Here is a 72,089-nt window from a genome sequence, read left to right on the forward strand (position 1 = left end):
CAAAATCCAATTAGGGGACCCACCCCAATCCTACATGGCATGTCATATAGACAAGCCCCTACATTAGCAAATTGACCTGATTGATCATTCCTATTCACATAGGTATAAGTTGAAAATACCATTTTATAATAAGATATGATATGTAAAACCTAATGCATTAGATGTAGTGACACACCGGACCTAGTGGCGTCCCTCCTTTTTCTTTTTCGTACCTGAGGTAGGTTGAATGATTCCATTGTCCACGCAAGTCACCCAGTCTATACAAGTCCAAACAAGACTATGGTCAACGAGTCAAAGGAGGAAGAGCTTGTAAAACAATAAGGAGAAAACCCCGCTAATTTTTGAAAGAAATCAACCGCTTGTGTCACGTGACACATGTCATGGGCCCTTGCATGTTAATTTCCCCTCCTCTCCTTCTCGAAATATTTGGACGGATTTGGTCATTTCTCCCTCGTCTGACCCCCTCGCTCTCTCTCTCTCTCTCTCTCTATCTCTCTCTCGCTCACACACACACACACACACACGACACATAGGCACGCATGCCCCTCCAATCTACTTCCCAAATCCTCCACGGCCCAAGCTCCAACCATGGCGCTACAAACTTCCGCTCCTCTTGACCGGTCACCCACTATTTGCGAGTCGAGGGAGACGACCATGAGCAAAATGCGTAGCCACCTGCCGCTGCAAAAACCGTCTTCTTCCCAAATCTTCCATGGCCCAAGCTCTAGCCATGGTGCTGCAACCTCCCCTCCTATAGATTGGCCACCCGCTATGTTGCGAGCCGGGGAGACGACCTTGCACAAAACACACAACCACCTGCCGCTACAAAGACCATGGCACCGATGCTGCCAGTCATGCGCCAAATGTTGTAGACAGGTGCCGGAGCTGCAAGGATGACCACACTTGCCGCACTATTGCACACGAGCCACCGGGGTGGGGGGGTAAGTTCCAATTTGTGAGAAGACGTACATTTGGGATGGCTGACGAGTTGTTGCAACATCAGTCATGTTGCAAACCTCGAGCGCAACATGACTCATGTTGCAAAAGCATCCATCTTTGCAAAATCTCCAAGCGCAACATGGATCATGTTGCAACCCTTTGAGCGCAACGTGGCTCATGTTGCAAACACTCGTCAGTTGAAATGGACGGCCATCACTTGGTGCATCCAATGACTCGTGACCCGACCGATCTTTGCAAAAGATCAGCCGGTGAACGCGTAGCGCGAGCCACAAATAAGCCAAGAATGAAGTCAAAAGAGCAAAGAGGCACAAGCCCGAGCAAAAAGGCATCATATGATGGAGGGGATCTCCCCCTAGTGGGCCAAAACCTATCTCCTGGCCCAATTAGAGGCACATGGACTAGGGGACTAAAGATTACCTAGTTCTATGCTTCCACCTCCTCTTTTCAAGGATAGCCTTGATTATTTTTCAAGAACACCTAGGATATATAATGACACCATGGGCATGCAAATTACTCACTCCCTACTTGAGTAAAATTAAGAGGAGGGTCACTCTTCCCCTCCATACAACTCAGGCTCGATCGGAGGCTAGGAATCGGAGTCCGAGGGGCCTCAAAGGGCTCATGCTAGCCAGGAGTCGTGAGACAACACTCAAAGTGTTATGTGTGCCAGACACCACTTTTAGTGACTATTGGGAGTCATGCGACTTCGAAAAGTGCTGACACCCTAAGTGTCTTATGTGTCGAGCACCACTCTCGACAACCCTTCTGTTGGAAATATGCCCTAGAGGCAATCATATTTGTATTGTTATATTTCCATATTCACAATTATAGAGCTTATATTCTATGTTGTAATTGCTATGATCCTGGAATATGCGATTCAGTGGGAAACTCGTATGCACGTGTGGAATAATAAACTATAAATAAAAGATTCATAGTCTTGCCTCTAGGACTAGCTCAAGTGTTGTTGGTGATCACGTTTCCGGATCCTAAGATATTGTTAAGTGTAACGATAATCCTAGAACAACATTGAGATTATGATGTTACTAGAACGATCATATTGCATCGACCCAAACTCGCTTGTTATGAATTGAGTTAATATCTTATGTATTCAATTGTAATAACGTGAAGTGTTAACATGTGTGAAATATCGAGAAGAGGGGTCTAGAGGGGGTGATTAGACCTTTAACAAACAAAAGTGGCGTTTTTTACAATTCTCAAGTTAAGGTTGAGTTTAGCACAAGTTAATGGCGCACAATACATTCTACACAAGCATGGCAATAGTATAGGCAGCGGAAAGAGTAAAGCATGCAATTGCAATAATGTAAAGGGGATGTGAAATGGAGTGTGCAAACGCAATGGAGATGCGGATATTTTTGGCGTGGTTCCGATAAGTGGTGCTATCGTATGTCCAAGTTGATGGAGACTTCAACCCACGACGTGTAACGGCTGCTCGAGTCACGGAGGGCTCCACCCACGTAGGGTCCACGAAGAAGCAACCTTGCCTATCCCACCATGTCCATCGTCCACGAAGGACTTGCCTCACTTGGGTAGTTCCTCACAAAGTAGGAGATCTCCTTGCCCTTACAAACTTCTTGGTTCAACTCCACATCATGTCGGATTATCCCAAGCAACACCTAACCAGTCTAGGAGACACCACTCTCCAAAAGGTAATAGATGGTGTGTTGATGATGAACTCCTGGCTCTTGTGCTTCAAATGATAGTCTCCCCAACGCTCAACCCTCTCTCACAGATTTGGCTATGGTGGAAGGAGGATTTGAGTGGAAAGCAACTTCGGGAAGGCTGGAAATCAAGGTTCAAATGGTAGGAATGGAATCTCTTGATCTCAACACATGAGTAGGTGGTTCTTTCTCAGAAAATGAGTGGTGGAAGTGTAGGCATGTTCTGATGGCTCCCTTACTAGGTAAGAGGGGTGGAGGGGTATATATAGCCTCCACACAAAATCCAACCGTTACACACTTTTGACCCAACTCGGTGGCACCGATCAGAAATCTCGGTGGCACCGACCGGTGGATCCGATTCGTTAGGGTTTGGCAGTGGCTATTTCCAGAAGAACTCGGTGGCTCCGGATATGGAAATTTCGGTGGGGCCGAGTTGGAATGTGGGGTTTGGACATATTTGGATGGAGAATGTGGTGAGGGTTTTGGAGCAATATCACTAAGCACTTGAGCAAATAGATCATTAAGCAACACCTCGTCCCCTTTATAGTCAAAAAACACCTCATCCCCTTTTAATAGTATTGGCTTTCCTATGGACTCAATGTGATCTTGGATCACTTAACCATAAATGTAGAGTATTGAGCTTTTGCCAATCCATGTCCTTAGCATTTTGAAGGGGGCTCCACATCCTCTTGTCCTTGCCATGCCATTGTTGAATTTATATGAAATATACTAGATAAAAGCATTGGTCAAACAAAAGATATGTTGACATTAATTACCAAAACCACCAAGGGAGAACTTGTGCTTTCAATCTCCCCTTTTTGGTAATTGATGACGACATACATCAAAGCTTCAAGTAGTGATATGAAGAGTGGTATATTTAAAGCTTTGGAGAAACTTGTAACTTGCATAAGCTCCCCCTACATTGTGTGCAGACATGTGATGATGGAATCAGAAGACATTTGAATGCACAGCATGACAGAGTAATGAGCTACATGTATATTGGCTATATGCATCAGAGCGAAAAGTAATGAGAAATGTACCTTCATGTTTATGATTCCCTCTTGCAAACAATATGTGCAAAAGCAAGAGACAATCATGCACACGAGCGAGATGCATATACTTACCTTGTGGTCCTTGAACTGACTCTTGAAGAAGCAAGCTTGAGAAAATAGGGTTAGGTAACACAAGAGAACTTCAAACAAGAAAGATACTTCAAGATCCACAAGAGTACCAAGACTGGGATGACATGTAATTAGTGAGTATCAAAGAGTGAGTACTCCTTTTGAATATAGACATGTCCCCAAAGAATTAAGGAATTGCAATAAATTTTCAAGGATTTTTATCCCCTAAACTTAAACTTCCTCTCCCCCTGAATCTAGCATTGGACAATGGGAGTAGGTAGGGTGAGATAAAACCAGAGCAGAAATAAATCAGAGCAAATAAAGGGTCAAGTAAAATAGCTGACATGTCTCCATTACTAGGAGAAAGCTTATAGATAGAATTTTAGCAGTAGCGCGGGATAATCCAGAAGCGTTATTGCTAAGTAGTAGTAGCGCGGGGCTAAAACCGGCGCTACAGGTAGCCAGGTAGCAGTAGCGCGGGCTGTTTATCCAGCGCTACTGCTAAGTGGTCCCATCGCCACCGAGACGGGCTACCTGTAGTAGTAGCGGTGGTGGAAAACCAGCGCTACTACTAATTCCATAGCAGTAGCGCATGTTGGCGGCCCACCGCTACCGCTATGTGTGCACGGTGCTAACAGGTGAGCCCGATTAGCAGCAGCGCTGGGCCACCAACCAGCGCTACTGCTATGGCGCTTAGCAGTATCGCTCTTCGGCTTCCAGCACTACTGCTACCATAGCAGCCACCTTTTCCCTCCCCTCTCCTTTACCCTCTCCCTCCTCTACCTCCCTCACTTAGTTCTTCCTTATCCTACCTCTCTTCTCTCGTCATTAATGCCCCCATCCACCATCTCCTCCATTAATGGCTTCTTCTTCCTCACTTGAATTTATTAGTCTCTCCTCCTTCTCTCTTCTGGTCCCACTCATGCCTTTGTCTCACTAGCTAGCTTTCCCTCCCTCTCCACTAGTTAGCTAGAGCATCTCCTTCCAACTAGATCTACCATGCATCTTTGTCCTACTACTTCCGATCCCTAGCTAGCTAGATAGCGGCACATGCCATCTACTGTACCTTTGCTCGATCGACCTTCTCTCGGGACGAAAGGTGAGCAAAAAGTTGTGTTTTGCAAGAATTAATGGAAATATGTGTGTTTGCGCTATGACGGTGGGAATATGTGTGTGTGGCATGAGTTGCTGCCTATGTGTATTTGTCGGATCGTGCGTGACATGAGTTGCTTATGTTTTGCCGAAATGTTGATTTATTTCCGTTTCGACGAATTTCGGGCAAACTCTACATGCCCTATTTTTAGGGAAGGTCATGCCGAAATATTGTACGACTTTGATATATGCATGCATGGTTAAAATTCTTTTGCTTATTATACCGCGCAGGCAATCATGAAGGTCAGTGGAAGGGTGGTGGAAAGATGGTTGCGGTCTATGGTGCACGGCATATATTTACATAACCAGACTGGGGTTATATGTCCGTGTAGAAGATGCAAACTAATCGTCATCTTGGACCCCTTTGACCGTGGAGTTTGAAGGTGCACCTGCTTATGCATGGTTTCATGGATGGCAATACTCGGTGGATAATTGAAGATGATGATGAGGATGTCCACATGTGGCAGACAATAACGACATGGTGGTAGACGAAGAGATGCCTGATGATGATGGACCCGAAGAAGAGTTTGAGGGCAGAGGAGAAGAGGCCGTACACGGCGGAGGAGAAGAGGCCGTACACGGCGGAGAAGAGGTCGTACATGGCAGAGAAGAGGCCGGACATAGCGGAGAAGAAGCGGATACGCCGAAGTCTTCGACACAACTAAGTTCAGTCACGCAGGACCCTCATGTTCAAGAACTGCTTCGCAAGAGTACGACTAGCGAAAGAGCCACTTTAAGAGAGGAGGCCAAGCTGGCGCAGCTGGAGGTAGACTCGAATACTCCATTGTATGACGGTTGCGATCCCGAGGTGACCCGCTTGAGTTTCACGCTCGAACTTCTAAAGATGAAGGCCAAAAACAAATGGACGGACACAAGCCTCGATGAGCATTTGAAGTATCTACATAATAAAGTTCTGCCCTCGGGGAAGCTGTGTCCTACTAGCGTCGATGAGGCCAAGAAGATCGTCTGCCCTCTTGATCTGCCCCACATTAGATACCAGGCATGCATCAACGATTGCATCATTTATCGGAAGGAGCACGCGGAAAAAACCAGCTGTCCGGTGTGCAATGCTACTCGATACAAGAAGGCCGGGAAGAAATCTCCTCAGAAAGTTGTATGGTACTTACTGATCACTCCCCGTCTGCAACGTTATTTCATAGATCCTAAGGAAGCAAAGCTCATGCGCTGGCACGCGGAGAGGGTGAAGTCCGACGATGGAGATAGGCATGGGGGACATCGTGAGCACGTGCTCCTCCCGCTGTTGTGCTTGACACGGGTCAACTTGAGGATGTGACGGCCAAGCAGCCCCTTAGGTAAGTAGTCCGCCAGCGCGGAGCATGGGGCTTCCACGAGAGTGGGCGGGAGCTCTCGCGTGCCGATGGCAGCGCGGGTAGAGAGAGCTCTGGAGCGTGTATAGCTCCATTAAGTAGCCCGCCAGCGCAGAGCATGGGGCTTCCACGAGAGTGGGTGGGAGCTCTTTCATGCCAATGGCAGCGCGAGTAGAGAGAGCTCATGAGCGTGTACAGCTCCATAAGTAGTCCACCAGCGCGGAGCATGGGGCTTCCACGAGAGTGGGCGGGAGCTCTCGCGTGCCGATGGCAGCGCGGGTAGAGAGAGCTCTGGAGCGTGTACAGCTTCATAAGTAGTCCGCCAGCACGGAGCATGGGGCTTCCACGAGAGTGGGGGGGAGCTCTCGCGTGCCGATGGCAGCACGGGTAGAGAGAGCTCCGGAGCGTGTACAGCTCCAAGTAGTCCACCGGCGCGGAGCATGGGGCTTCCACGAGAGTGGACGGGAGCTCTCGCGTGCCGATGGCAGTGCGGGTAGAGAGAGCTCCGGAGCATGTACAACTCCATTTCACTCGTATCTGTGGGTCATGGATAGAACTTATGGAGATGTTGGATGTGATGACCCACAAGTGTAGGGGATCTATCGTAGTCCTTTCGATAAGTAAGAGTGTCGAACCCAACGAGGAGCAGAAGGAAATGACAAGCGGTTTTCAGTAAGGTATTCTCTGCAAGCACTGAAATTATCGGTAACAGATAGTTTTGTGATAAGGTAATTGGTAACGAGTAACAAGTAACAAAAGTAAATAAGGTGCAGCAAGATGGCCCAATCCTTTTTGTAGCAACGGACAAGCCCGGGCAATTTCTTATATGAAGGAAAACGCTCCCGAGGACACATGGGAATTATCGTCAAGCTAGTTTTCATCACGCTCATATGATTCGCGTTCGGTACTTTGATAATTTGATATGTGGGTGGACCGGTGCTTGGGTGCTGCCCTTACTTGGACAAGCATCCCACTTATGATTAACTCCTATTGCAAGCATCCACAACTACAAGAGAAGTATTAAGGTAAACCTAACCATAGCATGAAACATATGGATCCAAATCAGCCCCTTACGAAGCAACGCATAAACTGGGGTTTAAGCTTCTATCACTCTAGCAACCCATCATCCACTTATTACTTCCCAATGCCTTCCCCTAGGCCCAAACAATGGTGAAGTGTCATGTAGTCGACGTTCACATGACACCACTAGAGGAGAGACAACATACATCTCATCAAAATATCGAACGAATACCAAATTCACATGACTACTAATAGCAAGACTTCTCCCATGTCCTCAGGAACAAACGTAACTACTCACAAATCATATTCATGTTCATAATCAGAGGGGTATTAATATGCATTAAGGACCTGAACATATAATCTTCCACCAAATAAACCAACTAGCATCAACTACAAGGAGTAATCAACACTACTAGCAACCTACAGGTACCAATCTGAGGCTTTGAAACAAGGATTTGATACAAGAGATGAACTAGGGTTTGAGAAGAGATGGTGCTGGTGAAGATGTTGATGGAGATTGACCCCCTCCCGATGAGAGGATCGTTGGTGATGATGATGGCGATGATTTCCCCCTCCCGGAGGGATGTTTCCCCGGCAGAACAATTCCGCCGGAGCCCTAGATTGGTTCTGCCAAGGTTCCGCCTCGTGGCAGCGGAGTTTCGTCCCGCAAGCTTGCTTCTAATTTTTTCCAGGGTAAAAGACTTCATATAGCAGAAGATGGACACCGGAGGCCTGCCAGGGGGCCCACGAGGCAGGGGGCGCGCCCAGGGGGTAGGGCGCGCCCCCACCCTCGTGGCCAGGGTGTGGGCCCCCTCTAGTATTTTCTTCGCTCAGTATTTTTTATAATTTCCAAAAATAACTTCCGTGGAGTTTCAGGACTTTTGGAGTTGTGCAGAATAGGTCTCTAATATTTGCTCCTTTTCCAGCCTAGAATTCCAGCTGCCGGCATTCTCCCTCTTCATGTAAACCTTGTAAAATAAGAGAGAAAAGGCATAAGTATTGTGACATAATGTGTAATAACAGCCCATAATGCAATAAATATCAATATCAAAGCATGATGCAAAATGGACGTATCAACTCCCCCAAGCTTAGACCTCGCTTGTCCTCAAGCGAAAGCCGAAATCGAAAAATATGTCCACATGTTTAGAGATAGAGGTGTCGATAAAATAAAATACGGACATGAGGGCATCATGATAATTCTTATAACAGCAACATATATGAATATTTGCATATGAATTCTTATGATAAAGTAACAATCTATTCACAATGTCAAATATGAATCAGAAACTTTATTGAAACCTAACAAACTATAATTTCAGTCATTGAAGCAATTGCAATTTATCATAACATAGGAAAGAGTCAATATAAGAGCTTTTCAGCAATCCACATACTCAACTATCATTTAGTCTTTCACAATTGCTAACACTCACGCAATACTTGTGGTTATGAAGTTTTAATCGGACACAGACAAAGATAGGGGCTTATAGTTTCGCCTCCCAACCTTTTACCTCAAGGGTAATGTCAACAACAATAACTCATGCTAACTTACATCCAAGTGGATATATATATATCAGGATCTTTCCAACACAATGTGCTTGCCAAAGGATAAAATGTAAAAAGGAAAGGTGAAGATCACCATGACTCTTGCATACGGTTGAAGATAAAAGTAAAAGATAGGCCCTTTGCAGAGGGAAGCAGAGGTTGTCATGTGCTTTTTGGTTGTGTTGGGGATATTATTACTGGGTATAAACCGGCCATGAGAGGCCGGGTTATCCCCATAAGGATTTATTCATATTTGAAGCCCATGAAGACAAGGAGTGTGGCGCTTTACGACGGCCCAGGGCCCAACGGCGGATTAGGGCATGTAGACATGAACCGCCATGTGATATGTAGCTTGTATTGTAAGATAAGAAAAGGTAGAAACCGAGCCGGACACATTGATGAGCCGGCCTCGGTATTCTGTAAACCGCCGGGCGTCAACCTATGTATATAAAGGGACGACCCGGCGGCGATTGAGGGACAACAAATAACAACTCGAGAGCCAGGCATAGCGGATTCGTTCCCTGGTCATCAAAACCCTAGCAATTCCACAACAACTGGATTAGGCCTTTACCTTCACCGAAAGGGGCCGGACCAGTATAAAACTCCCTCCGTCCTTTGTCCGCTTTAACCCCTTTAAGCTAACCTGTCGCGATGGCTCCACGACTAAGTCCTTTCACTAGGACATCTGCCGTGACAAAACCACGACAGTTGGCGCCCACCGTGGGGCTATTGCATGATGGTTTCGAGTTCTTAGAGGGCAGCTTTGAAGGGCTCAAGGGATACGCTATGGGCCGGATGACCAAGAGTCGTCGCGGCAAGCTCTACATCGACGGCGCAGGCTGGGGCCCCGAGGCCGGCTCAATTGAGTACGGGTACCGGGTCCCCTTCGGCGGCATCCATGTCTTCATCGGCAAGATCGGCGAACCGGGCCGTGAGCCGGACATATGCACCGACCTCGTCGAAACGGCTCAGCGTGAGAGATCCGCCCGGGTTAAGCCTGCCATGAAGCGTGCCTTCGTGGGAGTCATCCACGGAGCGGAATCTGAGGTTAGATCTGAAGGAAATATGCCCTAGAGGCAATAATAAAGTTATTATTTATCTCCTTATTTCATGATAAATGTTTATTATTCATGCTAGAATTGTATTAACCGGAAACATAATACATGTGTGAGTACATAGACAAACAGAGTGTCACTAGTATGCCTCTACTTGACTAGCTCGTTGATCAAACATGGTTATGTTTCCTAGCCATAGACATGAGTTGTCATTTGATTAGCGGGGTCACATCATTAGGAGAATGATGTGATTGACTTGACCCATTCCGTTAGCTTAGCACTCGATCGTTTAGTATGTTGCTATTGCTTTCTTCATGACTTATACATGTTCCTATGACTATGAGATTATGCAACTCCCGTTTACCGGAGGAACACTTTGTGTGCTACCAAACGTCACAACGTAACTGGGTGATTATAAAGGTGCTCTACAGGTGTCTCCAAAGGTACTTGTTGGGTTGGCGTATTTCGAGATTAGGATTTGTCACTCCGATTGTCGGAGAGGTATCTCTGGGCCCACTCGGTAATGCACATCACTATAAGCCTTGCAAGCATTGCAACTAATGAGTTAGTTGTGGGATGATGTATTACGGAACGAGTAAAGAGACTTGCCGGTAACAAGATTGAACTAGGTATTGAGATACCGACGATCGAATCTCGGGCAAGTAACATACCGATGACAAAGGGAACAACGTATGTTGTTATGCGGTCTGACCGATAAAGATCTTCGTAGAATATGTGGGAGCCAATATGAGCATCCAGGTTCCACTATTGGTTATTGACTGGAGACGTGTCTCGGTCATGTCTACATAGTTCTCGAACCCGTAGGGTCCGCACGCTTAAAGTTTCGATGACGGTTATATTATGAGTTTATGAGTTTTGATGTACCGAAGGTAGTTCGGAGTTCCGGATGAGATCGGGGACATGACAAGGAGTCTCGAAATGGTCGAGACGTGAAGATTGATATATTGGACGACTATATTCGGACATCGGAAAGGTTCCGAGTGATTCGGGTATTTTTCGGAGCACCGGAGAGTTACGGGAATTCGCCGGGGAGTATATGGGCCTTATTGGGCTTTAGGGGAAAGAGAGAGGAGAGGCTGGGCGCCCCCCCCCCCCCAAGGCCTAGTCCGAATTGGACTAGGGGGAGGGGCTGCGCCCCCTCCTTCCTTCTCTTCTCTCTCCCCTTTCCTTGACTCCTACTCCTACTACTTGGAAGGGGGGAATCCTACTCCCGGTAGGAGTAGGACTCCTCCTAGGGCGCGCCATAGAGAGGGCCGACCCTCCCCCTCCTCCACTCCTTTATATACGGGGAGGGGGCACCCCTTGGAGACACAACAATTGATGATTGATCTCTTAGCCGTGTGCGGTGCCCCCCTCCACCATAGTCCACCTCGATAATATCGTAGCGGTGCTTAGGCGAAGCCCTGCGTCGGTAGAACATCATCATCGTCACCATGCCGTCGTGCTGACGGAACTCTCCCTCAAAGCTCGGCTGGATCGGAGTTCGAGGGACGTCATCGAGCTGAACGTGTGCTGAACTCGGAAGTGCCGTGCGTTCGGTACTTGATCGGTCGGATCGTGAAGACGTACGACTACATCAACCGCGTTGTGCTAACGCTTCCGCTTTCGGTCTACGAGGGTACGTGGACAACACTCTCCCCTCTCGTTGCTATGCATCACCATGATCTTGCGTGTGCGTAGGAATTTTTTTGAAATTACTACGTTCCCCAACAAGATCGGCATCTGGTGGTGAGACCGTCGTTTACTCTGATGAAGAGTCATCTATTGGAGAGACCGAGTCACTGTACCAGCTGCAAGATGGCCGGCTTGGGGGCTGCTCCGATGCCGACAGTATTCCGAACCCCCTTGATCCGCCAAGCCGAGTCGCGATCTTCATGGCCGGTACACATTCAGCGCCGCAATCTTCGACCGCAGTAGTGATGATCTCCGGTTCAGCAGCGGCGACAGCGGCTGGGGCAGGAGGCCCTGCACCACCGCCGGCTCAGGTTTTGTCCGATTTATTCGACACCTTGGCAGCATTGCTGGCGGCTAAAGTCAGCCCAACGAATCAGGATCAGAATAACGCAGAAGTGGCGAAGGTGAAGGATCAGATAGCTCAAGCCAAGGTGGACTTGCCACCTGAAAACGCCAGGATGGCGACAGAGCGGGCTGAGTTAGATGCACAGGCTTATCGGCTTATGTTGGATCAGAACGCGTCAAATGACGTAATGAGGAGAAGGTACCAACCTCACCTGCCTCCGGTTTATGAAGCCAAGAATCTCTTCAACACGCCCGGAGCAGGAACCAGCAACCAGCCAGTGGTAAACCGGGTAGAAGCACCTGGAACGGGGACGCCGGTTCAGCCGCGCGCAATGGATCCGCCTCCTCAAAATGTCCCGTCCCAGCACGTGCCGACGCCTCCGGGTCATTACTCCAACCCCTTGGATAACATAGTCGCAGCCGTTTCACAATTGGTAGCCTTCCCAGTCGAAGGTGAGACCCCCGTAGCGGTGGAGACGCGACGGGCTAGGGAGCTCCTTCAGATAGCTTTGACTCAGCAGCAGGCTTATTCATACAGTCGCGAAAGGATTCATTCCACCCCCCAACTAAGCCAGAGTTACAGCCAGCATATTGATGAACTGGCCGTGTCGAACAGTGCGCGGAATCGTAATCCGCCTCGTGGTCATAACCCGGCGAGTGGTGATGCTGATGCTCAGAACGTGGTGGACCGAGCAAGGGCACGTCGAGAAGCCGAGTTAGCGGCGCAGCATGCGGCCCGTCAGCTTACTCCGGTTCGTCCAACAACTTCGGTGGAGCCAGGAGTTACCTCCGGTTCTTTGGGGGTGCCGTGCCTCACCCCAACTTTACATAATGTGCGGCTACCCAAGGATTTCAAGGGTCCACATAAGGTGCCCAATTACACCGCCGATTTATCCCCCGAGTCATGGATTGAGACCTATGAGATGGCGATGGAGATGCTGGATGTGGATGATGCGGCATGTGCTAAATACTTCACCATGATGTTGGAGGGAACAACTCGCACTTGGTTGAAGAATTTGCCAGCTAACTCCATTGGGTCATGAACTGAGTTGAGGGCCCGGTTTATTTAGAATTTTAAAGACACGTGCAAGCAACCCATGTCAATTGTGGACTTAGCTGCATATGTCCAGGAGGAAGGAGAATCAACAAACCATTGGGTGCGCCGGGTTTCAGAAATTTTGCATTCATCGGACTGCATCAACGTTGATACAACAGTTTTAACGTTGGAAGGCAATTGCCGGTTTGCACCTCTGAAGTTAAAATTGGGACTGCTCAAACGTCACTGTAATGACATGGGGACGCTTATGGCAGCTCTGGTGAAGTATGCCGACTCTGATAGTACCAAGGACCCTGAGTCTGACGATGACAAGACAGGAAAGGGAAAGAAGAGCGGCAACACCAAAGGGCAGCAGCATAACCCGGCGGGTCATGGAAATAGCGATAAGCGTAAAGCGGATAACAATTTAGATTTTGTGGCTAATACCAGCACGCAGGATAATGGTCAGCGTCGTAAGGGTAAACCGCCCCCGCGTGGTGGAGGACCAAGTCCCAATCCGGATCGCCTATCTTACCTGTTAAACCAGCCTTGCCCAAAACACGGGTCGCGGGAAAAGCCAGCCACGCACCTCTGGAAGGATTGTTTTATTATGCGGGAGTTCAAAAATTCGGATTTTTTCCGGTATGATCATGGACCGGCCGGCGGTTCAGGCCCCGGATCTCATGGGCCGAGTTATGGTGGTGGCAGTTCCGGTTCAGGATTTCAAGGTGATCAAAGCGGACATGGCAATCAAGGCAGTCAGGGCAACCAAGGTGGTTATAATCATCAGGGGAATCAGTAGCAGCAGCAGCAGCAGTCGGGTTACCAGAGCAACCCGAAGGAGTTGAACAGTGGGCAATATCATGTTTTCACCACTAGCCTGTGCAAGCGCGGTCAAAAGCTTCATAAAAGGGCAGTGAACTCCGTTGAACCGGCGGTGCACCGTTACTTGCGCTAGTCTGAACAGCCCATTGTGTGGAGTCGAGAGGATCATCCGCCCCGGGTTGATAATCCGGGTCATCTAGCATTGGTGGTGGCGCCTCAGGTTCGAGGGTATAAGTTCACCAAGGTACTCATGGATGGAGGGAGTAGTATCAATATCCTTTATTATGAAAACTTCCGTCACATGGGGTTAACAGATAAAAATCTTAAACCGTCAAACACCGTTTTTCATGGTGTGGTGCCTGGTAAATCGGCGTATCCAGTTGGTAAGATAGCTCTGGAGGTTGCTTTTGGAGATGAGCATGACTCGAGATCAGAAACATTGACTTTTGAAGTGGTGAAGATCAAGAGCCCATATCATGCCCTGTTTGGACGGCCGGCTTATGCCAAGTTCATGGCAAGGCCCTGTTATGTTTATCTGCAGCTCAAAATGCCGGGTCATAAGGGGACCATCACAGTGCATGGAAGCCGTAAGATCGCTTTGGAATGTGAAGAAGGTGATGCGGCTTATGCTGAGTCGGTTTGTGCAGTAGAGGAGTTGAAGTTCTATAAGGACAATGTTGATCCGGCGGATATGACTTCCTTGAAAAAGCCAACTACAGAGCATGATCCGGCCTTGAAGTTTAAATCGGCTAATGAGACTAAGCTGGTTGATTTTGTTCCTGGCGATTCATCCCAGCAATTTAGCATCAGCGCTAACTTGGATCCGAAATAGGAAAGCGCGCTCATCGAGTTCATCCGTGAGAACCGGGACATCTTTGCGTGGAAGCCTTCTGACATGCCAGGTGTACCGAGGGAACTCGCTGAGCACACTCTTAATGTCGATCCCAAGTTTAAACCGGTCAAGCAGTTTCTCCGCCGGTTCAATGAAGAAAGACGCAAGGCCATTGGTGAGGAGGTAGCCAGTCTCTTGGTGGCTAGATTTATCATTGAAGTATTTCATCCTGAGTGGTTGGCTAATCCGGTGTTAGTACTTAAGAAGAACGACGCCTGGCGTATGTGTGTGGACTACACAGATTTGAACAAGGCTTGTCCAGCGGATCCTTTTGCCCTCCCTCGTATTGATCAAATCATTGATGCTACGGCGGGTTGTGAGCGTTTGAGCTTTCTGGATGCATATTCTAGTTACCATCAGATCAAAATGGCAGTTAAGGACCAGGAGAAGACAACTTTCATAACTCCCTTTGGAGCCTTCTGCTATGTATCTATGCCTTTTGGGCTCAAGAGTGCCCAGGCGACTTATCAGCGCTGTGTGCAGAACTGTCTTCATAATCAGATCGGCCGCAATGTTCATGCCTATGTGGATGATATTGTGGTGAAATCCAGAAAGGAGGAGACATTGATAGATGACTTGAAGGAGACTTTTGATAACCTCCGGGTTTATAAGATGATGCTTAATCCGGCCAAGTGTGTCTTTTGTGTACCAGCAGGCAAGCTCTTGGGCTTTCTGGTGTCTAACAGGGGCATTGAAGCTAATCCGGAGAAAATCAAGGCTATTACTTCCTTGGCTAAACTGAAGTGTATCAATGATGTTCAACGCCTGGCAGGCCGGATTGCAGCCTTAAGCCGGTTTATCAGTCGCCTTGGGGAGAAGGCCATCCCTTTATATCAGATGCTGAAGAAGACAGATAACTTTGTCTGGAGTGACGCCGCCAATGAAACGTTTGAGGACTTAAAGCGTCAGCTAGCCGAGCCACCTATCCTTGTTGCTCCTGTTGACAAAGAGCCCTTGTTGTTATATGTGGCTGCTAATGCCCGGGCTGTTAGCGTGGCTATTGTGGTGGAGCGCAAGGAGGCCGGAAAGGAGTATCCGGTTCAACGGCCGGTTTATTATATCAGTGAGGTACTTATCGAGTCCAAGCAGAGGTGCCCACATTGGCAGAAGCTAGTGTATGGAGTTTTCATGGTGAGCCGGAAGCTTAAGCAGTATTTCTAGGGTCATCCCATCACTGTGGTCAGTTCTGCTCCTTTGGGGGATATAATCCAGAACAGGGAAGCAACTGGCCGGGTTGCCAAGTGGGCCATTGAGCTTGGACCTCATGGGTTAAAATATATGCCTCAGACGGCAATCAAGTCCCAAGCGTTGGTGGATTTCATCAATGACTGGACAGAGTTGCAGGCGCCAGAGGAGAAGCCGGATCATACTTATTGGACTATTCACTTTGATGGGTCCAGGCAATTGGAGGGCTCGGGGGCTGGAGTCGTATTAACTTCGCCACGAGGTGATAAGTTTTGTTATGTTCTCCGTTTAATGTTCCCTTGCACTAACAATGCAGCTGAATACGAGGATTTACTCCATGGTCTTCGAATGGCTAAGGAGATGAATTTAAGCCGGGTTAAGTTTTTCGGTGACTCAGACCTGGTGGCTCAACAAGTGTTTGGTACTTGGCATTCCAAGGACCCGCTCATGGCAGCATATCGTCGAGAGGTGGATATTGTTGCAGGTCACTTCAAGGGTTATCAGGTTGATCATGTGGACCGGCGGAAGAATGAAGCGGCGGACGCTTTAATCCGTTTGGGTTCCCAGCGTAAACCGGTTCCACCCAACGTCTTTCTGGATGTGCTACATAATCCGTCGGTCAAGCTCCCCACAGAGGAGGATCTGGCTGTTCCTGATCCGGAGGCTCAGTTGGTGGCGGCTCTTCATATCATCCCGGATTGGACGGTCCCATATTTGGCGTATATGAACCGGGGTGAGTTACCAGAGGATGAAACTTTGGCCAGGCAGATAATCCGGCGGTCCAAGTCAATGACTATAGTCAATGGAGAATTACATCATTGCAGTGTGACAGGGGCGTTTCAGCGTTGTGTGTCTCCTGAAGAAGGCCGTGAGATTTTGCGTGAGATCCACGAAGGAGATTGTGGTCACCATGCCAGTTCAAAGTCCCTGGTAGCCAAGGCTTTTCGTCATGGTTTTTATTGGTTGATGGCTCATGCTGATGCTGAAGACTTGGTCAAAAATGTGATGGCTGTCAGAAATTTTCATGCCGAGCTCATGTTCCGGCTCAAGAACTGAGAATGATTTCAATCACTTGGTTGTTTGCAACTTGGGGGCTGGATATGGTTGGACCCTTCAAGAGACCCAAGGATAAGAAGACCCACCTGTTGGTGGCAGTTGACAAGTTCACTAAGTGGGTGGAGGCAGAGCCAGTAAGTAAGTGTGATGCAGCTGAAGGAAATATGCCCTAGAGGCAATAATAAAGTTATTATTTATTTCCTTATATCATGATAAATGTTTATTATTCATGCTAGAATTGTATTAACCGGAAACATGATACATGTGTGAATACATAGACAAACAGAGTGTCACTAGTATGCCTCTACTTGACTAGCTCGTTGATCAAAGATGGTTATGTTTCCTAGCCATAGACATGAGTTGTCATTTGATTAACGGGATCACATTATTAGGAGAATGATGTGATTGACTTGACCCATTCCGTTAGTTTAGCACTTGATCGTTTAGTATGTTGCTATTGCTTTCTTCATGACTTATACATGTTCCTATGACTATGAGATTATGCAACTCCCGTTTACCGGAGGAACACTTTGTGTGCTACCAAACATCACAACGTAACTGGGTGATTATAAAGGTGCTCTACAGGTGTCTCCGAAGGTACTTGTTGGGTTGGCGTATTTCGAGATTAGGATTTGTCACTCCGATTGTCGGAGAGGTATCTCTGGGCCCTCTCGGTAATGCACATCACTTAAGCCTTGCAAGCATTGCAACTAAAGAGTTTGTTGCAAGATGATGTATTACAGAACGAGTAAAGAGACTTGCCGGTAACGATATTGAACTAGGTATTGAGATACCGACGATCGAATCTCGGGCAAGTAACATACCGATGACAAAGGGAACAACGTATGTTGTTATGCGGTCTGACCAATAAAGATCTTCGTAGAATATGTGGGAGCCAATATGAGCATCCAGGTTCCGCTATTGGTTATTGACCGGAGATGTGTCTCGGTCATGTCTACATAGTTCTCGAACCCGTAGGGTCCGCACGCTTAACGTTACGATGACAGTTATATTATGAGTTTATATGTTTTGATGTACCGAAGGTTGTTCGGAGTCCCGGATGAGATCACGGACATGACGAGGAGTCTCGAAATGGTCGAGACATAAAGATTGATATATTGGACGACTATATTCGGACACCGGAAGTGTTTCGGGTGATTTCGGAGAAAAACCGGAGTGCCGGAGGGTTACCGGAACCCCCCCGGGAGAAGTAATGGGCCTTATGGGCCTTAGTGGAGAGAGAGAGGGGCAGCCAGGAGGGGCCGCGCGCCCCCTCCCCCTCTGGTCCGAATTGGACTAGGAGAGGGGGGGCGGCGCCCCCCTTTCCTTCTCCCTCTCCCCCTTCCTTTCCCCCTCCTAGTAGGAGTAGGAAAGAGGGGAGTCCTACTCCTACTAGGAGGAGGACTCCTCCTCCTGGCGCGCCAACAAGGGCCGGCCGGCCTCCCCCTTGCTCCTTTATATACGGGGGCAGGGGGGCACCTCATAGACACAACAATTGATCTATTGATCTCTTAGCCGTGTGCGGTGCCCCCCTCCACCATATTACACCTCGATAATATCGTAGCGGTGCTTAGGCGAAGCCCTGTGTCGGTAGAACATCATCATCGTCACCACGCCGTCGTGCTGACGAAACTCTCCCTCAACACTTGGCTGGATCGGAGTTCGAGGGACGTCATCGAGCTGAACGTGTGCTGAACTCGGAGGTGCCGTGCGTTCGGTACTTGATCGGTCGGATCGTGAAGACGTACGACTACATCAACCGCGTTGTGTTAACGCTTCCGCTTTCGGTCTACGAGGGTACGTGGACAACACTCTCCCCTCTCGTTGCTATGCATCACCATGATCTTGCGTGTGCGTAGGAATTTTTTTGAAATTACACGTTCCCCAACAGCAGCCACGGCGGTTCAATTTATCAAGAAGGTGATTTTCCGGTTTGGGTTTCCACACAGCATCATAACTAATAATGGCACTAATCTGTCCAAGGGTGCTATGAAAGAATTTTGTCAACGGGAGCACATCCAGCTTGACGTATCATCAGTGGCTCACCCCCAATCTAATGGTCAAGCGGAGAGAGCCAATCAAGAGATCTTGAGAGGCATCAAGCCCTGGCTCATGGTTCCTTTGCAACGGATGCCGGGTTGTTGGGTGGAGGAGTTACCTTCTGTGTTATGGAGCATCAATACCACGCCCAACAGATCTACGGGTTACACGCCTTTTTTCATGGTTTACGGAGCAGAGGCGGTTCTCCCTAGTGACATCCGTCATGACTCGCCTCGTGTGGCGGCTTATGTCGAAGCTGACAATGAGAAGGCACGACAGGAAGCACTTGATATGTTAGATGAGGAGCGTGACATTGCAGCAGCCCGTTCGGTGATTTATCAGCAAGATCTGCGTCGTTATCACAGCCGTCGGGTTAGAACCAGAACTTTTCAAGAAGGCGATCTGGTGCTCCGACTCATCCAGGATCAGACTGATACGCACAAGTTATCCCCGCCTTGGGAAGGACCCTTTGTGGTCAGCAAGAATCTACATAACGGGTCATACTACCTTATCGATGCTCGAGAGCACAAAGACTCACGTAATCGGAGGAAGAGACCCACCGGCCGTGGAATATCGCTCATCTTCGGCCTTACTATACTTGAGCCACAGGCTCTGCTTATGTACATAGTCATGACAATGTATATATTATGATCAATATAATAAACCGGAGCCTCAACTAAAGCGGGGTCTCTGTTGTTTTTCTTACATCATGTGTGGTTACATGGGGGCTTCTGTTTATAAAGCGGAGTCCTTTTTACCCATTGAGCCGGCTTATAAAGCCATGTATATATATATATCAAAAAATCATCTGGGGGCTTGGTCGTATTCGAACCATAGCTACACCTCTTGATCGGCGCAAGGCCACCATGGAAATCACTTGGGGGCTTGGTCATATTTGAACCATAGCTACACCTCTTGATTGGCGTAAGGCTACCAAGAAAATCATCTAGGGGCCAAAGAGAGTGTTGCAAAAGCACAACTCAAACATAGGCACCCACTGAGCACAGCTCAAAATATTGCTTGGGGTCTCTTTGCTTCGCAATGAACGAAGAGTCTACACTTGTAATAGGCTATCAAGCCAGGCTTGGAAGCCAGGTGTATTCACCTAAAACCCGGGTTATCCTACCTTATTTAAGTAAGCCACTCCGTCCAGGTAAACCTGGTATGAGGGGGAAAGGCAAGCTCAACATGTTGGATGATCCATGACAATATACTTTATTTCGGATATAAGAAAACATAACCCATTACGTTGTCTTCCTTGTCCAACATCAACTCTTTAGCATGTCATATTTTAATGAGTGCTCACAATCATAAAAGATGTCCAAGATAGTATATTTATATGTGAAACCTCTCTTTCTTTATTACTTCCTATTAATTGCAACGATGACCAAAACTATGTTTGTCAACTCTCAACAACTTTTAATCATCATACTCTTTATATGTGAAGTCATTACTCTCCATAAGGTAAATATGATCTCTTTATTTCTTTCTCTTTCTTTTATTCACTCAAGATCATAGCAAGATAATCAAGCCCTTGACTCAACACTAATCTTTATTATATATAGCTCACGGACTCGATTACATAGAAGGCTCATAAAGCAAAACTCACTACTAGATCATACTAAAACTTTATTCTACTAGATCAAGATATCACCAAAAGGATCGAACTAAGAAAATGGTAAAGATAGGAGTGTGATGGTGATACAATACTGGGGCACTTCCCCCAAGCTTGGCAGTTGCCAAGGGGAGTGCCCATACCCATGTGATTATGTCTCTTTCTTCGGAGGTGGAGAAGATGGTGGTGATGATGGATAGTCGCACATCGAGCGTAAGAGATCCTCCAACTTGCGAATGATGCCCTTGAGTGCGACGATATGCTCCTTCAACAAAATATTTTCACTTGTGAGATACTTGTTTTGTATACGAGCTAACTCAATCATCTTGAAAGCTTCAATCTCAGTCGGGGTAAAGAGAGGTGGAAGGATGTTTTCTTCTTTTGCTGCCGGAGCTTGATCCTCCATGGCCTTCTTGATCCCATTATCCTTGTTGATCTCCACGGGTTCTTCTCTCTTCAACTCAATCTTCATTAGCCAAGCATCATTGTCACCATTGTTGGAGGAGGGGGGCGACATGATGCCTGGCCTTGACAAATCTGGCAGAAAACAGCTCGAAACGAAAACAGAGGATAATTGCGTGATACGGTGGTCAAAACCTTCGGGAGATTATATAATGAAATTTTACCGACCGAAAGAAGTAACGTGCAAGAAAACGGAGTCCGGAGAGCACACGAGGTGCCCACGAGGTAGGGGGGCGGGCCCAGGGGGTAGGGCGCGCCCTCCACCCTCGTGGAAGCCTCGTGTCCTTCCCGGACTGCTTCTTAATTTCCTATTTTCTTAAATATTCCAAAACGGAGAAAAATTACCATTAAAACTGTTTTGGAGTCAGTTTACTTACCGTACCACATACCTATTCCTTTTAGGAGTCTGAAACGTTCTGGAAAGCGTCCCTTATGTATTCCTCCGGGGTTACGGTTTCAATAATATTGGTTTCAACATTTATGGGATTACCTGAGATATAATGTTTGATTCTTTGACCGTTCACCACCTTCGGATTTGTACCTTCGAAGTTGTTGATTTTTATGGCACCGAACGATAGACCTCCTCGATAACGTAAGGGCCTTCCCATTTAGAGAGAAGTTTTCCTGCAAAAAATCTTAAACGAGAGTTGAATAGCAACACATAATCACCTACATTAAACTCATGCTTTTGTATCCTTTTGTCATGCCATCTTTTAACTTTTTCTTTAAACAGTTGGCATTTTCATAAGCCTGGGTTCTCCATTCATCAAGTGAGCTCATGTCAAATAACCTCTTCTCACCGGCAAGTTTGAAATCATAATTGAGCTCTTTAATAGCCCAATATGCCTTATGTTCAAGTTCGAGAGGTAAGTGACATGCTTTTCCATAAACCATTTTATACGGAGACATACCCATAGGATTTTTGTATGCAGTTCTATAAGCCCATAATGCATCATCAAGTTTCTTGGACCAATTATTTCTAGATCTATTAACAGTCTTTTGCAAAATCAATTTAAGCTCTCTGTTACTCAATTCTACTTGACCACTAGACTGTGGGTGGTATGAAGATGCAATTCTATGGTTAACATCATACTTAGCAAGCATTTTACGGAAAGCACCACGAATAAAGTGTGAACCACCATCAGTCATTAAGTATCTAGGGACTCCAAACCTCGGAAAAATAAGTTCTTTAAGCATCTTAATAGAGGTGTTATGATCAGCACTACTAGTTGGAATAGCTTCTACCCACTTAGTAACGTAATCAACAGCAACTAAAATATGTGTATATCCATTAGAGGAAGGAAACGGTCCCATATAATCAAAGCCCCAAACATCAAATGGTTCAATAACAAGTGAATAATTCATAGGCATTTCTTGATGTCTGCTAATATTACCAATTCTTTGACATTCATCACAAGACAAGACAAACTTACGGGCATCTTTGAAGAGAGTAGGCCAATAGAAACCGGATTGCAATACCTTATGCGCAGTCCTATCTCCAGCGTGGTGTCCTCCATAAGCCTCGGAGTGACACTTGCATAGGATCTGTTCCTGTTCATGCTCAGGTACACAACGTCTAATAACACCATCTACTCCTTCTTTATAAAGGTGTGGGTCATCCCAGAAGTAATGTCTTAAATCATAGAAAAACTTTTTCTTTTGCTGGTATGTTAAACTAGGTGGTATAAATTTAGCAACGATGTAATTAGCATAATCAGCATACCAAGGAGCAGTACGAGAAGCATTTATGATAGCTAATTGTTCATCAGGAAAGCTATCATCAATAGGTAGTGGGTCATCAAGAACATTCTCTAACCTAGACAAGTTGTCTACAACGGGGTTCTCAGCTCCCTTTCTATCAATAATATGCAAATCAAATTCTTGTAGCAAGAGAACCCATCTAATAAGTCTAGGTTTAGCATCTTTCTTTTCCATAAGATATTTAATAGCAACATGGTCAGTGTGAATAGTTACTTTGGAATCAAAAATATAAGGTCTGAACTTATCACAAGCAAAAACAACTGCTAAAAATTCTTTTTGAGTAGTAGCATAATTTCTCTGGGCACTGTCTAGAGTTTTACTAGCATATTGGATAACATTTAATTTCTTATCGACTCTTTGCCTAGAACAACACCTACAGCATAATCACTAGCATCACACATAATTTCAAAAGGCAAATTCCAATCGGGTGGCTGAATGATAGGTGCAGAAATCAAAGCTTTCTTAAGTATTTCAAATGCTTCTACACAATCATCATTGAAGACAAAAGGTATATCTTTTTGTAATAGATTAGTCAGAGGCCGCGAAATTTTTGAGAAGTCCTTAATGAACCTCCTATAAAAACCGGCATGACCAAGGAAACTTCTTATACCTTTGATGTCCTTGGGACACGACATCTTCTCAATAGCATCAACTTTAGCTTTATCAAATTCAATACCTCTTTCAAAAAATTTATGCCCCAAGACAATGCCCTCATTAACCATAAAGTGGCACTTCTCCCAATTCAAGACAAGATTAGTTTCTTCACATCTCTGCAAAACTCGATCAAGGTTGCTCAAGCAATCATCAAAAGAGGATCCATAAACGGAGAAATCATCCATGAAAACCTCACAAATCTTTTCACAAAAGTCAGAGAATATAGCCATCATGCATCTTTGAAAGGTAGCAGGTGCATTACATAAACCAAAAGGCATGCGTCTATAAGCAAAAGTACCGAAAGGGCAAGTAAAAGTGGTCTTTTCCTCATCGTCGGCTGACACAGGTATTTGAAAGAAACCAGAATAGCCATATAGAAAGCAAAAATGTGTATGTTTGGATAATCTTTCTAGCATTTGATCAATAGAAGGCAAAGGGTAATGATCTTTTTTAGTAGCTTTATTTAACTTACAGAAATCAATTACCATTCTATAACCTCTAACAATTATTTGTGGTATCAATTCATCTTTATCATTAGGGACAACAGTAATACCTCCCTTCTTAGGGACACAATGGACAGGACTTACCCACTGACTATCAGCAACGGGATAAATTATACCTGCCTCAAGGATCTTTAATATTTCCTTTCTTACCACTTCTCTCATCTTAGGATTTAAACGTCGTTGGTGATCAATGACCGGTTTGGCGTCTTTCTCCAAATTTATTTTGTGTTGACATAGAGTGGGACTAATGCCCTTAAGATCATCAAGAGTATATCCAATAGCAGCATGGTGCTTCTTCAGAGTTTTCAATAGTTTCTCTTCCTCCTTCTCTGAAAGGTTAGCACTAATAATAACAGGATATATCTTCTTTTCATCAAGATAAGCATATTTAAGAGTATCAGGTAATGGTTTAAGCTCAAACACGGGATCACTCTTGGGTGGAGGAGGATCCCCTAGGATTTCAACAGGCAAGTTGTGCTTCAAAATAGGACCCTATTTAAAGAATACTTCATCTATTTCCCTTCTTTCATTCATAAACATATCATTTTCATGATCAAGCAAGTATTGTTCTAAAGGATCATTAGAAGGCATGGCAATAGAAGCAAGACCAATGATTTCATCTTTACTAGGCAATTCCTCGTCACGGGGTTGTCTACAAAATTTAGCGAAGTTAAACTCATGAGACATATCACCCAGACCAATAGTAACAATATCCTTTTCGCAGTTTATCCTAGCATTAACAGTGTTCAAGAAGGGTCTACCAAATATAATGGGACAAAAGCTATCTTGTGGGGAACTAAGAACAAGAAAATCAGCAGGATATTTAACCTTCCCACACAAGACTTCGACATCTCTAACAATCCCAATCGGTGATATAGTATCTCTATTGGCAGGCTTAATTGTAACATCAATATCTTCTATCTCAGCGGGTGCAATATCATGCATAATTTCTTCGTATAAAGAATGAGATATAGCAGCACTAGCACCCACATCACATAAGCCATGATAACAATGATCTCCTATTTTAACAGAAATAATAGGCATGCCTACAACAGGTCTCTGTTTATTTTTAGAATCGGGTCTAGCAATTCTAGCAGCTTCATCACAGAAGTAGATAACATGCCCATCAATATTATCAGCCAAGAGATCTTTAACCATAGCAATATTAGGTCCAGCTTTAATTTGCTCAGGGGGTTTGGGTGTCCTAATATTACTTTTGTTAACAACAGTTGAAGCTTTAGCATGATCCTTTATTCTAACAGGTAAGGTGGTTTCTCAACATAAGTAGTAGGAACAATAGGATCATTATAAGTGATAGTCTTTTCTTCAACTTTAATATGTTCAACTACTTTTACTTCTATGGGAGGATGATATTTAAACCACTTCTCCTTAGGGAGATCAACATGAGTAGCAAATGATTCACAGAAAGAAGCTACTATCTCAGAGTCAAGTCCATATTTAGTGCTAAACTTACGGAAAACATCGGTATCCATAAAAGATTTAACACAATCAAACTTAGGTGTTATACCTGACTCCTTACCTTCGTCGAGGTCCCAATATTCAGAGTTGCGTTTAATTCTTTCCAATAAATCCCATCTGAATTCAATAGTCTTCATCATAAAAGAACCAGTACAAGAAGTATCGAGCATGGAGCGATTATTGTCAGAAGGCCGAGCATAAAATTTTTGAATAATCATTTCTCTAGAGAGCTCATGATTGGGGCATGAATATAACATTGACTTAAGCCTCCCCCAAGATTGAGCGATGCTTTCTCCTTCGTGAGGCCAAAAATTATATATATAATTACGATCACGACGAACAAGATGCATAGGATAAAACTTCTGATGAAATTCCAATTTCAATCGTTTGTAGTTCCATGATCCCATATCATCACATAGCCTATACCATGTCAACGCATCTCCCTTAAAAGATAAAGGGAAGACCTTATTCTTGATAACATCATCGGGCATACCTGCAAGCTTAAATAATCCACAAACTTCATCCACATAGATTAGGTGTAAATCGGGATGCAATGTTCCATCACCTGCGAAAGGATTAGCTAGTAGTTTCTCTATCATACCCGAAGGAATTTCAAAGTAAACATTTTCAGTAGGTTCAGTAGGTTGAGGAGCAACTCTTTGCTCTACTGGACGGGGTGAAGATACCCCGAACAAGCCCCTCAAAGGATTACTTTCCATAGTAACAAGTGACAGTAAATTTCAGCACACTATATAAATTTTTCCTTACCAAGTTCCACTTACCAAAGACGCTTCACTCCCCGGCAACGGCGCCAGAAAAGAGTCTTGATGACCCAGAAGTGTAGGGGATCTATCGTAGTCCTTTCGATAAGTAAGAGTGTCTAACCCAACGAGGAGCAGAAGGAAATGACAAGCGGTTTTCAGTAAGGTATTATCTGCAAGCACTGAAATTATCGGTAACAGATAGTTTTGTGATAAGGTAATTGGTAACGAGTAACAAGTAACAAAAGTAAATAAGGTGCAGCAAGATGACCCAATCCTTTTTGTAGCAAAGGACAAGCCTGGACAATTTCTTATATGAAGGAAAACGCTCCCGAGGACACATGGGAATTATCGTCAAGCTAGTTTTCATCACGCTCATATGATTCGCGTTCGGTACTTTGATAATTTGATATGTGGGTGGACCGGTGCTTGGGTGCTGCCCTTACTTGGACAAGCATCCCAATTATGATTAACGCCTATTGCAAGCATCCGCAACTACAAGAGAAGTATCAAGGTAAACCTAACCATAGCATGAAACATCTGGATCCAAATCAGCCCCTTACGAAGCAACGCATAAACTGGGGTTTAAGCTTTTGTCACTCTAGCAACCCATCATCTACTTATTACTTCCCAATGCCTTCCCCTAGGCCCAAACAATGGTGAAGTGTCATGTAGTCGACGTTCACATGACACCACTAGAGGAGAGACAACATACATCTCATCAAAATATCGAACGAATACCAAATTCATATGACTACTAATAGCAAGACTTCTTCCATGTCCTCAGGAACAAACGTAACTACTCACAAATCATATTCATGTTCATAATCAGAGGGGTATTAATATGCATTAAGGATCTGAACATATAATATTCCACCGAATAAACCAACTAGCATCAACTACAAGGAGTAATCAACACTACTAGCAACCTACAGGTACCAATCTGAGGCTTTGGGAAAAAGATTTGATACAAGAGATGAACTAGGGTTTGAAGGAGATGGTGCTGGTGAAGATGTTGATGGAGATTGACCCCCTCCCGATGAGGGGATCGTTGGTGATGATGATGACGATGATTTCCCCCTCCCGGAGGGATGTTTCCTCGGCAGAACAGCTCCGCCGGAGCCCTAGATTGGTTCCGCCAAGGTTCCGCCTCGTGGCGGCGGAGTTTCGTCCCGCAAGCTTGCTTCTGATTTTTTTCAGGGTAAAAGACTTCATATAGTAGAAGATGGACACTGGAGGCCTGCCAGGGGGCCCACGAGGCAGGGGGCGCGCCCAAGGGGGTAGGGCGCGCCCCCCACCCTCGTGGCCAGGGTGTGGGCCCCCTCTGGTATTTTCTTCGCTCAGTATTTTTTATAATTTCCAAAAATAACTTCCGTGGAGTTTCAGAACTTTTGGAGTTGTGAAGAATAGGTCTCTAATATTTGCTCCTTTTCCAGCCCAGAATTTCAGCTGCCGGCATTCTCCCTCTTCATGTAAACCTTGTAAAATAAGAGAGAAAAGGCATGAGTATTGTGACATAATGTGTAATAACAGCCCATAATGCAATAAATATCAATATCAAAGCATGATGCAAAATGGACGTATCGGGATGTTCCATGCGTTTTGCACTGGAACACCCTCCTCCGTCTCCAGTCGTGTCGCACCGGGCCTGAAGATATGCTTTACCCTGAAAGGGCATTCTCACGAGGTAGGCCTCCCGAGGCGGCCTCGCGAGGTAGGCCTCCCGTGACGGCCCTCTTCAGCCTTGGCGCAGTGGTCGGTGAGGACAAACAGCTCGGCCGTGGAGTCGAGCTCGTCGTTGATGGTGAGCTTCTAGCACATCGTACGCTAAGAAGTTAATACGATACTCTCATGGGCCAAGGAACTAAACACACTTAACACTCCGTGTTATAGCAATTGACTTATGACCATATTATCTCAAAGTATAACAAACATGTTTGGGTCGATTCAATATGATCGTTCTTCTAACGTCATACTCTCAATGTTGTTTTGAGACTATCGTTACTGTTAATGATATCTCAAGATCCGGAAAACGTGATCATGAACAACACTTGACATAGTCCTAGAGGCGAGACTAGGAATCTTATTTTATCGTTTATTGTTCTACATGTGCATATGAGTTTTTCACTGAATCACATATTCCAGGATCACAATAGTTATAGCATAGAATATAAACTCTTAATTATGAATACATAAATATAATAATACAATATTATTGCTTCTAGGGCATATTTCCAACACAGACCTCGTGCGCACAAGGTGTCCAGATACATCGCCACTATCTCGTGCGCACGGGGGCCCGAGACACCGTGTGCACGTCAGGCCCCGGTGCGCACGGGGTGTCCAAAGAGCAAAGTACTACCCCGTGCACACACGGTGTTCAGAGAGTAGGGCATGAGCCCGTGCGAATGGGGTGTCTAGAGACTTGGGCATCACCCCGTGTGCACTTTGAGACGTGGTTTCGGAAGTTAGTGATATAAGGGGGCACGTGTAGGAAGGTTGTTGTATATCTTATTTGAAGTGTTCCCACACCGTCATTCGAGCACCTTGACACCTCTTGATAGTGCGGTTGTCCCACGACTAAAGACCCCAAAACCAAAGCTTCGTGTCGCCAGAATATCATGCCTTTTACTTTTTTGAAGTGGGTGGGTGGGGGGGTCAACCATCTCATCGCTAAATCCCTAAGGAACCAATGACCCAATATAAATCATAACAACCGTCATTAGTTCCACTAACCATATTGTCATCACACCAAAATACCATTTACAGATAAATACATGTTCACCCTCTCTTGCTCTTCATTATTCTTCTATTCAATATCCTCCTTTACTATATTTTGGTAGTTCATATGATGCACATGTTTCTCTTGGAAACCAAATATCCTGTTCACATCATCAACAAGGTTGTTGTACTTAAGGTTTACTAAGTATGATCCTTAAGCTTCTTGGTGACCTCTTCATGAGCTTGATTATCCATCAACCTACCATACTTGCTCTCATCATGTATACTCCAAAGCTAATAAGGCACCTATGCAGTGAACAATAGTACTACACCTACAAAAGGTCTACAAAAAGGTTACTTAACTTTCCAAACTAACTAACTCCCCCTGGATTTCATTGGGGTGGGACCCATCGTTTACCCGTTTCCAATCCCAACACTCCTCATCAGCGAGTATGTAAAATCCTTAAGTAACCTTTAGTAGGTCTAGCATTGTTCCTGCAGTTAATCAGGCCAGACATCATTCACCCACTCCACAAGTCCAGTGTTTACACCTCCATGAAAATAGAAATAGAAATTTTAACACGATGAACAATTAAATATCCATGTAATAAAGCTTTCATCTTTAAGCAAACTTACTCCCTTCATCCGCGAATAGGTGTACATCTAACTTTTGTCCTGAGTCAAAGTTTTAAAAATTTGACCAACCTTCTAGGAAAAAGTAGCATCATTTATGGCATCAAATTAGCATCATTAGATTCATTTTGAAATGTACTTTCAGAATATACCAATTTGATGTCATATATGCTACTACTCTTTTCTGTAAATTTGGTCAAACTTTTAAAACTTTGACTGAAGACAAAAGCTAGATGTACACTTATTCGCGGACGGAGGGAGTAGTGGTGATCCTTTGTATTACTAACATCACATTAAATATCTATGTGATAATTTGACTTGCATGACGAGCAAAACTATCATGCAAATTGAGCACTAACTAACTACTGCTCACTAACTCATTACTTTGCTCACTACACAACTAACTAGATTAAACACTGACCAATAGACCATTCACGGAATAATCTGCTAATTAGTTACATAGCAACCGTGACCTCATTACTTTGCACAATAGTAGCATCTAACTAATTAGTTTACATTTGGAGCATTCCTTGACAGTGAGCTAATTTCAGCACAGGTCAATTATTTCAAACAAACTCGACAGTGTGCTAATTTCAACAAAGATAAATTGTTTCGTACAAATCTGACTGTGAGCTAATTACACAAAAGTGCAATTGTTTCAAACAATATTCCTAATGAACAATCAACCCTGAATCCGCTTCCACTACTTTCAACAATTCAATTACAATACACGTAGGATTTAAAGTAGAGGAAATACTCACATTCACAACACACCCGTAGAACTTCCTCCCATTGTGGATCTCTTCAAAAACCACACATCTCTAAGTCTAGCATTGTGGAGGAGGCATTACAGAGGGACATCCACATCAACACCAAAGAAATCTAAGTCTTTAGTGGTACCATGAACCTGCTAACGGAAGCAAAACCAGAAGAAATCGAAGCAACACAAGTCAAATCAGTGCTCAAATTGAAAATCCCCAAACACAAACCCTAGTACATAAATTGCGCATGTACGGGCTCAGATTCATGTTCGTTATTCCACGACGACATTGCACAACGGTAGCGAGCAGTCGCAGGGCCGGCAGCGGCGGCGGTTGTGAGAGAGGAGAGAAGGAAAAGAGAAAGTGAGGGCACGAGAGAGATAAAGAGAGAGCGTTGATCATCTTCCCCATCCGACGTGGCGCTGACTAGCAGGCCCGGGCTGTCAGAAACGTGTTTTAATCGCCGGCGACTCCTATTAACGGACGTTTGGGTCACGCCGTCTTCCCCGTCCGACGTGGCCCTGGCTAGCGGGCTCAGGCTGTCATAAACGTGTTTAAATCGACCAAATCGGTTCACTACCGTTTCCTGAGAAAAATCACGTCAAGGTTGATGGTATTGTAGCGGACGAGAATGTTGTAGTTTTATGCTATTTATCACTCAGCTATTTATCCAGGCAGAAACCAATATCCCGGAGATTGGTGTGACGCTCAAGATACATATACAATGGTGCAGGACGAGGCAGCACGGCGACTTCTGCTTCCAGCCGCTCCATCGCCGGCAGACTTCTGCTTCCAGCCGCTCGATCGATCGCCGGCGACGTTCCTATGATCCTATCGCATAGACAGAGCTGCTGGACGGCACAACACAAAGGGTACGCTTTCACCGGCGCAGGTCTCGTCCCTCTCGGTGACAGACAAGTTAACGGCCACTCGGTGTACATGCACGCACGCGTCATCATCAAGCGAACATTTGTAACCGGTGGACGTGCTGTAATCATACGATGTGCTGATACGGATGGCAAGCTGCTTGCTCCGTGACAAATGCATCTTTTTAGGTTCTATAAAAAGAGATGGGACGGTGTAATACATACAAGGTGGAAAGTGATGTCAAATTAGGTGGAGAGGTCAACTTTCGGGTCACATTATAACTTATAACCGGTGCAGCAAGTGGAAGAATTACACTTGCATGGTTAAATTATACCGCTAGATGTTCATGTTAACTCCAATTCCATGAATCAATGGAGTGAAACCAATCCATGGCGATGTTTAATAAGCTCACACATGTTTGCCTGAGCCGATGGCACACCTCACACCTGCATGTACAGCGGTGGCAAGAACACACCATCCATGCCATCCTCTTGGTCGATCTTGTCCGGACGCGATCAATCCCGCAGCTTAGGATTCATCAAAGGTTGAATGTTTAAGATCGATCTCCATGAACCAAGTTCTTGAGTTTGCGTATGTTACACGGGTCACCCAGGAAGGATCACCATGAGCCGAGACCATGCAACTATATCTGATAGCAGTACCAATCAGTGTGGTACAAAATAAATAATCATCCTCTTGGCATACTTCAATTGGCTCGTCGTTTGCATTTTGGAAACTTGATGGATTCATATGTGTTGGGATGTTGCCGTGATCAGCTCGATCGAACGATCATGGTGTTTGGCCGAGAGCACTATACACCCAACCCCACTCTGATCTCTTCCTGGACAGAATTCTTGATCCCAACTGTAGCCACGACTTTCAAAATTTTCATTCCAGTTTGTCGTTCCAGGGAAGATTAGATACAAATCTGCGTCGTGCATCGAGAAATCATTCGAAGTTATGAACAATTTTGATCCCGCATGTAGAACAAAGCCAGCTTGTATCACCTGGTAGACTTTCCCCAGCCACAAGAACAAACACTGATCATTCCAGTGCAAATTAATCTGGACTCAAGTGTGACATCGCAAATGCAGCAGCTGGGAAGCCTTCCCCATGTCCACGCCTGCGGGAGCACGGCGGTCCTCCGGCGAGCCGGCCGGCCACCGCGCCGGTGAAGGGAGCAAAGCTGGGCTGAACTCACACACCACCAGCAAAGGTTGCCACAGAGTTGTGCAACTTGGGTCGCGTTCCATCGCCTCGTAGCCTATCGAAACCATGTCGGACCAGCCTGTTTCTTGTACGCAGATGTTGCTACGTTATCCTGCTACAACACCATGCCGGAAAACCCCATCGTTCGCCGGTGCACCCCGTGCCGCCGGCCGGAAATCTCCAGCAAACTCACACGAAGGCACCATCCTGACCAGTCCCTGATCACCGACGCATTTCTCCCAGAATACAGAACCAAATCACACAAACCCGACCTTGTTACAAAGACATTATCCGTACCTACACAATGCAGAAAATTTCGGTCGAATCGGTGGAGAGGAGCCGGAGATATTCGACCGGAAATCGAGAGGAGAAGCACACTCTGGAAGCCTGGAGGCTGGTTCGCGAGCCGGGGAGGCCAGCGAGGGGGGCGGCAATCCGCGGCATCGGATGCGGCGCGTGGACGGCCGTTGGATGGAGACAGATCGGACGTCGCGCGTTTGATGCGGGGCGCTAGGGGGAGTGATCCGCGGCAACGCCCTCTCGACCAATCAGCGCGCGGCTTTCGGCACCCTCCGGCTCTCCCGTCTTCCCGACGTCTCCCACTATTTAACCAGCGCTCCCTCCGCCCCGACCTACTCACCCAGCTCACAAGCATCTCTCTCTCACCTCCGGCGAATAACACACCAGAGCTCACCTCTCCCCTCGCTTCCCCGCGAAAATGTCGACTGACGTGGCTGCCGCTGACATCCCGGTGCCTCAGGTGGAGGTAGCCGCCGACGCTGCCGTTGACACACCGGCGGCGAAGCCGGCCAAGGCGCCCAAGGCGGCCAAGGCCAAGAAGTCCACTGGCCCGAAGAAGCCCCGCGTCACCCCGGCCCACCCGTCCTACGCCGAGGTAAGCCCCCCGACCCCTTCGCCGTCGTCCCTCGTTTTGTCTGTTCTTCCATGTTTCCCCTGATCTGACTTTGGTTTTGGTTCCTGTGCGCAGATGGTGTCGGAGGCGATCGCCGCCCTGAAGGAGAGGAGCGGGTCGAGCACCATCGCGATCGGCAAGTTCATCGAGGACAAGCACAAGGCGCACCTCCCGGCCAACTTCCGCAAGATCCTGCTGACCCAGATCAAGAAGCTCGTCGCCGCCGGCAAGCTGACCAAGGTCAAGGGCTCCTACAAGCTCGCCAAGGCCCCCGCCGCCGTCAAGCCCAAGACGGCGACCAAGAAGAAGCCCGCCGCCAAGCCCAAGGCCAAGGCGCCAGCCAAGAAGACCGCCGCCAAGTCGCCGGCCAAGAAGGCCGCCGCGAAGCCCAAGGCCAAGGCCCCAGCCAAGGCCAAGGCCGTCGCGAAGCCCAAGGCGGCGGCGAAGCCGAAGGCGGCCGCCAAGCCCAAGGCCAAGGCCGCCGCCAAGAAGGCGCCGGCCGCCGCGACCCCGAAGAAGCCCGCCGCCCGGAAGCCGCCCACCAAGCGGGCGACCCCGGTGAAGAAGGCCGCGCCGGCCAAGAAGCCCGCGGCCAAGAAGGCCAAGAAGTAGAGCCCCGCATGACGGACCTAGATGCCCTGGCGGTAGTATTGAGTAGCCTAATTCTCTGTTCGGTGTTGTCAGTCAAGAGCTTCTTGACTGTGTCTTGGGCGGCGGTGGGCTGTAAATCTGATCTATCTGTGCCGGGGGTGTACCCTTTGTGTCGAGGAAGAGTGATATCCATGGGAATCAGTTGTACTAGTAGCAGTAATCTGTGTAATTTAGTCTTTTTTATTATTGCAGCAATGTCCATGAGCTATTTGTCAGAATTACTGTGTTTCATTTGCCAAATCTGATGCCAAGATTGTTCATGTTACCTGCTCTGAGAGCCTGCGGATATGGAAGGAGAATTGAGATCTAAAATTGAGTTCGTATCTTTAGTATGATTCTGCGTTATATGTATGTATCTTTAGTATGACTCTTTATGGAGAAAGTAAAAAAGGGGGGCCTGGAAGAGATGGATGATGCTCGTCGGGCTGATGCAGTGAGGTGAATGGAACGTGACACACAGAGAACAGTAAGCTAACTAGGCCGTCCATGGTGATGCCGGCGGTGTCCGTCGGCCGTCGACACGTGGGAATGCCTGCTTTCAGCGAGATGTATGGTGGCTGCGGCGCAAGATTCGCAGGAGCCTCTCCGTTTGGGTGGGGCGGGCAGTGGCAGAGACGTTTCGGGTGGGGGCGCGCGCTTTCGCTTTCAATTTTTTGCCTTGCTACCCGTCCCGCCTGCAGTGTTTCCCCTTCCGCGCTTCCGAAACCTATGCGAGTGGGCAGCAAGCGTGTGGATGTAGGAGTACGTTCTACAGGAGTGGCTAAACGTGGGCCTGTTTGATTGAAGCCTACGTGTATGCCACACTTTTCTTTTGCCAAATGTGTGGCAAGCCACAACATTTGCGGCGAGTAAATTGTTAGCCACGGTTGTGGCAGGACTTGACAATAAAACTTGTGTATGACATGTGGGGTTGGGTGCTAAAAAAATCATGGCACGCCATGAACGAGGCAAAGAAACAAACACTAGGCTAGGCTAAGAAAGTGTGGCATGCCTAACATGTCAGGACCCAAACCAAGGAGACACTGAAACTGAAGGTTCAAGTCAGTGTCGAATTATTGAAGACAGCGATTCAGTTAACTGATGGTGCAGATCCAGGAATGGCTCACACGTGGAATTGGACGGCTCAGATGGACCTCGCCGTCAGTTACCGCTTTACTTTAAACCGAGTCACTTTTTAGTACTGCAAGTTGTTATACCGCCGTAATTCTAATACGGCTACTTATAGTCCGTCCCGATTCAGAAGACCCTAAGTTGTACTTCCTCCGTCCCATAATATTATGGGATAGAGGGAGTAATTCACAATTCTCCTATCTAGGGCAGAACTAGCTACCTTCCATGTAAGACGGGGTATCTGTGAGTGAATTCTTCAACCGAAGTCCTTGATTTCTCACTTGATCTTGTTGATAATTGTGTGGATCAAAGATTTTTCGTCGAATCGGTCCTCACAAAGGCACCAGAGTGCAGATTGTCGGTGGCGACATACCGACGGTGAATTGGGAAGAGGAAGACGAGGGGTTGGGCTCTCTCATAACACCCCGTCCCTCTATGTTTGCGGCGGCAATGGAGTACACTGTGACAGTGAAAGTAGTGGCTGCGAATCATTCATGCACAAACCAACAAGTCCGATAAGGTTGCTCAGAGATACTCTCCTTGCGGTAAAATTCCTGTGTCTGGCGTTGATTCATGTGTTATTAGCGGCGTTGAGTTTATGCGAGGAGAGCATGTTAAGATTTTCCGTATAACTCTGGTTACTTCTGCTTGTTCTCAAAGGGGTTGGGTCTAGATCGGAGATTTTTGGGATGAGATCGTTAGCCCGTCGCTCGCACCGACCTGATCTGAGATGGCGGACACACGCACGAAGGTTCAGATCATAGTGGACATACTAGAATGAGGAGTGTCTGAACTACGAGCCGAACCTTGTGAACTTAAGGACTTGTGTTTAGAAGTGAACTAGTTGATATCTGAGATCGTTACAATGCCTATGAAGGTTGAAAACCAAAAGTTGCTGAAATTGACACTACTTAATACTACATCCAATGTTCAGAAATCAAAGGCAATGACACCACAGACAATAGTTCCCTCATGTGTCGATATCTCTTTGCATTCCTCTTCACCACATATTACCATATCTGATACTGGCATGCATATTGTTCATCAAATTACTAGAATTATATATGTTGCATTTGATTTACAAAGTACTGTACCTACTACCCCTATACTGGCTTTCCTGGAGTAACTATAGTTTTACCTGCACCCCATTATTCACTAACAACATGGCCACAACCGCAATCAGAAACCATGGAATTCCTGTTCATTAACAGTTTAGGTCAACACCATCCAACACTGTAAAGTCATTTGCAAGCACACACCATGGGTTTTACTGGTAACAGTGGATAATTTGCTCCTATAAGTACTCCTTTGTATTGCCCAACACACACATATAACATTGTCTGGACAATTTATCAATACTGCTACCATCAGCCAAGTATATCCGCCTCTCTATCAAGCTATAGGGCAACTCAATGAAGCTCAAAGAAATCAATATGCTACATTGGGAGAGCCATCTTATTTTGCTGAAGCAGTACTAAGAGTACCCAAAGTGGAAATTCCATTGTTTAATGGAGATGATCCTACTGGCTGGTGATTACAAGTGATTCTTTTATGATACGACAGAACTCCATATGATCAGTGGGTTAACTTGGCCACTCGGCAGTTCCATGGAAGGGCTGCTACATGGTTCAAAAACATTTGTGTACCTTGGCAAATGGTCACTTGGTAACAACTGTGTCACATGTTAGCAGACATATTTTTTGAAGCGTCAGTACATGAAGCCGTGGAACTACCGAAGAACATACAACAAAAAACAACTGCGGCTAGCTACATTGACAACTTTCAGCACTGTGTGGCAGTAGTTGAAAGAGATCATCCGTTCCTATATGAAAATTTCTTGCTCAGCTATTACATTGGGGGTTTGAGAGCTGATATTAAACATAAAGTATGTGGATAGAAATCAACTGTAATTATTGAAGGTTATTGGTATTCTAAAATTTATGGAAAATAACGAGCTCCTAGAAAGCACAATTACAACCAATGTATAGACACTCCAAATCAACTTCAAATACAAGTTTCACAACAAGAGGAAAACAATGCTCCTTTTTCCAGAGATGCCAAAGCTTGATGGTACTGCAGAGAACCATGGACCAGGCAACACAAATGTAAAATTGGAAATACTCCGCACACTGTTAGTGGCTACAACATCTATATTCAGTTTTCAAGTAGTCAACCCCCCAACAGAAATTGATCGGAAAAGTTCATAGAAATATACCATATAGAGCGGAGGTGGCTCCCCATGATGAGGTACATGGTCTCGACTAGACGTCAATCCGATGCAAGTGAAGTTCGCGCATAGTCGAGGAGGAGGAGCCGCCGACGTTATGTCTGGCTTATAGCGAGAGAGAAGGAAGCCTTGATTACATTCTTTGCCTTAGCGGGCCGGTCCAAAAGTGTGGTTTTGGGAAGCTTCTACGGACCGGCACATACTGGTTTTGGGTGTTGAGGGCATTTTTTGTGTGTATTCATCTGCTTTCTTTCGTTTTTTTCATTATTCAAACATATTTGTCGACTTTTTATAAATACGTGCTGATCATTTTTAGTATACAGGTTAAACATTTTTTAGATACACGTTGAACATTTATCCAAATACATGTTGAATATTTATAAGATGCACAATAAACTTTAAGGTAGTGAACATTTTTAAACACATGTTGAACATTTTTCAAAATTGTCATGTATATTTTTGTGAAACTTGCAAACATTTCTAAAGTTACTATGAACTTTTTTGTAAATGGCACAAATATTTTTTATATGTTATGATTTAATTTTTTTGGATGAACATTGTTTTTTACATTCCATGAACATTTCTGGAAATATAATTAAAAGAGTGAACTTTTTCTAAAACTCATAATTTTTTTGAATGCTTCAAACCTTTTTTACGAATTATGTATTTTTTCTTCATATTTTCTTGTATATTTTTTTAATGTCATGAACATATTTTCAACCGCGTGAACAATTTTTAAATAACAATTCTTTAGTTGTACACACATTTTTTTAAACTACGAGGATGAACTTTTACATCGTATAAACATTTTGTTAATGCTACAGAAATGACACACCCACAGAAAAAGCCACCGAAAAGTACAAACATTCCAAGAAAATACCCCCACCCCCCACACAATCAACCTTATAGAACAACGTGTGCTAATCAAGCCTTACACAATGTACCTGAGCCGATCCATGTGTAATACGACTGTTGGCGAGTGCGATTTCCATCTCGCAAGCTTTTAAGTTACTAAGCTCGTCAAAATGGAGTCTCCTGTTCGTTGACCCTATTTTGGGCACTTGTGACCCACTTGGAAGGGAGTGGATGGCTAGTATGCATGCAATTTGGGAGTTAGGCCGTTCGATCAGGGTGGCGAGACGATCACAACCGTCCAATCGTGTTAGTAAAAACTAACGCTCTAGCCGCAACCCCAATTCCCATCCTTACTCCTCCTTCTCTCGCGCACAAGGGCATGGCCAATCCCGCTCGCCACAACCATCCTCCTGTTGTCGCTCTTGCTACCTCTGCCACTTCTTGAGCTGGGCATTCGGCATGGGCAGTAGCCAACGGTGGAACTCGATGAGGGGCGGCGGTGCTCGGGTCCGTGGTCAAGGCCGAGGTCGAGGTGGGGATGATGGCAGGGAAGTGCATTTTGGTAAGCTCGGAGAGGGGCCCGAGTGCTCGGTTGGGGGTTTGAGGTCTGATATTGAACATATTGTATGTAGACAAAAATCAACTGGAATTATTGAAGCTTTTGGTATTCTAAAATTTATGGGAAAGAAGCTGCTGCTCAAAAAGCATAATTACAACCAATGTATAGGCACTCCAAATCAACTTCAAATACAAGTTTCACAACAAGAGAAAAACAATGCTCCTTTTACTAGAGGTGCCAAAGCTTGATGGTATTGCAGAGAACCATGGACGAGGCAACATGGGAAAACTCCGCACACTGTTTGTGGCCACACAATCTATATTCAGTTTCAAGTAATCAGGCCCCCAACATAAATTAATTGAAAATTGCATAGCAATATACCGTATAGAGCGGAGGTGGCTCCCAACGACAAGGTACATGGTCTCACCGACTAGACATCAAGTTGATGCGAGTGAAGTTCATGCGTAGTTGAGGAGGAGGAGCCGCCAATGTTATGTCTGGCTTGTTGCAAGACAGAAGGAAGCCTCGCTTACATTGTTTTCCTTAGCGGGCCGATCCAAAAGTGCGGTTTTGGGAAGCTTGTACGGATCGGCACAGACCTGTTTTGGGAATGTTCCAGGCATCTGTGTGTGTGTTTTCATATGTTTTCTTTCGTCTTTTTTCCATTTCATTTTTTCCATTATTCAAATACATCTGTAACCTTTTTATAAATACACCATTTTTCATATATGGGCTAAACATTTTTCAGATACACGTTGAACATTTATCCAAATACATGAATATTGTTTTAATGCACAATGAACATTTTTAGACACATTTTGAACATTTGTTCCAAAATTTCATGTACATTTTTGTGAAATGTGCAACCATTTCTAAATTTTTTAGGAACCTTCTTGTAATTGTGACAAATATTTTTATATGTTATGAACATTTAAAAAAATTTGGTGAACATTGCTTTTACATTCCATGAACATTTGTTTAAAATCTCACAAATATACTTTTGAAAGAGTGAACATTTTCTAAATTTCATAAATATTTTTTGAATGGTACAACCCTTTTTTTACAAATCATGTGAACATTTTTTCATATTTTTTTGTATATTTTTAAATGTCATGAACATATTTTTAAACGTGTGAACAATTTTCGAATAACGTTTTGTTAATCGTAAGACCATTTTTTGAAGTTTCATGAATAAAATTTTACATCTATTTTCTAATGCTATAGAAATGACACACCCATATAAAAAACCACTGAAAATGCTACAAAACATTTTGTGTGTGAACATTCCAAGAAAAATATCAGCCCCTCCCCACACACATAGAATCAACCCTATAGAACAACGTGTGCTAATAAAGCCTTACACAATGTACCTGGGCTGGTCCACGTGTAACACGACTGTGGGCGTGTGCGATTTCTAGCTCATAATCTTTTAAGTTACTAAGCTCCTCAAAATAGAGTCTCCTAATCGTTGAGGCTGTTTTGGGCACTTGTGACCCACTTGGAAGGGAGTGGATGGCTGGTGTGCACACGATATAGGAGCTAGGCCATTCGATTAGGGTGGCCAAACGATCACAACTGCCCAACCACGTTTGTAAAAACTACCGCTCTAGCCGCAACACCAATTCCCATCCTTATTTCCCCTTCTCTCGCGTGCAAGGGTAGGGACAATCCCGCAGGCCGCAACCATCCTCCTGCCGTCAGGCTGCCGTCACTCTCGCAACCTCTGCTACTTCTCCTAGAGCCGGGCATCCGACATGGGCAGTAGCCAATGGTGGAGGTCGAGGATGGGCAGTGGTGCTCGGGTCCGAGGGCGAGGTCGAGGTTGAGGTGGGGACGGGGGTGGAGGAGTGCATTTTGGGTAAGCTCAGAGGGGGGTGCGAGTGCTCGATTCCGGTGTGGATGAGCTCGAGGTGGGGACGTAGGCTGCGAAGCACATATTGAGTGCGGACAGTAGCGAAGCTAGGAGATCGGCGCCAATGCGGAGACGATTGGAAGTCATCGACGTCACCATGAATGTGTAGCAGTTAATAGAAGACACTCCGAGGAGGAGCCACCGCCGGTTAGAGTTCACGCGTGGCATTCTGTTTTCTTAGCACGTTTAGTTATTGTTTAAATACATTGTCTATGACATCAAACAATTGAAGTTTCAATTAAAACCCATGAAAACGGCTAATTTACGGCAAACGCAATTTTGTTTTGGATTTGCAAATGCAACTCTTAACGAGTCATCTATGGCTATAACCATACAATCAACATTTAAATTGAACTTGCATAAAAACATAGGGCATTCTAGTCATTTCTACATTAACCGTAACTGCTACAACACGACTATCAAACTTCCGGCTTCAACCTTTGGACCGGCAGCTAGTAGTTGTAGCTGCTCCTTCCAGTGAGAGCCATTGCAGCTGAGCTGTGAAAGTTACAACTATAACAAACAAACCCTTCTCTTCTTTTGATCTGACATATATGGTGGGGGCATCTTGACGGTCGAGATAAAATGCGACGACCATCCTGTAACCGTAACCGCTCCAGCTGTCAAATCAAAGGAAATCTCGTAACCAACCGCTCCCCCAGAGTTCACCGAGCCGCCCATTTCTTCCTTCCCTCGCCTCTCCTCGTTTTGAAATCCTCCTCGCCATTCTGTCGTGGAATTGTCACGGCAGATGTCCTCGTGCAAGGACTTAGTCGTGGAGCCATCGCAGCTAGGAAGCTTAAAGGGGTTAAACGGGACAAGGGACACGAGAATTATACTGGTTCGGCCCCTTACGGTGAAGGTAAAAGCCTACGTCCAGCTGAGGTGGTATTACTTAAGGTTTCGATGACCAGGGAGCTTAATCGCTATGCCTGGCTATCGATCTGTTGTCTCTCTCCCTAAACCGCCGCCGGGTCGCCCCTTTATATAGAGAGGCTGACGCCCCGGCGGCTCTCAGAGTTCCGGGCCGGCTTATAACAGTGTCCGGCCCGGACTCTTAGCTATTCTTGCCTTACACTACAAGTCTTGCCATAACGGCGGTTCATCACTACGGGCCTTAAGCCGCCTCCGGGTCTTAAGCCCATTACTGACCCGCCTTCCGCAAGCTTGGTACTGGGCTTCACGTGATGATCATTATAACGTAACCCGGCCCCTCCTGGGCGGGTGACTCTAATGGTTATATCCTCAACATTAGGCCCCAAATTGATTTGAACCGGTTCACGTCAATCTTCAAAATCTTCCGGCTTCTGCTTGTGTAAAGGTTATAACCCGCCATGACGTCATCTTCTGGATTCTTGGTAACCCGCCATGACGTCATCTTCCATTAAATTCATTTTTTATTCTGTCATATCCCAACGGATCTTATCTTTAATGACCATCCCGAAAATCGAGGCGTTCCGCGACAAGATAATCATGTCTTCCGCCTCCTCTTTTCCCGCGCCCATTTACCAGCCGGCCCTTATAAATAGGTCCGGCCCATAGGTCTTCGTCACTCTTTCCCTCCATCGTCTTCCTCCTCCGACGCTCCAGAGCCCAAGCTCCGCCGCCGCCGCGCACCTCGTCTTCACCGACCAAGGGCGCTGCATCAACCTGTCTTGACCAGAAACCTGCGGCGCGCCTCCGCTGCTCATCAGCACCAGTAAGTCCTCGCCGTTTCGTACCTTAGATCCGCATTAGGGCTCGCAAGTTCTCTGTGTTCTTCGTAGTTCGTCGCGATTTCTTCACAGTTCCGCCACCGAGGTTCCTTTTGATCCAAAACGGTACAGACTCCCTGCGGTAGTAGTTTCTCACCCATTTTTATGCTAGTAGATCCCTTTTGTCCGCAAAAAGACCTTGTTTAGAGCTTATGAACTTCTCTGTATCAGCTTTTTAGGTCTAGAAATTTTTCCTTTCTAGACGATCGTTTGATCCAAAATAATCCCTGCAATCTGTGAAACTTGTTTGTGCAACACTTAGACAAAAAACTGCATCTGTTAACCATGGTGGCTCATATCGCCGGCTTAAAAGAGGCCATGCTTTGTGAAATTTCCGGCTCATTCATAATAGAGTTTTAAACAACTTGAATTGCTTATGATATCCACAACGGCTTAGATAACTCGACACAATTAGACATATATCATTAGGCCCCTTCATAAGCCGCCATCTTGAATACTGAACTGAAATCTTCCTCCGGCTTAAATTTGAACCGGAAATTTTCTTTTGTCATAGGCTTCCGTCTTTCACAATGCCGCCCAAGGCTCCCAAGGCACCCATTACGTGCAACTGGGTGAGATCCAACGTTACTGATAATACCTTAGATGACTTCGTGAAGATGGGTTACCTGCCTAAGAAGGAGGTCATGTCCTATCGTGCCCCTGACCCGTCCGAAGAAAGACCTCAACCAAGAGACGGAGAGGTTGTTATATTTGCTGATCACATGAGCCAGGGTTTTGCACCTCCCGGCTCAAAATTCTTCAGAGATGTTCTGCACTTTTTCAATCTGCGACCTCAAGACATTGGACCCAATTCCGTGTCGAACATTTGTAACTTCCAAGTGTTCTGTGAGGTGTAGCTTGGAGAAGAGCCCAGCCTACTGCTCTTTAGGGAGCTGTTTTATCTGAACCGCCAGAACGAGTGTGCCAACGGGCCTAGCTTGGAACTTGGCGGAATTTCAATCCAACGACGGAGAGATTGCCTTTTTCCTTATGCCGAGCCGCCAAGCCACCCAAAAGACTGGAATCAGACATGGTTCTACTGCCAGGACACCTCTCCGGCTAACGAGAACCCTCTGCCCGACTTTTGCGCCCTGCGTCTGGAGTCAAATCACCCCCTGCTAGACAAATTATCTCAAGCTGAGCGTCAACCACTTATCCCCACCATCAACAAGATTAAAGCTCTTCTGGGAAATGGCCTTAACGGCGTTGATCTGGTCCGGGTCTGGATTGCTTGGCGGGTGATTCCTCTAAGCCGCCGCCCCGGCTTAATGTGTGATTACACGGGCCGGAAGGATGATCCTCTTTGGCACAGCCCCAACGACCTACCTGAGGACGTCGTTGATGACATGACCAAGTCCCTTTTAAACGAGAGTTTAGCAGATTGCGGGAGGACAGGCTTAAGTCCCTTCTGCAAAGCTAACCCGGCTCCGGCGGTAAGATACTGATCTGAGCACCTTACTTTCCATTTTAACAATTTTCATCTTAACTTCAAGAAACCTTTGCTGTATTTTTCAGGCCAATGATAAGTTTTGGAAGGTCAGGTATGACCATGAGGCTGCTAAAAAAGCCAGGAAGGTTAAAAAAGCCGCCAGGAGAGCCACTCCCCGCAAGAAGGGGAGTAAGCCTAGCGCCTCAGACCTGCTTCAGTTGGATGACACCTCCGAGTCAGAGGTAGCCCTTGATTCTTTAGGCTCTTCTTTTGTTTTTTTGTCTATTTTTAATCACCTTATTGACACTGATTATCAGCAGGATGATACCGGAGCGAGTAACCCGGTGATTGAAGAGGTAACTATACTTTCCTCCGACTCGGAGCCCTTGCCAAGGCTGAAAGTCCGAAAAGTAACCCGGAAAGTAAGATTTTCACATCCTTTAGCTTATCAAGATCCTCAATTTCTTTTGAAGCGACAGATTCATGAGAGCCGGAGGCAAACCCGGACCAACAAGGATGCAGACCTCTCCTCCGGCTTACCTGAAGCATCAAGGAAGCGCCGGACCGAGGTTATCTCCAACTTATATCCTTTTCATCCTTTGGCGGGCGTCACTCGTCAACCACTCAATTCTTCTGATTCAAACTATCAGGAAACTTCACCTTCCTCTGGGGACTCCATGCAATCTAACTTGCCGGCTTTCAAGACCGCACCCGGGTAATGATGATCAGCTTATTTTGTGCTTATCTTACTCATGTTTTTGCACTAACCTTTTGACTTTCAGTGCACAAGCAAAGCTCAGCAAGAGGGCAAAGAAAAGTAACCCGGTCGAAGAGCCGGTCTTGACTGAACCCAACGCCTCTGCCTCTGAGCCGCCGTCTGCACCAGCTCCAGAAACCACCGCTCCAACTGAAGAACAAGCCATGGAGGGTTCTGATAACCCGGAGATTCCTAGCCCAGCTCAACCGGCCGATGACCCGGATGTGGTGATTACCCGGACCGAATTTGTTGAACCGGGAAGACCTACCGTGCTGGCTAAGTGCTTTGCTAAGGAGGAACTTCTGGAACGCCGCAGAGCCAGGCTGAACATTACTAACTATGCCAATCTGAGCATTGGAGATATTGTTGCTGGTTATATTGGTCAAGTGCACAACAGCCGGGACCTGGAAATTGACATGGTGAAGCAGATACAGCAAAAATCTGAGGTACAACTCCCTTGCTTACTCCATAGTCATCCTTACCATGCTAGCCCCAAAGTCTATTACTTATGACAGAATATGTTGTAGACTTAATACCGGCTTACCTGGTAACACTCAAGGGCCGGCTTAAACAGCATAGTTCACCTGATTCTTTCCTTACTTTAACCAAGTAGTTGAGCAACTTGACACATTAGCCCCCAAGTGCCAAGTACCTTTGCCTGCAAAGTGCTTGGGACTTATTTTCATGAACCGGCACTGTAAATAAAGCTTCTCAGCCTACATTAGCCCCCAAGTGCCAACTGTCTTTGCTTGCAAAGTGCTTGGGACTTTAATGTTGCATGATAATCACTCAAACTGTAACCCGGAATTTGTACAGGCTACCTGCAAGAAACTTGAATCGGAAATCTCTGAACTGAAGAACCGCCTGAAGACTCAGGAAAATGAGATCCAGAAGGCCAATGCCAAATTTGAGTTCCGTGTCTCTGCACAAGAAAAACTGAAGAAAAAATTTGAAACAGAAAGAAAAGCCTGGGCCGATGAGAAGACTGCCTTGTTCAGCCGGGCCGAACAAGCGGAGGCTGCTCTTACTGAAAGAACCGCTGAACTCTCCGGCTTAAAACGCCATGTATCGCAGATGGTCTCCGCAATCTTCGGTAAGTTACTTTGTAAGCTTCTAACAAGTTTACATCATTCATGTCTCATAAGTCCCACCATTGCCATCAGCTCACCTGACTTTGTTATACAGGTCCCAGAAGCTCCAATCTCAATCAGAACATGCTGACCAAGCTGAAGGCTGTTTACACCTTGGTGGAGCAACTCTACACCGGGTCACAGCGTGCTTTAGCCGTTGTGGCTCTGTCCAATGAGGTTCCCACTCACCTGGCAGACGTACTCAGGCGGCTTGCCGTGTTGGAAATATGCCCTAGAGGCAATAATAAATGGTTATTATTATATTTCTTTGTTCATGATAATAGTCTATTATTCATGCTATAATTGTATTGTCCGGAAATCGTAATACATGTGTGAATACATAGACCACAAAGTGTCCCTAGTAAGCCTCTAGTTGACTAGCTCGTTGATCAATAGATAGTCATGGTTTCCTGACTATGGACATTGGATGTCATTGATAACAGGATCACATCATTAGGAGAATGATGTGATGGACAAGACCCAACTTAAGCATAGCATAAAAGATCGTGTAGTTTCGTTTGCTAGAGCTTTTCCAATGTCAAGTATCTTTTCCTTAGACCATGAGATCGTGCAACTCCCGGATACCGTAGGAGTGCTTTGGGTGTGCCAAACGTCACAACGTAACTGGGTGACTATAAAGGTGCATTACGGGTATCTCCGAAAGTGTCTGTTGGGTTGGCACGGATCGAGACTGGGATTTGTCGCTCCGTGTGACGGAGAGGTATCTCTGGGCCCACTCGGTAATGCATCATCATAATGAGCTCAATGTGACTAAGGCGTTAGTCACGGGATCATGCATTGCGGTATGAGTAAAGAGACTTGCCGGTAACGAGATTGAACAAGGTATTGGGATACCGACGATCGAATCTCGGGCAAGTAACATACCGATTGACAAAGGGAATTGTATACGGGATTGATTGAATCCTCGACACCGTGGTTCATCCGATGAGATCATCGTGGAACATGTGGGAGCCAACATGGGTATCCAGATCCCGCTGTTGGTTATTGACCGGAGAGGCGTCTCGGTCATGTCTGCATGCCTCCCGAACCCGTAGGGTCTACACACTTAAGGTCCGGTGACACTAGGGTTGTAGAGATATATGTATGCGGAAACCCGAAAGTTGTTCGGAGTCCCGGATGAGATCCCGGACGTCACGAGAGGTTCCGGAATGGTCCGGAGGTGAAGAATTATATATAGGAAGTCCAGTTTCGGCCACCGGGAAAGTTTCGGGGGTTATCGGTATTGTACCGGGACCACCGGAAGGGTCCCGGGGGTCCACCGGGTGGGGCCACCTGTCCCGGAGGGCCCCGTAGGCTGAAAGTGGAAGGGAACCAGCCCCTAGTGGGCTGGGGCGCCCCCCTTGGGCCTCCCCCCATGCTCCTAGGGTTGGGAACCCTAGGGGGGGGGGAGTTCCCCCTTGCCTTGGGGGGCAAGGCAACCCCTTTCCCCCTTGTGGCCGCCGCCCCCCTTGAGATCCCATCTCTTGGGGCTGGCGCACCCCCCCAGGGGGCCTATATAAGGGGGTAGGGGAGGGAGGGCAGCACACAACAGCCTTGGGCGCCTCCCTCCTCCCCTGCAACACCTCTCTCTCTCTCGTAGAAGCTCGGCGTAGCCCTGCGGAGACCCGCTACATCCACCACCACGCCGTCGTGCTGCTGGATCTCCATCAACCTCTCCTTCCCCCTTGCTGGATCAAGAAGGAGGAGACGTTGCTGCACCGTACGTGTGTTGAACGCGGAGGTGCCGTCCGTTCGGCACTCGGTCATCGGTGATTTGGATCACGGCGAGTACGACTCCGTCATCCACGTTCATTGGAACGCTTCCGCTCGCGATCTACAAGGGTATGTAGATGCACTCCCTTCCCTTCGTTGCTAGTAGACTCCATAGATGCATCTTGGTGAACGTAGGAAAATTTTAAAATTATGCTACGATTCCCAACATGCCGTACTTCCTCAACGCTTCCAAGAGCTGAGACGGGCTTCTGCAAGAGCCGGAGCTATAGCTGCTCTGAGCCGGGCCAAGGCGTTTCTACCGGAGCTAGACCCGGCCGACATCGCTCTTGGATACCCCAGCCTAAAGGAAGACGGCACCCCCTTTGACCAGAAAGACTTCGCCGCCTGTGTGAAGAGCGTGCGCCCGGTGGCCACCTTGATTGGGAATGACACAGACCTTACCAAGTATCAGCCGGGCTATGACGCGGAGAATCAGAGGATCCCAACTCCACGCTATGAAGCAGTCAGCCTGATCCCTCCGACTCGTAAGCATACCTTCGCCCCAGAAGTTGACCCGGCCGGGTTAATTGATGATGAGGCTCAGTTTGAAGCTTTGAGCGACATTGACTGGAAATCATCAACCTTCCAGGTCATGGAAACAGCCGGAGGAGCGGAGAGGGATGAGCCGGGAGCTTCAACCCAACAAGCACCTTGATTTCTTAGGCGGCTCATGGTTATGCCTTAAAAACAATGCCTCACCTTTTGGACTCGGGGAGTCCTGTAATAGAGTAGGACAAACACTTAATTTTGTCGTGCCATCTTGCACGTGTGGAGTGCTTAACTCCGTTGAAGCTGCTCTTTTATATTCCTCCGGGTTATGTTTGATCTTTTACTTTCCTTAAGTTTAAAGAACTGTCTTTCATTGTCCTGCATAGAAAACAAATCACAAGTCTCTAGGCGGCTTTCCGCACTGGGAGTCATATATTTTACATATAACCCGGAATATGAACCAAAGTCATAAAAGACTGGCTCTCAATTATATCCTCGAGGTAACCATAATAGCATACCTGCAAGCCTTCAAGTACACTTCCGGTTTATGTAACCCAAATAATGAGGTTGAGAGCTCAACTCCGGTTCACCAGCATCGATAACGCTTATTGTGTGCTATCAATATTGTGAATCAAAGTTAAGCCGGCGGAGTAAGAACCGCCCTTGCACACTGTTGATATGATCAAAAGAACTTGTTGCAAACCAAAAGATCAAAACTTAAGGGCTTCTGGTTCGAATACGACCAGAGAACCTTCCCAAAGCGGTTAAGCTAAGATTCGAATGCGATCATATAGCCCCCAGTGGCTTTGGCGTTGCTGATCAAGAGGGTACCGACAGCTATGTTCTCTTAGGTTCGAATACGACCCATGTTTGAACAGGAAGCCCCCAAATGAACTTAAGAGTTGTTTAACGACGCTGATTCGAATACGATCCACGTCGGTTCCCAAAGGGGGTTGAGCTATGATTCAAATATGATCAAGAAAAACTCCCCAATGAGCTCGGCAATTCTCCAATCAAGTGGGTAACGACAGCTATGTTCTCTTTGGTTCGAATACGACCTATGTTTGAACAGGAAGCCCCCAAATGACCTTATTGTTTAACGGCTAGATTCGAATACGATCATAAGCCGGATCAACCTCCAAGTGACCATGTAATGTTGTAATGGAAATAACAATAACACATTTACCTTTGGAGGGAAAAAGGACAGAGGTCCTGCTTTATTATTTATCATAATATATACATGGCTATGGAAATATGTACATTATGAGAGCCGGTGGCTCAAGTGTAATAAGGCCGAAGCTGAGCTATGTTCCACGGCCGACGGGTCTCTTCCTCCGACTTACGTGAATCTTTGTGCTCCCGAACATCGATAAGGTAGTATGACCCGTTGTGCAAGTTCTTGCTGACCACAAAGGGCCCTTCCCAAGGCGGGGATAACTTGTGTGCATCTGTTTGATCTCGGATGAGCCGGAGCACCAGATCACCTTCCTGGAAGACCCTGGACTTAACCCGGTGGCTGTGATAGCGGCGCAGGTCTTGTTGGTAAATCGCCGAGCGAGCTGCTGCCACATCACGCTGTTCGTCCAACAAATCAAGAGCATCTTGGCGCACCCGCTCATTATCCGCCTCAACATAAGCCGCCACTCGAGGCGAGTCATGACGGATGTCGCTAGGGAGGACCGCCTTCGCTCCATAAACCATGAAGAAAGGCGTGTAACCCGTAGACCTGTTAGGAGTAGTATTGATGCTCCATAACACGGAGGGTAACTCCTCCACCCAACAACCCGGCGTCCGTTGCAAAGGGACCAAAAGCCGGGGCTTGATGCCCTTCAAGATTTCCTGATTGGCTCTCTCAGCTTGACCATTGGATTGTGGGTGAGCCACTGATGAAATATCAAGCCGAATATGCTCTCGTTGACAAAACTCCTCCATGGCACCTTTAGACAGATTAGTACCATTGTCAGTTATAATGCTGTGTGGAAAACCAAAGCGAAATATCACCCTTTTCATGAACTGAACCGCTGTGGCTGCGTCACACTTACTAACTGGCTCAGCTTCAACCCACTTTGTGAACTTGTCGACCGCCACCAAGAGGTGGGTCTTCTTATCCTTGGACCTTTTAAAAGGCCCAACCATATCAAGCCCCCAGACCGCAAATGGCCAAGTGATTGGAATCATCCTCAACTCTTGAGCCGGCACATGAGCCCGTCGCGAGAACCTCTGACAACCGTCACATTTACTGACCAAGTCCTCTACATCAGCATGAGCCGTCAGCCAATAAAAACCATGACGAAAAGCCTTGGCCACAAGGGATTTTGAGCCGGCATGATGGCCACAATCCCCCTCGTGGACCTCACGTAAGATTTCTTGACCTTCCTCAGGGGAAACACAACGCTGGAAAGTTCCAGTGACACTGCGACGATGCAGCTCGCCCTTGATAATTATCATTGACTTAGACCGCCGGGTTATTTGTCTGGCCAAAGTTTCATCTTCAGGCAATTCTCCCCGGGTCATGTAAGCCAAGTATGGTACTGTCCAATCTGGGATAATGTGGAGAGCCGCCACAAACTGCGCTTCCGGGTCAGGAACAGCCAAGTCTTCCTCTGTAGGCAACTTAACAGAAGGGTTATGCAGAATGTCCAAGAAAGTATTAGGCGGCACCGGCTTTCGCTGAGAGCCCAGCCGGCTTAATGCATCAGCCGCCTCATTCTTCCTGCGATCGATGTGCTCTACTTGGTAACCCTGAAAATGTCCAGCAATGGCATCAACTTCGCGGCGATAAGCCGCCATGAGGGGGTCCTTGGAATCCCACTTGCCTGACACTTGTTGGGCCACTAAATCTGAATCGCCAAAGCACCTTACCCGGCTTAAGCTCATCTCCTTAGCCATCCGAAGACCATGGAGCAAGGCCTCGTACTCAGCTGCATTGTTAGTACAGGGAAACATCAACCGTAGCACATAGCAAAACTTGTCACCTCGAGGGGAAGCTAATACAACGCCAGCCCCCGAGCCCTCCAACTGCCTGGACCCGTCAAAGTGAACAGTCCAGTACGTATTATCCGGTTTCTCTTCAGGCACCTGCAGCTCTGTCCAATCGTTGATGAAATCCACCAATGCTTGAGACTTGATGGCAGTGCGTGGTACGTATTTTAGACCATGAGGCCCAAGTTCTATAGCCCACTTAGCCACTCTTCCTGTGGCTTCTCTGTTTTGGATGATATCTCCTAGGGGAGCAGAACTAACCACAGTGATAGGGTGACCCTGGAAATAGTGCTTAAGCTTCCGGCTTGCCATGAACACCCCATAAACAAGCTTCTGCCAATGTGGATACCGTTGCTTGGACTCAATGAGTACTTCGCTGACGTAGTAAACCGGCCGCTGAACCGGATACTCCTTACCCGCTTCCTTACGCTCCACTACCACAGCCACACTGACGGCTCGTGTGTTAGCGGCTACATACAGCAATAAGGGCTCCTTGTCAACAGGAGCAGCAAGGACTGGGGGCTCAGCCAGCTGTCTCTTCAAATCCTCAAAAGCAGCATCAGCAGCATCATTCCAGATAAAGTCATATGTTTTCTTCATCATCTGGTACAGTGGCATGGCCTTTTCACCCAAGCGGCTTATAAACCGGCTCAAAGCAGCGATGCGACCCGCCAGACGCTGGACGTCGTTTATGCACGCCGGCTTAGCCAGCGAGGTGATTGCCTTGATTTTTTCCGGGTTAGCTTCAATGCCTCTGTGAGAAACCAGAAAACCCAAGAGCTTGCCCGCGGGAATACCAAAAACACACTTGGCCGGGTTAAGCATCATCTTGTAAACCCGGAGATTATCAAAGGTTTCTCTAAGATCATCTATCAAGGTCTCCTTCTCCCTGGATTTAACCACGATATCATCCACATAGGCATGAACGTTGCGCCCAATCTGGTTATGAAGACAATTCTGCACGCAATGCTGGTAAGTCGCCTGTGCACTCTTGAGCCCAAAAGGCATAGACACATAACAGAAGGCTCCAAACGGAGTGATGAACGCCGTCTTCTCCTGGTCCTTAACTGCCATTTTAATCTGATGGTATCCAGAATAAGCATCCAAAAAACTTAAGCGCTCACAACCCGCCGTAGCATCAATAATTTGATCAATACGGGGGAGAGCAAAAGGATCAGCCGGACAAGCTTTGTTTAAATCCGTGTAGTCCACACACATCCGCCAGGTGCCATTCTTCTTGAGCACAAGCACCGGCTTAGCTAACCATTCTGGATGAAAAACTTCAACAATAAACCCGGCCGCCAAGAGCCGGGCTACCTCCTCACCAATGGCTTTCCGCCTCTCCTCATTAAACCGCCGGAGGAATTGCCTGACCGGCTTAAATTTCGGATCAATATTGAGAGTGTGCTCAGCGAGTTCTCTAGGTACACCCGGCATGTCAGAAGGTTTCCATGCAAAGATGTCCCTGTTCTCACGGATGAACTCGATGAGCGCGCCTTCCTATTTCGGATCCAGATTGGCACTGATGCTGAACTGCTGAGATGAGTCACCTGGAACAAAATCAACAAGTTTAGTCTCATCAGCTGATTTAAATTTCATTACCGGCTCATGCTCCGTGGTTGGCTTTTTCAAAGACGTCATATCTGCCGGGTCAATGTTGTCCTTGTAAAACTTCAACTCCTCTGTTGCACAAACAGATTCCGCGTAAGCCGCATCACCTTCCTCACACTCCAAGGCTATCTTTCGGCTGCCATGAACCGTAATGGTCCCATTGTGACCCGGCATCTTGAGCTGCAAATACACGTAACACGGCCGTTCCATGAACTTGGCGTAAGCCGGCCGCCCAAATAAAGCATGGTACAGACTTCTTATCTTAACCACCTCAAAGGTTAGTTTTTCCGCCCTATAGTTGTACTCATCTCCGAAGGCTACTTCCAGTTCGATCTTACCGACTGGATATGCCGACTTGCCGGGCACCACACCATGGAAAACAGTATTGGACTGGCTGAGGTTTTTATCAGTTAAACCCATACGACGGAAGGTCTCATAATAGAGGATGTTGATGCTGCTGCCTCCGTCCATGAGCACCTTGGTGAATTTATACCCCCCAACCTGAGGAGCCACCACCAAGGCCAGGTGACCCGGATTATCAACCCGGGGAGGATGATCTTCCCTACTCCACACAATAGGCTGCTCAGACCATCTTAAATAGCGTGGAACCGCCGACTCAACAACATTCACAACCCTTTTATGGAGCTTCCGCTCTCGCTTGCACAGACTGGTAGTAAACACATGATACTGCCCACCATTGAGCTACTTTGGATTGGTCTGGTATCCCCCTGCTGCTGCTGCTGCTGCTGATGACCCTGGCCGGACTGCTGATTAAAGCCACCTTGAACATTCTGAGAATTGGAATTTGAGCCGCCGCCCGGGCCATGAAAGCCGCCGGCGCCTGAGCCGCCGCCCGGGCCATTGTTGCCATTGAAAGCATTGGAATTCTTAAAGGCCTTCATGATTGCACAGTCCTTCCATAGATGAGTGGCCGGCTTTTCCCTAGAGCCATGCCTTGGGCAAGGCTCATTCAACAACTGCTCAAGCGTTGGGCCAGACCCGCCGGCTCGGGGAGGTGGTCTCCCCTTGCGCCGGTGGTTGTTACCCTGTGAATTGGCGTTGGCCACAAATTCTATACTGCCATCAGCCTTACGCTTGTTACCTCCCTGGCTCGCTGGGTTATGCTGGGGGCCCTTGCCATTGCCATTCCGTTTTCCCTTCCCTGTCCTTTCATCATCCGACGCGGGATCCTTGGTACTATCAGAGTCGGCGTACTTGACCAGCGCCGCCATCAGCGTACCCATATCATTGCAATCGCGCTTGAGCCGCCCGAGCTTCATCTTCAGGGGCGCAAAACGACAATTCTGCTCCAACATTAAGACTGCAGAGCCGGCGTCCATCTTATCAGATGAATGTATTATCTCTTTGACCCGGCGAACCCAATGGGTTGTAGACTCACCCTCCTGCTGCTTGCAGTTGGTCAAATCCACAATTGACATAGATTGCCTACATGTGTCTTTGAAGTTTTGGATGAACCGGGCTTTCAGCTCCGCCCACGACCCGATAGAGTTAGGCGGCAGTCCTTTCAACCAAGTGCGGGCAGTCCCATCTAACATCATGGTGAAGTACTTGGCCATTGCCGCTTCACTGACTTCCAGCAACTCCATAGCCATCTCGTAACTCTCAATCCATGCTCCGGGTTGTAAATCAGCCGTGTAATTAGGTACCTTCCTAGGCCCTTTGAAATCCTTGGGCAGACGTTCATTACGGAGAGCCGGCACCAGACAAGGAACACCTCCAGCCCTCGTAGGTATACCCGCGTCGATAGAAGCCGTCGGATAAGCTGGGAGTGGCTGGTAAGCCGTCAACTGTGCCGCCCGCTTCGCCTCTTGTCGTGCCCTGTCATGGTCTACCATGTTAACGGCTTCATTATGCGCCGGACCGTGGCCAGCTGGTAAGTTGCGGCGCCGGGCGTTGCTTGAGCCGGTTGTTGATTCCATGTGCCTGCTATAACTTGGGCTCTGGTTTGGACGAGGGGTTGAATGAATCCTGTCCCGGCTATATGAGTATGCCTCTTGCTGCGCCAGAGCCGTCTGAAGAAGTTCTCTGACCCGACGGGTTTCGACCGCCGTTGGAGAGTCACCCTCGATTGGGAGAGCCGCCAGTCGTGCCGCCGCGGCGACCATGTTTTCCAACGGGTTGGCATAATGACCCGGTGGTATTGGCACGTACTGAGGCGGGGCAGCGTTCACCCGGGGAGGCCCCATCACTTGGGGCTGAATTGGCGTTCCAGCCCTGGGCGCCGTGATCTCTGGCGGGTTACTAGGCCCTGCACCAGGCGTGTTGAAGAGGTTTCAAGGATCATAAACCGGAGGGAGTCGAGATTGAGCCTTTTGATGCCTCCTTCTCATGATCTCATTGGACACGTTCTGATCCATCGTGAGCCGGAAAGACTGCGCTTGAATGAGCTGAGTCTGGGCGTCGAGAGCCGCCCTCTCTGCAGCCATCCTGATCCCTTCCGCCGCCAGATCCTCCTTGGCTTTTGCTAGATCCAGATTTAACTGTGCCACCTCCGCATCATGCTGAGCTTGATCTGCTGGGGCGACCGTGGCGGTTAACAGGGCCGTCATCTTGTCTGTAAGATCCATCAGCACCTGAGCCGGCGAGTGCACAGGGCCTCCTGCCCCAGTGGCGGAGTTTTGAACAGGTTGTGCACCGGCCATGAAGATTCCCACCCGGCTTGGCGGCTCAAAGGGGTCCGGAATACTGTTGCCATCGGAACAACCCCTGAGCCTGCCATCTTGAAGTTGATATAACGAGTTTGTCTCATCCGTGGACGACTCGCCGTCAGAGCGGGCGGCCGTCTCATCGCCAGATCCAGATCCTTCAGAGAGTCCTCAATGGACGCATCCCACGAAAGCACGCTTCAAGGCAGGCAGATCCCGGGCGGGTCGTGCACGCTGAGCCGTCTCGATGAGATCGGCGCAGAGGTCCGGCTCAGGGCCCGGCTCACCAATCTTGCCAATGAAGACATGGATTCCGCCGAAGGGGACCTGGTACCCGTACTCGATTGAGCCAGCGTCGGGGCCCCAGTTTGCATCGTCGATGTAGAGCTTGCCGCGGCGACTCTTGGTCATGCGGCCCACAGCGTATCCCTTGAGCCCTTCGAAGCTGCCCTTCAAGAACTCAAATCCATCATGCGCCAGCCCCACGGTGGGCGCCAACTGTCGTGGAATTGTCACGACAGATGTCCTCGTGCAAGGACTTAGTCGTGGAGCCATCGCAGCTAGGAAGCTTAAAGGGGTTAAACGGGACAAGGGACACGAGAATTATACTGGTTCGGCCCCTGACGGTGAAGGTAAAAGCCTACGTCCAGCTGAGGTGGTATTACTTAAGGTTTCGATGACCAGGGAGCTTAATCGCTATGCCTGGCTATCGATCTGTTGTCTCTCTCCCTAAACCGCCGCCGGGTCGCCCCTTTATATAGAGAGGCTGACGCCCCGGCGGCTCTCAGAGTTCCGGGCCGGCTTATAACAGTGTCCAGCCCGGACTCTTAGCTATTCTTGCCTTACACTACAAGTCTTGCCATAACGGCGGTTCATCACTACGGGCCTTAAGCCGCCTCCGGGTCTTAAGCCCATTACTGACCCGCCTTCCGCAAGCTTGGTACTGGGCTTCACGTGATGATCATTATAACTTAACCCAGCCCCTCCTGGGTGGGTGACTCTAATGGTTATATCCTCAACACATTCCGCTTGCGTGCTCGAGTTCTCCTCGCCCATCAAGCTCCGTCCATGAGAGGATCGCCCGCCGGAGATGAAGATACGTGAGCTGGATGACGGTTCGGAGGAGCTCGAGCGGTGGGAGGCCGTCGAAGCGGAGCCGCAGTTAGGGGAGGCCGACAAGAGCTGGGTGAAGGTGGAGGGGGCGGGGCATGGCTGCAGCGGCAGCCTCGAGGCAGATCCCTGGGAGCGGTAGGAGGTAGGGGTCAGCCGCGTCGACGGCGGCGAGGTGAAACCCTGGGGCTGGGAGTGGGTGTGGGACAGTGGCGGCGCCAGGAAATGAAGGCTGGGTATTCATCCAATTTTTTTTGCTCTAAATGTAGTATATGAACCAAACAACACAGCACTAGCAATATATGAACAAAACAACACTAGCATAACAACAATAGCAATATTTCAATATATCAGACCATAACGACATGAATACATAAGTACCTTTTGATTGATAAAGTGATGATATCCTTCTTACAATATAACTCAGCGGTCGCCTTTTTGGAACAGATTGATGACATCTTCATCTTTCACTTGATTGAAAAATTCTCTCTCAACGAATGTAACCAAACAATCGTTCAAATATTCATCACCCATTTTGTTCCTTAGCTTATTATTCACATAGCTCATTGAAGAGAATACCCTTTCAACACTAGCAGTAGCTACTGGCAGAATCAATACCAACTTAAGAAGCTTGTAAACAACATGATATTGTTCATGCTTGTTTGTCTCAACAAGCATAACTGAAAGCTGACACAAATTTTTCAGGTTTTGAAACCTTTCATCTCTACGCACATTAGTAACATACATGTTTAGTTGCCATGGAAGTCTTGCCAGTTCATCCCTTGTAAAATCAGAAGCATAAAACTTTGTAGCAAGCCTAACCAACTTCTCTTGGTCATAAGCAGCAAATAGATGAAGTGGACAGAAAGCTGCCATGCAAGAAAGTAGCTCCGTGTTTACCTCATCAAATCTGCCATTCAGCTCACTGATTTGCCTATCAATGACACCCACAAACATATCAACCTTGAAGCGGTGTTAATTGGTCGCACCATTACATAAACCCCTTCTAGGCCGGCCAACGGGAAAGTAAGGACCCTCCATATCAATAACTTTGATCTTATGCTCTGTACAAAAAGTTGTGACCTTTGTGAGAAAATCATCCCATCCAGCATCGGTCCTCAAAGCCTCCAAGTAATACTTTGTGTCACTAACAAGCTCAATAGCATGAAAAATATCTTCGTCTTGCTTTTGCAAAGCTCTACACAACTCATCTATGTAGCCAATATTTCTTGCATCAAGTGTGCCATGAAAACAAACTCAAATGATCGAAATATTGTCTCTATGGATAGAGCCGCTTGTGCCTCCGCACCATGATACTCGTCTCTAATCTTGCGAAGGACTTGTCGTAGTGCACCATACATAGAGATGACATGGTTCATAGTTTTGAAGTGAGAGCCCCATCGTGTATCACATGGCCTTCCCAAACCCATTTCCTGATTCAGCCCACTCCCTGTTTCTACTTCTTCCAATTCCAATGCATCAATGAGTTCTTCAGCCTGAGCTGTTGTAACACCCCGGATGTAACTTTCCATATTTGTAACTCCAACTCTTTCCATTTTTGGCTATGTGTTATGATATTCCCTTCGTGGTCGGGTTTTGTCTTTCGTTTTGTATTTTGTTCATGTCATGCATCTCATATCATATCATCATGTGCATTGCATTTGCATACGTGTTCGTCTTTTGTATCCGAGCATTTTCCCCGTTGTCCGTTTTGCTATCCGGCACTCCCACCTCCTCCGGCGCACCCCTCTTGTTTTCTTTCATGAGCGGGTGTCAAACGTTCTCGGAATGGACCGAGGCTTGTCAAGTGGCCTTGGTATACCACCGGGAGACCATCGGTCAAGTTTCGTTCCATTTGGAGGTCGTTTGGTACTCCAACGGTTAACCGGGCAACCGCAAAGTCCGTTTGTGTGTGTAGCAAAAACCCCTCTCTAGACAGCCCAAAACCCCTCTAAGTCTCTTCCATGCTCTAGGTCGTTCGATCATGATCGTGTGGGCGAAAACCGTGCCTCATTTGGACTCTCCTAGCTCCCTCTAGCTATATATATGCATCCCTCCCGAAATACGTTCGCAGTCCAAACCCTAGCTATCTCCCTCTCCGCGGACGGACGCGTCCGCCGCCGCCGGACGTTTCTCCACCGCCGCGCCTGGCCAATCCCGTGCTGCCATGTGGCCTCGCCCGCTGCCCGTACGCCGCGCGCGCCCGCCGGCCCGCCGAAGCCCGCCGCGGGTCCTCCCGTGCCCCGACCCGGGCCGCGCCCCGCGCGCCTTCCCGCGCCGCCCCGCCGCCGCCCTCGCGCCCTCGCCGCCTCGCCGCCGTCGCCCGCCGGCGCCACGCCGCCGCCGCCTCGCCACCGCGTCGGACTCCGCGCCGCCGCCTCCTCCTCTGCCGTCCGCCGGCGCCGCCCTCTCCCTCCTCCCTCAACTCCGGCAGCCCCGCGAGCGAGCTCCGACCGAAGCTCCGGAGAGCCCGAGCTCCTCTCGCCCCGATCCGATCTGTGAACGAGGAGGTTGATTTTTTCTTTCTCGTCCCCCCTTTTTTTTCGAAGTCCTAGTAATTTTGACATTACATGCACCTGTTCATCGCATCATAACTCTCTGCATATAGCTCCGTTTCGCGCGTGTAATATATCGAAATGTTCGTGTCATGATGCTCTTCATTTTGTTCCATTGCACCATGTTCATTTGAGTCCATCTTGATGCCCAAATCTCTGGTGCAAGAGTGCTACTTGCTGTTAACTGCTGTTACTTATCAGAACTTGGAGATTTGTTATTTTTGTTGCATTTAATCTGTGCATCTTATGGGCATGAGCTATACATGTGTTTTGTTATATGCCATACCATCCTTACAGAGGTGTATGCCATGTATTTTTTTGATCTCTTTGGTGACTAGCACAAGCATGCAAACTAGGCTCCGTAATGTTTCTGATTTCAGGGACTTAGTAAATTTCCCAAGTCTTTGTCTGCTGTTATTTTGTTGCTATGTATCCATGTGTATACAGAGAGATCCATGCTTATTTTGGTGATGTTCAGTAAGGATGTTTTGTAGATATTGTTGTAATTGATCCATTCATGCCTTTGTTTGCAATTATGGAGTGCCATAGTATGACTCAATATTGCTCTACTTTTGCTATAAAATATTTCTGGCAGATTGTTTACGTGTTATTCAATTTTGCCAAGCTTGTTGTAGTTGTTTCATAGATGCTATGTATTTGCTATTGCCATTGATAGCTTCATAAACTTGCCATCTTGCTGTAGGTATGCTTGTTTTGTCATGCATTGCTTTGTGGTGAGTGCATCAAGCTCACCAAGATGCCCTCATAATATCTGTTTCTGCCATGCTCTGTTTTCTGCCAAGTCTGAAACCTGTTAACAAAACTTGCTATGTTTACATGGTTGCCATCATATCTTCTGGTCCTTTTTGGCTTATGGTCAATAAGGAACTTTTGTCATATGCTTTTAGTAGAATACTTCTGTGCCTTGTTTTGCTATGTTAAGTTCCTGTAGCATGTTGATTTCTTGCTCTGAACATTGCTACCTGATGCTGTTTCAGGCATGTCCAGTAATTTCACCCAAGTCTGTGAACCTGTTATCTTTTGCACTTTTTCCATGCTTGTTTGAACCTGTTATGTTGTGAACTAGCCGTAGCTCAGTGTTCATCTTTTGTCAAGCATCTCCTGTAGTTTACTGTCCTATGCTTTGTTGCTACGTTGGAGTGCTGTAGCATAGTTTCTTGTTGCATTCTAAGTGCTATCATGCTGTTAATCACAGATTCGTGTCATTCATGTTTTGCTTGCCATTTGCAAACCGTGCATCCGTTTCCGGTGATCTTTATATCGATTTCGACCGAAATCATCTCATCTTTCCAGTGGCATGCTTGGTTTGCCAAGCTACTGCCTTGTTCATCATTTTTCGTCCGGAGCACGCATATGCATCACATATCCCATCTCGCATATCATTCATGTATTGCATCATGTTGCTTGTGCATTTCCCGTGATTTATTGTGGTTCCGTTGCTTGTGTTCTTGTTGTGGGTAGAGCCAGGAGACAAGTTCATGAACGAGGAACCTGTTGAGTACGCTTACGAGGATCAAGCTTTCGACAACCCTGAGAACCTTGCAGGCAAGATGACCATACCCCCGAAATCACTTCTATCTTCGCTTTGCTAGTTGTTCGCTCTATTTGCCATGCTGCGCTACCTACCACTTGCTATATCATGCCTCCCATATTGCCATGTCAGCCCCTAACCATCCTTTCCTAGCAAACCGTTGTTTGGCTAAGTTACCGCTTTTGCTCAGCCCATCTTATAGCGTTGCTAGTTGCAGGTGAAGATGAAGTTTGTTCCATGTTGGAACATGGATATGTTGGGATATCACAATATCTCTTACTATATTAATGCATCTATATATTTGGTAAAGAATGGAAGGCTCGGCCTTATGCCTGGTGTTTTGTTCCACTCTTGCCGCCCTAGTTTCCGTCATACCGGTATTATGTTCCTTGAGTTTGCGTTTCTTACGCGGTTGGGTGATTTATGGGACCCCCTTGACAGTTCGACTTGAATAAAACTCCTCCAGCAAGGCCCAACCTTGGTTTTACCATTTTCCACCTAAGCCTTTTCCCCCGGGTTTTCGCGAGCCCGAGGGTCATCTTTATTTTAGACCCCCACGGGCCAGTGCTCCTTCGAGCGTTGGTTCGAACCGAGCTGCCTGCGGGGCCACCTTGGGGAAACTTGAGGACTGGTTTTACTCGTAGCTAGTCTCATCCGGTGTTTCCCTGAGAATGAGATATGTGCAGCTCCTATCGGGATTTGTCGGCACATCGGGCGGCTTTGCTGGTCTTGTTTTACCATTGTCGAAATGTCTTGTAAACCGGGATTCCGAGACTGATCGGGTCTTCCCGGGAGAAGGTTTATCCTTCGTTGACCGTGAGAGCTTATGATGGGCTAAGTTCGGACACCCCTGCAGGGTATTATCTTTCGAAAGCCGTGCCCGCGGTTATGAGGCAGATGGGAATTTGTTAATGTGCGGTTGTAGAGAACTTGTCACTTGACTTAATGCCTCGACACGTGGGAGATATAGCCGCATCGTGGGCGTTACAGCTATCCATAGCATTCTCATCTTTTTACAAGACATGCCAAGAGCATTTAACAAGTGTGCAAGCTGCTGAAAGAACCAAGTACAATCACCACTCTCCTTAGCAACAACAACAAGAGTTAACTGTAGTTGATGGGCAAAATAATGAACATAGTAGGCAGAAGGGGACTCATCCATAATCAGTTTTTTCAGACCATTAGCATTACCTCTCATATTACTAGCTCCATCATATCCTTGCCCACGAACCATTGCAAAGGTCAAATTGTATTACATAAGCATTTTCTGAATTGCGGCTTTTAGTGTCAAAGCGGTAGTATCTTCAACATGAGCAAGACCAAGAAATCTTACAACCGCCCTTCCATTCTTATCAACATAACGCAAGCAAACAACCAACTGTTCATTCTGATACACATGAGTAGACTCATCTGCAAGTATTGCAAAATGACCACCATCAAGTTCTTCAATGACTAGTTTAGTAGTCTCTTGTGCACAACATTTTATCACCTCTTGTTGTATATCATGGCGAGTCATCTTGCAGTTCTGTGGAGCATTCTTGAGAACAACCCTGTCAACCTCTTCAAAATTTCCTGCTAGCCAATTTAGAAGCTCAAGGAAATTTCCTTTATTTAGTGAGTCTTCACTTTCATCATGTCCTCTAAATGCCAAGCCTTGGCGCAACAGAAATCTCACACACTTGAGTGTCCATGTCAAACGCTGTTTATACAAAGCCTTGTATTGTGAGGTGTTTGAAGCAATAGACTCCCGAATTGATGTTTGTGGTGTAGTGAACCTATCATACTTCTCTTGAGCTTCAGCATGAGCACTACTAACCTCACCTTCATGTTTCTTCAATCTCGACTTCATGTTCCAGTTATTAAATCCCTCTTCACAAAAGCATCTCCACCGGGACATCTTGTCTTATCCTTGAACAAATAGCAAACAAAGCAGAAAGCTCTATGTTTTTCCACACTATACTCAATCCATGGAAATTGTTTGAACCAAACACGGCAAAAGCGACGCTCTTTTCCACTTTTATTTGTAACTTGAACTTATGATTCTTTGGCTGACATGACCCCATCTCAATATATCTCGTTCTTACTCTATCTTGGTCACTGACAGCATACACTGAGATGGGAATCCGCTTTCTAGGATCATGTTCCAGTGCCTCGAAATCTGCTTGCATCGGTTCATCATCTTCATCAATAGATTCATCATCTTCTACATGAGGTGTTGAGGTTTCTCCTCTACTTTCCGGTTCTTGCCATAACACCAATTGCAAATTGCTCTCAAGATGAACAGGAGAAGTACAAGTACTGGATGCATCTGCTGTCTGATTCGGTGTTGATACTTCATCTGTTTTCCTTGCCTTTGAAGCCTTTTCCCACATTGCAAAAATGCTACTGCCAACAATTCCACTCTTCATCTACATTAGGAAAACAAGGGAAACATAAATTTAAATACTTGCATCTGTTAAATAGATCGACTAATTGCATCTAGTAAATTGGAGCAAATCAAGAAATTCTCAAATTGGGGGCCAGGGCGGAGGTCGTAGCAACTTTTGTTTATGTGCTGCAGGGGGTGGGGCGCCGCAGCCAGGGTCGCCCGTCCCTGCTCGGCTGCTGCTCCCTCCGAGCCGAAGAGGAGGGGCGGGTGGGGGTCCGAGCGCCGCCGGCGCGGGTGCCAGGGTGCCGCCGCCAGGGTCGCCCGTCCCTGCTCAGCTGCTGCTCCCTCCGGGCCGAAGATGAGGGGCGGGCGGGGGGCCGGGCTCCGCCGGCGCGGGGGGCGGGGCGCCACCGCCAAGGTCGCCTCCGGCGGTTGACATCGGCCTCCGGCGGCGCTGCGACATGCTTGTCTACGAACGCTGCGTGCCTGTGGGAACGGTGCGAGGAGACGAGGAGTGGAGTTGTGGAGGCGTCGGTGCGAGGAGACGAGATTTCGTGGGCTGGGCGCATGGGCCTGCGTTTGCTCTGGGCTGACATGTATATATTTTTTCCATCCAAATCATGGGTATTCCTGTGCATACAGAGGCATACACCTGCCGCTGCCGCTGGTGTGGGAGGAGGTGGGGGGCAGCTGCCAGCACGACGGGGTGAGGGGCATCGATGAGATGCTGCTGGTGCCTCCCTTCGGGCGGGAGGAGGAGAGGGGCGTCAGCGGTGAGCCGTACGGGGTGAGGGGCGTCGAGATGCCCCTGGCACTTCCTTTCGGGCGGGAGGAGGAGAGGGGCGTCGGTGACGAGGCGGGTGTCGGCGGCGAGATGGTCTCTGACGGGCGTGATGAGGCGGGCAGCTTGGGCGTCAAGCGTGCGGCAAGGTGTATCTAGTATTTCTAAAACTGCTATTGGGCTCGGCCCAAAATAGACAAAATTCCAGCACATTGGACTAATTTTAATTTGTATCGATCCAGGATGGATAGGGGCAGTTCCTTTTCCCAGTCATGTGCCACGGTTGAAGGAACTAGGAATAACTGGGGTCGTCACATTGACCGAGCCGTTCGAAACTCTGGTTTCAAAATGTGCATATGAGGTGAGCATTTTTGAACTCTCATCTATAGCACTATATTTGCCTTGTGTAAGTACATGTTCCTTTAAGTGTGAGAAGACATATTCCCATACTATGCATCTTTTGTAATGTGTTGGATTTAGTTACTTGGAGAAGTCCGTCTCTTCTAGAACATTGAGTTACCTTATACTCCCTCCGTCCGGAATTACTCGTCGGAGAAATGAATAAAAATTGGATGTATCTAAAACTAAAATACATCTAGATACATCCATTCCTCCGACAAGTATTTCCGGACGGAGGGAGTAGAAGATTAGTCAGTACGTACTTTTGATTGATCCACTGTCCTAAAAGCCATGTTGCTCTGAGGATGAAATCAAATCACTCAGAATAGAGAAGTATGAAGCAAGTCACTTTTCATACTAGCGATCTTTTTAAGTTATGTGCACATAGAAGATCACGTAGGTAGTATCTGAAACTGAAACAAAAATGGTGTTTTTGGTGAATTAAGTAGTTTCAACAAGAAAGTAAGGTTGTTATACAGTGCTGTAGACACTACAATGTGAATATGCCAGTCACAGAAATGGACTGTGCATGTTGACATGAGAGTTGACTCATCAACTGTTAGGTTGTATTCAGTTCTCTTATCGCTCTGAAATATTTTCAGCTTCATGGAATGGATCACCTCGAGATTCCCACTACAGATTACCTCTATGCTCCCTAAAAAAACATCGACAAAGTATTGGATTTCATCCACAGTAAGTATGCTAAGGCTTTACCATGGTTATGCATCTTTGTACAAACTTGCATGGAACTTAAGCAGCCAGAGTTGATATATATCCTTTTTTTCTTCAGAAAATGCAACAGAAGGTGGTAGTACTTTGGTCCACTGCAAGCAGGAAGGGCACGAAGTGCTACCATAGTTCTATGCTATTTGGTATGACAATGTGCATTAGTTGTGCATTAGATTTCTTGTTTCCTTTCTACACATGTCATATTATTACCTCTGTAATTGCAGATTAAGTACAAGAACATGACTCCTGGAGCAGCTTTGGCTTGTGCGAAGTCCGTAAGAACTCGAGTGAAATTGGCAACAACCCAATGGCAGGCATGTAACCTGACTTCTTTTGCTATTGCAGTTGCAGTACTAGATGAATGATACTTCCTTTGCTCTGGTATAAATGGCGTTTTTGACTAATGCATATATGGTCTTTTATTCAGCCATTTTTTTACTTAAATTGTGACAAGAATCTCCCTCGTATCTAGCTAGAGGGGGATTCACCTTTTTTCTTCTTGGAATGTGCACACAACACTCAAGACTCAACTCTGGAGTTGTACTTTATGAACTTGACTTTGTTACTCTGAAGGAATGCTACAGTTCATTATCTCTGAGATCAACTATACCGCTGCTCCCACCAATCAACACATGGCCTCCATCACACATTCACAAACGAGCACATTCACTAGGAATAAAGAAGTGAAAAGATCATTTAGGTTGCCATTCTTTACTGATTATTGGAGGTTTAGTTCAGTAAAGAGAGTTGATAGGTAAACAATGATCATAGTGCCCAGAAAACTTGCTAAAAGTGGAACTCAATATATAATACAGTACTACTAGATATACACTTGGAACATGGAAATACTCGAGGTTCCTATTGCTGAAGGTGCTAGTTCTTCATCAAGGCCTGGCCCTGCCACATTGAGAAGAATTAGATTACACCTGCAAATATTTGTCAAGCCATTTATTTACCTTTTAGGCGTAGAGATTAACATCAATGACCAACCAAACTGGGCAAGCACCAAGGTCAAGGTCTTCTGCCAACTAAAGTAAAGACATAGCACATCAAAGCTTCAGCTGAGTTTATGTCTATCACGGGACAACTCCCAGATCAAAGTCAAGCATTAGTGTTTTACTCACTTGGAAGTGAATTCGAGCAATCCAAGTTCACCACTAGTTTAATCATTGAAACAATTGAGTCTGTCCTCCCAAGGTCCAACAGTTCCATTCCAACAAATTCATTTGATAGAAAATATCCAACGAGTACACAGTATTCATAACAGATTTTAGATCGAAAAAATAAGTCGGAATGCTTGCATTGCTAGTCGCAGTCTTCCAAGTATTTGGAGAAAATATTTTGGTCAAGAGTGTCAATATATGAAAGCGAAGGGATTATTGTTATTGCTATATTCTGGTCTTTTAAAAATTATGCTGATGCTTATTTCTTATCTGATGTACTTTCTTATTTCTTCATTGCTCAGGCTGTCAAGGAGTTTAACTCAAGTCTGGTGGATGTTGGTGAGGATGTTGATGACGATGGCATCGACACGCTGCAGGGCGCTTGAAGATTACCTAACTGCAGAACATTCTTCTGAATTGGCCTGATTTGCAGACCCACGTGCATTTTTTCATATTGCGGATCAACAAGTGTGAATAATTCAGCATTAGTTTCCGCAGCCCGCGGAAAGTCCTTAGGAGGACTGGAGGAGAGGTTGATATGATTCAGCACGAATGGTTCCCATTCACCATGGCTTGTGAACGTAGTTGTAATGTCTGCCACCTGTCCACCATTCTGCTTTGTTCTGATCACTTGGTAAATGGTTACTGACAGTCAATGTGCTTTATGGGGATCAGGCTTTGCTATTTGGAACATCATATGGAAGTTAGTTGCCTTCAGTGGGGATCAGGTTTTGGTTCGTATAATTCACCATTCTACTTTGTTCTAATCACTTGGGAAATGGTCACTGACAATTAATGTGCTCTGTGGGGATCAGGTTTTGCTGTTTGGAACATCATATGGAAGTTAGTTGCCTCCAGTGGGGATCAGGTTTTGGTTCGTTTAATTCACCATACTGCTTTGTTCTAATCACTTGGAAAATGGTCACTGACAATTAATGTGCTCTGTGGGGATCAAGTTTTGCTGTTTGGAACATCATATGGAAGTTAGTTGCCTTCGGTGGGGATCAGGTTTTGGTTCGTTTAATTCACCATTCTGCTTTGTTCTAATCACTTGGGAAATGGTCGCTGACAATTACTGTGCTCTGTGGGGATCAAGTTTTGCTGTTTGGAACATCATATGGAAGTTAGTTGCCTTCAGTGGGATCAGGTTTTGGTTCGTTTAATTCACCATTCTGCTTGGTTCTAATCACTTGGGAAATGGTTACTGACAATTAATGTGCTCTATGGGGATCAGTTTTGGTTGTTTGAAACATCATATTGAGGTTCTTTGCCTTCAGTGGAAATCAGGTGTTGTTTCATTTAATTCGCCATTCTGCTTTGTTCTAATCACTTGGGAAATGGTTACTCACAATTAATGTGCTTTGTGGGGATTAGGTTTTTGCTGTTTGGAACATCATACGGAAGTTCGTTGCCTTTAGTGGAGATCAGGTTTTGTTTCGTTTAATGCGCCATTCTGCTTTATTCTGATCACTTGGTAAATGGTTACTGATAGTTAATGTGCTTTGTGGAGATCAGGTTTTGCTGTTTGAAACATAATGTTGAAGTCTGTTGCCTTCGGTGGAGACCAGGTTTTGTTTCGTTTAATGAGATCTGGTTTTCACGGAATCGTTTAATGTGCTCTGTTAGGTAACAACTGATAGGTAGGAAAATCTGGAAGGAGCGTGACTCAAACAATGTTAGTACAGAATGAACCTAATGGTCGACATAATGTGCTGCTAATTAGTGCAAAGGAATACACAACAGGTGCCTTTTTTGGAGTGTAATAAGATAGTCACACATTAACAACATCAAGTTCTTTATGGTAACACATAAATTGTACCAACAGTACGCCTCCTTTTTTTTCTGGTGTAGTGCCTCCAAATCTAAATTCATTTGGGTGTACACAAGTTTAAAAGTTACCGTACATAGGCTAAGCCAGAATTAACCAAGGGTCAAAAACTCATTAAAAATGAACATCTCTAGTACTCCCTCCGTGTTAGATACATTCGTATCTAGACAAATCTAAGACAAAATATGGATCGGGAGTAGTAATAAATAACGAATTATACTATTCTGCAACATGTGTGGCTATATAACCAGCTAACAGAAAAGTTCATAGGCTGACAACTGCTAACCCTTTTAATTCAGAAGACTACTTAAGCCATAGGTAGAGTTAGTCAATAGTAGCAGTGGCGAAGCTTGATGAAGATTGTTGAGGGGCTAATCAGAGTTGAGGGGTCGAAGAAGATAAGTTATGCATGAACTCTGAGAAAGTTCTGATATTCAAGCCTAATAGTTAAGGATACACTTGAGAATTTTTCTGGAGTAGGGAGGCAATGACCCCCTTTGGCCCCCATGAAGCTCCACCACCGCCCGTAGGTCTAGTCCAACTCCAGAGACTAGCTAGGGCTCTCATCTGCTTGCAGTACTTTGTCCAGTCCCTGCTAATCCCCACTTCACCACTACCCAGAATTTTAGTATGAACTCAAATATTTTTTTTGTAGCTTCCTTCGGTTCCTTCTGCCCGTGTAGGTAGCGGTGAGCGCTCTTCGTGGAGTCCACGACGGGGTGCTCATCTACACCTCTCTCGCTTCACCAGCTGGTCGGGTGTGCGCCGCACTCGCCGTGTTGGACCTGGTAAGTTCTGAAACTACTTTAGCATTCAGTGGCGTGTAAATTGACTGAAAATTTGTGTCGCAAGTGATGGTGCAGCTACTCGTTGTTGCAGCTTCGTGCTCCTTGACCGTCTTAGACATCGTGGGGCGCTCCCTAGGGCAGTGCTACGTCCTGCCTGCACGTACCTGTGGTGTAACCTGTGAGAACCTACCGAATCAAAGATACAAATAACTTAGGGCTCTCATCAATGTAGCTGATGCCAACTTATGCCTACACTTGAGAATTTTTCTAGAGTAGGGGGGCAATGGCTGAAAAGTGCTTGCAGCTACCGAGCTCCACTGCTCTTGGTATTTGAAAATTTTGAAAAACACACTTTTGGTACTCAAAAAAATCTTAAAGCAAATACGTGTGTACATACACATATTCCTAAGGCCTGGTAAAAATCTGGAAAAGAAATACTTTGTATTTTGAGAAATACAAAAAAGAGAAATTTCTAACATAAATGGCACCCTTTTTATCCTATATACTGTGAAGGGACTGTTTGACATTTTAGATGCAACAAACATCACCCACAACTGCTTTTACTTGGTACAAAGTTAGGTGTTTCTTATTCCATCGACCACAACGTTCCAGCCCGCAAGACGTATGGTATGATGAGAGGCAGCTAATCATGACAAACTCCTACTAAGCAACAGAAGTGTCTGATTACCTCCGTCTTAAATTACTCATTTCAAATTTGTCTATATATGAATGTATCTAACACTATGAAAACAGATGTAGGAGTGCACGAGACGATATCAATCAGATGGTCATTCTATTTTATTGCTAAAAGTATAAGGTTCGCCAGGTATCATGGTCCTTATAAAAATGCTTTCGCCCACCAAAAGATATACAATGCTTAATTTTTTGCAAAGAACAAGCACGAAAAACGTTGCTATCAAACACATATACTGTACTCGGTACAACTTATCTGCCACGACATCGCAACAAACAAAGCCATGTCAATCTAGCCCTGGGATCTAAAAAAAAGGGTAAAAATCTAGCCGATCTTGGGAACTGCGGAGACGAGGTTATGGGCGTCGGAGAAGAGGGCCACGCGCTTGGGGTCGAACCCTGCCGGCGGCGGTCCGGTCCAGTCGAAATCGTAGAAGTGGACGGAGACTCCTGGCCTTTCGTGCGCGATCGTGAATGCTGCGTCCATGTACCAGCTGCCCACCAGTTCCGGCCACGACGACTTCTCGCCATGGTCAGGCGGCTGGGCAACCTCCTCCTCTCCTTCCATCCTACTACTTCCGAGCCTCCAACCCAGAGAAGAAACGATCACATCTTTCGTCTTTCTGCAAAGATAGCCCACAAGCTCCGGCCACGACGTTTTCTTGTCGTGGTAAGGCCGCCGGGCAACGTCTCCTCCTTCCATCCTAGTACTTCCGAGCCTGTTGAACCCAGAGGAGAAACGGCGAAGACGATCGGATCTTTCTTCTTGGACGCCGATAAGTGTCACACGTGTGGGCGTTAGGGGTCTGCCCACATATTTTGTGTGGTGTATACGAGGAACAGCCCACACACCTACGTGTGGGCAAAATAAGTAATGCCCACACACCTCTTTTTTCCCCTCCCGCTCCCTCTCATACGTGTGCGTGTGGGCGAAATAGATAACGCCCACACGCCCCGTACGTCAGGCCTCGTATCTCGTGGTCCCGCACGCCCGCAGTTGCCATGATCCAGACCCTCGTCCATGTTCGTTTAACTGCAGTTGCCATGTCGCTGAACTACGGTTGCCATGTCAGACAACTACAGTTGCCATGGTTGCTCAACTGCAGTTGCCATCTCATGTCAAAAGTTTCAGATGCCATTTTGGGCAACTGCGGCTGTTGCCATGTATGGTCTGGTTTACTATAGTTGCCATGAGTTGAAAACTTTAGGGGTTTGCCACCTACTAACACTAGGCAGTTGCCATGTATGAGTTGCCACCTACTAACACTAGGCAGTTGCCATGTATGAGTTGCCACCTACTAACACTAGGCAGTTGCCGTGTAGCTACTACAAAAGGATATGGCAAAACAACATGTTCGGGCAAAAAAGAGAGAGTTGCCATCTGCTTACAAGCACATTAGGGCAGTTGCCGTGTACCCTGCAAAAATACATGACAACTGACATGTTCGGGTAAAAAAAAGAGAGAGTTGCCACCTGCTTATAAAGCACAATAGGGCAGTTGCCATGTACACTGCAAAAGACATGACAAGTGGCAACTTGGGTGTGGGGGATGAGACGGGCGTGTGGGCGAGATGGCAAATGCCCACACACCAGCCCTTGTGCGTGAGTAGAAAGTGGCGTGTGGGCGAATTGCTGAACGCCCACACACCAGCCCCTCTCGTGTGGTGAAACGACCGTGTGGGCGACCGGGTGAATGCCCACACACCAGCCCAGTCCTATGTGGCATTAGAAACATGCCAAAATTCGTGCGCTCACAAACGGACGCGGATCCATACATGTGGGCGAGATGCAAACGCTCACACGTGTGGGCGTTAATATTTTCGTTCTTCTTTCAGCAAAACAGAGAGATAGAGGTTCTCTTGAAGGCCTTTCAATCGTGGGAGTCCTTTCTCATATACTCCAGTATTTAAACTGCATGCAGGTTACCGCTGTCCGTATCGTGTACCAATCTCCTATCTTCTGTCCGTATCCTCTACATCTACTGTAACAGTTATTTATGTACTGCTCGATTGGATTAAAAGATGAACAACTCACAGGACTCCATCCACCACGATCTTCGCTCAGGGTCGGTATCCCAACCTAATTCTTGCTCCGCCTGAGTTGGGGCTGACCACGGCTGCTCCGACACTCCCGTTTTGGTGCATAGGGCCGCACTTCTCACCGCTCCTAGCTTTTTCCACCCTACACCTTCCGCCTACACCTTCCGTCAGAGATACTCTCTTCGTTTCTTTTTAGTCTGCATATAAAATTTGGTTAAAATCAAATTTTGTAAAGTTTGATTAGCTTTATAGGAAAAAACATCAACATCTACAATGCTAAACCTGTATGATATGGAAACTAATTTCATGATGCATCTAATAATATTGATTTTATATTGTGAATGTTTATATTTTTTTCTATAAACTTAGTCAAACTTGATAAAGTTTGACTTTGATCAAATTTTATATGCAGACTAATAAGAAACGGAGGGAGTACTATGTTTGTTTTTGGCGCCGGCTATTCGAGATGCCCTAATCGTGGTACTCAGGCCTTATATTTATGAAATTCTCTTCCCTGCAATATTGTGTGCAATAAAACGCCAGTGGTAGTTTAGTTGTTGTTAGGGTTGCTCAAATGGGCCACGTGTTTCACTTTCATCCCGCCGCTCGAAATCGAACGATCCAAGGGAAACACACATGTTTCGTGGCGTCCACGCAGGCTCGCCAGCCTCCGACTCCGGAACTCAGGCCTAAGTGCTTCAGAAGATTTTGACTGGGAATCTCTATCATCTAGAGGAAGATCTGGAGGGATTTTAGTAGGTATTAATACTGCCACTCTTATCAAAGAAAAAGTGGAGCAGGGAGAATATTTTGTTAAGATAAAAGTAAGAAACATTAGGGATGGGTTTTGCTGGGATCTGGTTGTAGTGTATGGTGACGCTCAACCAAAAGGCAAAACAAAATTCCTAG

At 46.6% G+C, this 72,089-nt stretch overlaps 1 protein-coding gene and 1 long non-coding RNA gene across 2 annotated transcripts; one reads left to right on the forward strand and one right to left on the reverse strand.

Annotated features, from left to right (window-relative positions):
* The first annotated feature begins 32,900 nt into the window (after positions 1 to 32,900).
* On the forward strand, positions 32,901 to 34,234 carry LOC606309 (histone H1-like). The gene is made up of 2 exons (NM_001405833.1): positions 32,901 to 33,252; positions 33,346 to 34,234. Exons 1-2 carry the CDS (start codon positions 33,076 to 33,078, stop codon positions 33,880 to 33,882), a joined length of 714 nt encoding a protein of 237 aa, NP_001392762.1. The 5' UTR covers positions 32,901 to 33,075; the 3' UTR covers positions 33,883 to 34,234.
* A 27,243-nt stretch (positions 34,235 to 61,477) lies between these two features.
* Positions 61,478 to 63,311, reverse strand: LOC123125782 (uncharacterized). The gene is made up of 2 exons (XR_006461488.1): positions 62,934 to 63,311; positions 61,478 to 62,800 (listed from the first exon to the last, which is right to left on the reverse strand). It is a non-coding gene; the product is annotated as an uncharacterized lncRNA (long non-coding RNA).
* Positions 63,312 to 72,089: the final 8,778 nt, after the last annotated feature.

This window comes from Triticum aestivum, chromosome 5D (assembly GCF_018294505.1).
Source record: "Triticum aestivum cultivar Chinese Spring chromosome 5D, IWGSC CS RefSeq v2.1, whole genome shotgun sequence".
In the NCBI taxonomy this organism is placed as follows: domain Eukaryota; kingdom Viridiplantae; phylum Streptophyta; class Magnoliopsida; order Poales; family Poaceae; genus Triticum; species Triticum aestivum.

Coding starts and splice junctions, on each gene's coding strand:
- LOC606309 (NM_001405833.1), top strand. CDS start 33,076: ATGTCGACTGACGTGGCTGCCGCTGACATCCCGGTGCCTCAGGTGGAG. Junction 33,253..33,345: donor CCCACCCGTCCTACGCCGAG/GTAAGCCCCCCG, acceptor TCCTGTGCGCAG/ATGGTGTCGGAGGCGATCGC.